Source organism: Cyclopterus lumpus, chromosome 8 (genome assembly GCF_009769545.1).
Source record: "Cyclopterus lumpus isolate fCycLum1 chromosome 8, fCycLum1.pri, whole genome shotgun sequence".
NCBI classification, from domain to species: Eukaryota; Metazoa; Chordata; class Actinopteri; order Perciformes; family Cyclopteridae; genus Cyclopterus; species Cyclopterus lumpus.
The window spans coordinates 1065966-1133465 of record NC_046973.1 but is presented as its reverse complement, the minus strand read 5'-3'; the positions used below and the strand labels follow the sequence as shown (position 1 = coordinate 1133465).

At 43.5% G+C, this 67500-nt stretch overlaps 3 protein-coding genes across 4 annotated transcripts in view; all 3 read left to right on the top strand.

Annotated features, from left to right (window-relative positions):
- The window catches only part of casc3 (casc3 exon junction complex subunit), a 15306-nt gene extending 3583 nt beyond the window's left edge, over window positions 1-11723 (top strand). Inside the window, exons 4-12 of the mRNA XM_034538867.1 lie at window positions 1-89; window positions 2468-2616; window positions 2960-3133; window positions 3377-4311; window positions 6307-6480; window positions 7278-7370; window positions 8597-8766; window positions 8850-9058; window positions 9504-11723. The exon at window positions 1-89 is cut by the window's left edge and continues 190 nt beyond it. Of these exons, the coding sequence (XP_034394758.1) occupies window positions 1-89; window positions 2468-2616; window positions 2960-3133; window positions 3377-4311; window positions 6307-6480; window positions 7278-7370; window positions 8597-8766; window positions 8850-8996 (1931 nt within the window). The 3' untranslated portion in view covers window positions 8997-9058; window positions 9504-11723. The remainder of the gene's footprint in view (window positions 90-2467; window positions 2617-2959; window positions 3134-3376; window positions 4312-6306; window positions 6481-7277; window positions 7371-8596; window positions 8767-8849; window positions 9059-9503) is intronic.
- Window positions 11724-17944: 6221 nt separating this feature from the next.
- Window positions 17945-52115, top strand: rapgefl1 (Rap guanine nucleotide exchange factor (GEF)-like 1). Of its 2 annotated transcripts, none has more exons than XM_034538876.1 (17): window positions 17945-18020; window positions 18918-19127; window positions 19320-19639; window positions 40178-40256; window positions 40829-41018; window positions 43026-43123; window positions 43763-43875; window positions 44278-44445; window positions 44941-45038; window positions 45283-45405; window positions 46977-47155; window positions 47236-47326; window positions 48121-48171; window positions 48296-48383; window positions 48686-48750; window positions 48984-49038; window positions 49131-52115. In XM_034538876.1, exons 1-17 carry the CDS (start codon window positions 17968-17970, stop codon window positions 49253-49255), a joined length of 2106 nt encoding a protein of 701 aa, XP_034394767.1. In that variant the 5' UTR covers window positions 17945-17967; the 3' UTR covers window positions 49256-52115. The 2 variants fall into 2 exon arrangements, with proteins under 2 accessions (XP_034394767.1, XP_034394768.1); XM_034538877.1 differs by having other exon boundaries at window positions 17980-18050.
- A 14277-nt stretch (window positions 52116-66392) lies between these two features.
- LOC117734669 (nucleoside diphosphate kinase B-like) overlaps window positions 66393-67500 on the top strand; it is a 4091-nt gene continuing 2983 nt past the window's right edge. Inside the window, exons 1-2 of the mRNA XM_034538904.1 lie at window positions 66393-66445; window positions 67032-67164. Of these exons, the coding sequence (XP_034394795.1) occupies window positions 67048-67164 (117 nt within the window). The 5' untranslated portion in view covers window positions 66393-66445; window positions 67032-67047. The remainder of the gene's footprint in view (window positions 66446-67031; window positions 67165-67500) is intronic.

Genomic DNA, 67500 nt, shown 5'->3' with positions numbered 1-67500 from the left:
AGGGGGAGGAAGGAGGAGGCAGTAAAGAGGAGAACAAGGCCCAGGAGAAAGAGAACCTGTCTGGAGAGAGACAGAGTGGAGACGGACAGGTGAGGCTTTATACTCTACAATAACTACTACAATAACTACTGTAATGACTACTGTAATAGCTACTGTAATGACTACTGTAATGACTACTACAATGACTACTGTAATAGCTACTGTAATGACTACTACAATGACTACTGTAATGACTACTACAATGACTACTGTAATGACTACTGTAATGACTACAATGACTACTGTAATGACTACTGTAATAGCTACTGTAATGACTACTGTAATAGCTACTGTAATGACTACTACAATGACTACTGTAATGACTACTACAATGACTACTGTAATGACTACTGTAATGACTACAATGACTACTGTAATGACTACTGTAATAGCTACTGTAATGACTACTGTAATAGCTACTGTAATGACTACTGTAATAGCTACTGTAATAGCTACTGTAATGACTACTGTAATGACTACTGTAATGACTACTGTAATGACTACTACAATGACTACTGTAATGACTACTGTAATGACTACAATGACTACTGTAATGACTACTGTAATAGCTACTGTAATGACTACTGTAATAGCTACTGTAATGACTACTGTAATAGCTACTGTAATGACTACTGTAATAGCTACTGTAATAGCTACTGTAATGACTACTGTAATGACTACTGTAATGACTACTGTAATGACTACTGTAATGACTACAATGACTACTGTAATGACTACTGTAATGACTACTGTAATGACTACTGTAATGACTACAATGACTACTGTAATGACTACTGTAATGACTACTGTAATAGCTACTGTAATGACTACTGTAATAGCTACTGTGATGACTACTGTAATAGCTACTGTAATGACTACTGTAATAGCTACTGTGATGACTACTGTAATAGCTACTGTGATGACTACTGTAATAGCTATTGTAATGACTACTGTAATAGCTACTGTGATGACTACTGTAATAGCTACTGTAATGACTACTGTAATGACTACTGTAATAGCTACTGTAATGACTACAATGACTACTGTAATGACTACTGTAATAGCTACTGTGATGACTACTGTAATAGCTACTGTAATGACTACTGTAATAGCTACTGTAATGACTACTGTAATGACTACAATGACTACTGTAATGACTACTGTAATAGCTACTGTAATAGCTACTGTAATGACTACTGTAATAGCTACTGTAATGACTACTGTAATAGCTACTGTAATGACTACTGTAATGACTACTGTAATGACTACAATGACTACTGTAATAGCTACTGTAATAGCTATTGTAATGACTACTGTAATAGCTATTGTAATGACTACTGTAATAGCTATTGTAATGACTACTGTAATAGCTACTGTAATAGCTACTGTAATAGCTACTGTAATAGCTACTGCAATGACTGTAATGACTACTGTAATGACTACTGTAATGACTACTGTAATGACTACTGTAATGACTACAATGACTACTGTAATGACTACTGTAATGACTACTGTAATAGCTACTGTAATGACTACTGTAATAGCTACTGTGATGACTACTGTAATAGCTACTGTAATGACTACTGTAATAGCTACTGTGATGACTACTGTAATAGCTACTGTGATGACTACTGTAATAGCTATTGTAATGACTACTGTAATAGCTACTGTGATGACTACTGTAATAGCTACTGTAATGACTACTGTAATGACTACTGTAATAGCTACTGTAATGACTACAATGACTACTGTAATGACTACTGTAATAGCTACTGTGATGACTACTGTAATAGCTACTGTAATGACTACTGTAATAGCTACTGTAATGACTACTGTAATGACTACAATGACTACTGTAATGACTACTGTAATAGCTACTGTAATAGCTACTGTAATGACTACTGTAATAGCTACTGTAATGACTACTGTAATAGCTACTGTAATGACTACTGTAATGACTACTGTAATGACTACAATGACTACTGTAATAGCTACTGTAATAGCTATTGTAATGACTACTGTAATAGCTATTGTAATGACTACTGTAATAGCTATTGTAATGACTACTGTAATAGCTACTGTAATAGCTACTGTAATAGCTACTGTAATAGCTACTGCAATGACTGTAATGACTACTGTAATGACTACTGTAATGACTACTGTAATGACTACTGTAATGACTACAATGACTACTGTAATAGCTATTGTAATGACTACTGTAATGACTACTGTAATAGCTACTGTAATGACTACAATGACTACTGTAATAGCTATTGTAATGACTACTGTAATGACTACTGTAATAGCTACTGTAATGACTACAATGACTACTGTAATAGCTACTGTAATGACTACTGTAATAGCTACTGTAATGACTACTGTAATAACTACCTCAATAACTCTTACTCACTCCCCCCCCCCCTCTCAGGAGTCTACAGACGACCCTGAGACCAAGGTGGGGGGGAAACCGGGTCAGAAGCTGGATGACGACGAGGACCGGAAGAACCCGGCTTACATCCCGAGGAAGGGTCTGTTCTTTGAGCACGACGTCAGAGGCCACGCCCAGGAGGAGGAGAGGTGCGTTGTTGTTGTTGTTGTTGTTATTGTTATTGTTATTATTGGGAGAGAGTGAGGTGGAATAAAGTTTTATTTTAGTGGACCAATAGAAAATTAAACGATTGATAATCAATTGTTCTTTTATGTTTTTTTTCATGCAAATACGCACAAAAACAAGTACATGTGAGAATTTTCTATTTTTTGTCAAATAAAAAACAAAAGCTTTTGCAAAAGTCACAAATTTAAAAACATAGACAAGAACAAATGGGGATTAATTTAAATATTTGGTGAATTTAATGATAAAGAATGATTAGTTCAACTGCTCATCATCATAACGTTATTGTTATGGTGACCCCCCCCCCAGACCTAAAGGCCGAAACAGGAAGCTGTGGAAGGACGAGGGTCGCTGGGACCACGACAAGTTCCGTGAGGAAGAGCAGGCGCCGAAGAGCCGAGAGGAGCTCATCGCCATCTACGGCTACGACATCCGGAACGGAGGCGGCTCCGCAGAGCGGCCGTACCGCCTGCGCCGGCCCAGGTCAGTGAACGCACCACGGCTTTTAAGTTCTGCTCCCCTCTGGAACCGGAGAACGAATACCAGAATCTGGTTAAAGCAAACGGTTTATTGGAGGCATGAAGAATAAAATATCACACGTTTAAGCTTCTTCATTGTCTGACTGAGGCGTTCAAGGACCTTTGGAAAGATGCAACATTTGCCGATAACCTCCAATAGTTGTCATTTTGGTCTCTTTGATCTGAACGGCTGTGTGTTTCCCTGCAGACAAAGTACGTCTCCCAGCAGAGACCAGCGCTGGAGAGACGGGGGGGAGCGTCCGGTCCGGTCCTGGCAGGGGGGAGGGGGAGGAGGAGGAGGAGGAGGAGGAGGAGGAGGAGGAGGAGGAGGAGGAGGAGGTCTAAACCGAGGAGGAGCTCCGCCGTCACACAGCCACCCCTCCTCTACGTCCCCCTCCTCCCTCCCACTCTCCTCCGCTCAGCGTAACAACAACCCCTCCAGGCCGCCGCCCCCACGCAGCCGCCCCCCCCACCACAACCAAATGCACCTCTCGGCCCAGTACAGGAATAACGAATCGAACGCGCCCCAGATGCACCCCAGAGAACGGCAGGGCCCCAAATCTGACCCCTCGGGGGACCGGGGCGTGGTCATCAGGGGGCGCGGGGGGGGCAGGGGCCCCTCCGTGGTCATCGAGAACATTACAGTCGGCCGCGGAGGCGTTCGGGATCAGGACCCGAGTGTCGGAATGCCGGCGGCGGCGCAACCGGGCGGGTACCAGTCCGCATCGCCGAGACGACAGCAGCAGGACCAGCGGGGGGGCGGCGACAGATCTTCGTCAGGATTGGCCGTCACCTCCGACCCCTCCCTACATTCGCCGACGGCCAATCGGGAAGCTTCTCCTCCCGCCGAGCGGCCGGTGGAGCGCAAGTCGTACGCTCTGGCTCGCAGGACTCGATCCCGGCCCGCAGACCTGGGCAGCAAGCAGGTGTCGGTGGAGGAGTCTGCCGCCTCCTCCTCCTCCCCCAGTGGGGTGGGGGGGAAGAGCTGGGCGGAAGATGGGCCGAATCAGGAGGGGGGAGGAGGAGGAGGAGGAGGGCGGCTGGAGGAGGAGGAGGAGGAGAACCACGACGTGGCTCGACTCAGTCTGGCGGGACAGAGCTGGAGTCCGAGTCCAGCGTCCTACTTCCGGTCTGAGATGAGAGGCGAGTCCTTCATACAAATACTGCTGCTACTTCCCTTAAAACTCAGTACAAATACTGCTGCTACTTCCCTTAAAACTCAGTACAAATACTGCTGCTACTTACCTTAAAACTCAGTACAAATACTGCTGCTACTCCTAAACTCAGTACAAATACTGCTGCTACTTCCCTTAAAACACAGTACAAATACTGCTGCTACTTCCCTTAAAACTCAGTACAAATACTGCTGCTACTTCCCTTAAAACACAGTACAAATACTGCTGCTACTTCCCTTAAAACACAGTACAAATACTGCTGCTACTTCCCTTAAAACTCAGTACAAATACTGCTGCTACTTCCCTTAAAACTCAGTACAAATACTGCTGCTACTTCCCTTAAAACTCAGTACAAATACTGCTGCTACTTACCTTAAAACTCAGTACAAATACTGCTGCTACTTCCCTTAAAACTCAGTACAAATACTGCTGCTACTTCCCTTAAAACACAGTACAAATACTGCTGCTACTTCCCTTAAAACTCAGTACAAATACTGCTGCTACTTCCCTTAAAACACAGTACAAATACTGCTGCTACTTCCCTTAAAACTCAGTACAAATACTGCTGCTACTTCCCTTAAAACTCAGTACAAATACTGCTGCTACTTCCCTTAAAACTCAGTACAAATACTGCTGCTACTTCCCTTAAAACACAGTACAAATACTGCTGCTACTTCCCTTAAAACACAGTACAAATACTGCTGCTACTTCCCTTAAAACTCAGTACAAATACTGCTGCTACTTCCCTTAAAACTCAGTACAAATACTGCTGCTACTTCCCTTAAAACTCAGTACAAATACTGCTGCTACTTCCCTTAAAACTCAGTACAAATACTGCTGCTACTTCCCTTAAAACTCAGTACAAATACTGCTGCTACTTACCTTAAAACTCAGTACAAATACTGCTGCTACTTCCCTTAAAACTCAGTACAAATACTGCTGCTACTTCCCTTAAAACACAGTACAAATACTGCTGCTACTTCCCTTAAAACTCAGTACAAATACTGCTGCTACTTCCCTTAAAACACAGTACAAATACTGCTGCTACTTCCCTTAAAACTCAGTACAAATACTGCTGCTACTTCCCTTAAAACTCAGTACAAATACTGCTGCTACTTCCCTTAAAACTCCTTGAGTGTTTGCCCGTAGTGTGTGTGTACATGTGTGTGCGTGTGTGTGTGTACATGTGTGTGCGTGTGTGTGTGTGTACATTGTGTGTGTGTACATGTATGTGTGTGTACATGTGTGTACGTGTGTGTGTGTACGCACGTGTGTGTACATGTGTGTGTGTACATGTGTGTGTGTGTACGCGTGTGTGTGCGTGTACGTGTGTGTGTGTGCGTGTACATGTGTGTGTGCGTGTACATGTGTGTGTGCGTGTACATGTGTGTGCGTGTACATGTGTGTGCGTGTGTGTGTGTGTGTGTATGTGTATGTGTGTGTACGTGTGTGTGTACGTGTGTGTGTACGTGTGTGTGTGTACGTGTGTGTGTATGTGTGTGTACATGTGTGTGTGTGTGTGTACGTGTGTGTGTGTATACATGTGTGTATGTGTGTGTGTACATGTGTGTGTGTACATGTGTGTGTGTACATGTGTGTGTGTACATGTGTGTGTGTGTGTGTGTGTGTGTACGTGTGTGTGTGTACGTGTGTGTGTGTGTGTACATGTGTGTGTACATGTGTGTGTGTGTGTACATGTGTGTGTGTGTGTGTGTACGTGTGTGTGTGTGTACACATGTGTGTGTGTGTGTGTACGTGTGTGTGTGTACATGTGTGTGTGTGTGTACATGTGTGTGTGTACATGTGTGTGTACATGTGTGTGTGTGTACATGTGTGTGTACGTGTGTGTGTGTGTGTGTACGTGTGTGTGTGTGTGTGTGTACATGTGTGTGTGTGTGTGTGTGTGTACATGTGTGTGTGTGTGTGTGTACATGTGTGTAACGGCCCGTGTTGGCGTCCCCAGGCCTCCCCGGCACCATGCACCTCCCTGGCAGTCCGCCTCAGTTCCCCAACATGGAGGAGATGGGCGTCGGCTCCAGTCGGGCCAAACGCTACTCGTCCCAACGCCAGAGGGCGGTGCCGGAGCCGGCGCCGCCCATCCACCTCGGGGTGATGGAGGGACACTACTACGAGCCCAGTAAGACCAGTACACACACACATCGATTTACTACCATATCAATATCGCTTATTTTTAGAACATCTTCTTTACTTTCTGCAGACTCTATTCACAAGAACACTCATTTAGCTCTACTGTACAGAGAATGTATAAGTACCTTTAAAATACTTTTAAACTATCTACTGTAGGTAGTACAGAGAATGTATAAGTACCTTTAAAATACTTTTAAACTATCTACTGTAGGTAGTACAGAGAATGTATAAGTACCTTTAAAATACTTTTAAACTATCTACTGTAGGTAGTACAGAGAATGTATAAGTACCTTTAAAATACTTCAAAACGTTCAAACTATTTACTGTAGGTAGTACAGAGAATGTATAAGTACCTTTAAAATACTCAACTGTCTAGGTTTCTGATGATAAATCAACAACAAAAGTACCTCTTCAGCCTGTGTAGTACCTTCTCCTCACAGCAGGGGGCAGTAGAGCTCAGTGCTGCATGCATAAATACTTTCATGGAACAGTGTAAAATATCTCAAGTTAATTTTTTCCTGCCGTTAAGATGCGTTCAAGCACCGTCGGGAAGATTGAAGTCTGACTATTGATTGTTTGTTTACAGCTTCTGTAGTTTTGAGGATTGTTTGTTTACATGCTCTTCCATCCCGTCGGTGGGTTGTTTACACGTTTATAAAGAAATGTAAATAATAACTTCTCAGTCCTTCTCTTAGTGTCCTTATAGTTCCATGTGTTCCTCCTGAAAGAGTACAAGTACATTTAATGAGGTGTAGTACTCGAGTCATGACCCCGTCTCTGTCTCAGTGTCCTATCAGGGACCAATCTACGGAGATGGTCCCGCCCCCATCCCACCGCAAGGCATGCTGGTCCAGCCTGAGATGCACCTGCCCCACCCCGGTGAGTCTATACTACACCTCAGAGGTACAGGTAGTACTTTATACTGTACTACATCTCAGAGGTACAGGTAGTACTTTATACTGTACTACATCTCAGAGGTACAGGTAGTACTTTATACTGTACTACATCTCAGAGGTACATGTTGTACTTTACACTGTACTACATCTCAGAGGTACATGTAGTACTTTATACTGTACTACATCTCAGAGGTACATGTTGTACTTTATACTGTACTACATCTCAGAGGTACATGTAGTACTTTATACTGTACTACACCTCAGAGGTACAGGTAGTACTTTATACTGTACTACATCTCAGAGGTACAGGTAGTACTTTATACTGTACTACATCTCAGAGGTACATGTGGTACTTTATACTGTACTACATCTCAGAGGTACATGTAGTACTTTATACTGTACTACATCTCAGAGGTACAGGTAGTACTTTATACTGTACTACACCTCAGAGGTACATGTACTTTATACTGTACTACACCTCAGAGGTACATGTACTTTATACTGTACTACATGTAGTACTTTATACTGTACTACATCTCAGAGGTACAGGTAGTACTTTATACTGTACTACATCTCAGAGGTACATGTACTTTATACTGTACTACACCTCAGAGGTACATGTACTTTATACTGTACTACATGTAGTACTTTATACTGTACTACATCTCAGAGGTACATGTACTTTATACTGTACTACATCTCAGAGGTACATGTACTTTATACTGTACTACATCTCAGAGGTACATGTACTTTATACTGTACTACATCTCAGAGGTACATGTACTTTATACTGTACTACATCTCAGAGGTACATGTACTTTATACTGTACTACACCTCAGAGGTACATGTACTTTATACTGTACTACATGTAGTACTTTATACTGTACTACATCTCAGAGGTACATGTACTTTATACTGTACTACATCTCAGAGGTACATGTACTTTATACTGTACTACATCTCAGAGGTACATGTACTTTATACTGTACTACATCTCAGAGGTACATGTACTTTATACTGTACTACATCTCAGAGGTACATGTACTTTATACTGTACTACATCTCAGAGGTACATGTACTTTATACTGTACTACATCTCAGAGGTACATGTACTTTATACTGTACTACATCTCAGAGGTACATGTACTTTATACTGTACTACATCTTTTTTCCTCTCACTCACCACCTTGCTTCCTCTTCCTCCTCAGGTCTCCATCCCCACCAATCGGGGGGCCCGATCACTAGCCCCGCCCTCTACGGAGGCCCGCCAGTTTCTCTGTCTCCGGGGCAACCGCAGCAGCTGCTGCCGCCCCCGCCTTTCTACCCCCCGCCGGGGGTCATGACCTTCCCATACCCGACCATGTACCCGACTCCACAGGTAGACCCTCGCACCATATGTCACCTGGCTGTTGTTGTTGTTGTTGTCAATAAAGTTTGATTCGAATGCCTCATGTGCCTCAGGGTCAGGCCCAGGTGACCTACGGGGGGGTCACGTACTACGACACCATGCAGCAGCAGGCTCAGCCCAAACCCTCGCCCCCCCGACGCACCTCCCAGCCTGTCACCGTCAAGCCCCCCCCTCCGGAGGTGCACTTCGTCTCAGAGTGACCCCGCCCCCTTCCCCCCTCCTCCCCCCTCCTCCCAGACTCAGCCTGAACCAACGCCAACAGGTGAGAAGAAACACCTGTTAGTACCATCTGTGTACTTCTACCTCTCAGTATATACTTTATACTTCTACCTCTCAGGTACATGTTGTACTTCTACCTCTCAGTATATACTTTATACTTCTACCTCTCAGGTACATGTTGTACTTCTACCTCTCAGTATATACTTTATACTTCTACCTCTCAGGTACATGTTGTACTTCTACCTCTCAGTATATACTTTATACTTCTACCTCTCAGGTACATGTTGTACTTCTACCTCTCAGTATATACTTTATACTTCTACCTCTCAGGTACATGTTGTACTTCTACCTCTCAGGTACATGTTGTACTTCTACCTCTCAGGTACATGTTGTTGTGCTTTATACTTCACATTAAAATGTAAATATTTTGAAGACGTCTGATTTGTTTGAGTAAAAAACCAAATGGCGGTTTGTTGTTTGGTCTCTAGGAGCGGGACGGGAGGAGCACCGCTGTCCAGCGAGGGACAGACAGACGGGTGGACGGACAGACGGGTGGACAGACAGACGGGTGGACAGACAGACGGGTGGACAGACAGACGGGTGGACAGACAGACGGGTGGACGGACAGACAGACGGGTGGACGGACAGACAGACGGGTGACTCACAGCATCACTGGTGGAACTCCTCCCTCCTTGTTCTGGAGGCCACGCCTCCCGAGTCGGGCTCTCTGCGGCCGCAGGTTCGATCCCCAACAACGTGTCTTTGAACCCGGATGCGTACAGAAGCATTTAGCGTCTCTCTGTCCTTCTCACGAGAAACGAGACGTTCATTTGTCTCATCTTTTATTTTAAAGATTAAAAAAAGAAACCCATTCTTCAGTCGGATGTTTGTGTGTAAATAGTTTGACTGCAGCTGAACTGGTGCTTCCTGGAAAACCTCCCTTTAGGGCTTTATTCCCTCCATGCAGACAGACAGGCAGAGAGGGAGAGACAGGCAGACAGATTCCTCGTCCTCGGTTAATCTTAATTAGATTTTCATCTTTTAACTAATTGCAACGTTTTTCAGTAAAAACAAACAATATCTGACATTAAAGCGGTAAATAAATAAATGCGACATTTCTAGGAATAGTAAAACTTTTATATTCTGATATTATTAAATGCTAAAGTTACAAGAAACGGAAAAAGCGTTAGCTGTTAGCTGCTATCGTCAGCTGCTAATGTTAGTTGCTACCGTTAGCTCATAGCATTAGCCAATAGCTAATGTTAGTTGCTAGCGTTAGCCTTTAGCTGCTGGTTTTAGCCTTTAGCTGCTATCGTTAGCTGCTAGCTGTTAGCTGCTAGCAAGGTCCAGACCGACTGAACAAAAGAAAGACGTCAAACAGATCAGACCTTTAAAACATATTATAATGTCTGGTGATTCATAACGATGAGAAGATTTTCTTTAAATAATTGGTGGAATCAGAGCTTCCATATTGATTGAGATTAATCTAATTAATTATATATATGGACAGTTTTATTTTTATTTTTTGGGGATGTGTGTTAATCTGATAAAGATAAAATAAACTTTGTTTGTTGTTTTCTTCTTGGCCACAAGAGGCTGAAGTGAACCAACGTTTGACATATTAAAACAGTCATGTTGCATAACCTGCTAACACGTTGTTGTTGTTGTTATTTACCTTTTGAGAAGTAAAAACATGCTTTCACACCCTTTCCTTCATTTGTCCCTGCGGGCCTCCGTAGTCGGCTCCTTCAGCTCTCCTGTAAATAGATGAAATACAGGAAACGCATTCTAATAAGTGTTAAAACGCTGGATTTGTTATCTTTAATGTTTCATTTTCATACTTTTAGTTTAGTTGTTGAACGCAGGAGAGAAGAGACCACTTCCTGTCTGAGGGTTTGTTTGTTTTCACAGAAAATCACTTTATGACACAAACTATATTAAAATGTATTTTTCACTTATTTTACAGTTCAATGAAGTTATTAGAATCTATAACTAAATATTTCTGTTCACAGCGCCAGAGACTGCAGATTATTTTATAATCGATGACAGATTCATGAAAACAAAGTTCAAACACCTGAAAGTATTTAGTGGCATTTGAGATATTTGGAGCTGAAGGTTTAATTCATAAAGTATTAAAGGTCAAATACATAAACTATAACTCCAGGTAGAGGAGGATAGAGAGAAAACACGAGGAGTTCATGAGTTTAAAGTCGTGGATTTAACATTTAAAAGCCTAATTTGTTTTGTTTTATATAAATGTGTGACTTTAATCTCAGAACATTTCTGAGATTTTTCACGTAAATTTCTAACTTCATACTTTCATAACATTCAAATATTTCTGTAAATTGGTTTGTTTTTTTGTCTAAATTTACGACTTTAATCCCGTAAATTCATTTTTTTCCCTCTGTATTTTTCCCTTCATTTGTCCTCTGAGGTCAAAGGTCAGTTTGTTCCAGAGCTTTGTTTCCCTTTTTTTATCTTGCGATGTGCTGAAGCGTTTTGGGGGCGGGGCTAGTGGCGGTGCGCTCCCATTGGATCACTTTGTTTTGATTATTTTACGTGATACGTTGGAAACATTTAAACTTTCTTCTTTTCACGTCTCATATCTGGACTGTTTCAATGTTACCATGACGACGATGGGGGTTTCTGTTTGTATGTGGAGAACGTTGTCGTCCACATAGGATCAATAAAGAACATGATAACAATAATGTTTCTTCTTCCTTTCATTTAAAGTCTTTATTTGTTTTCTCACACCTGCTGCGACCGTTGACATGAATATTCATGCTCATTAATATGAGCTGTTTTTGTCAGCCAATAGCAGCCCGTCTCCTCATGAATATTAATGAGCAGCTGCTGCACACAGAAGAAGCTTTTTTTACATCTCACGAGACTTTATTCCATTGTTTTCTTTTATTTTTTGGAGAAAAGGAGGTTTCAAAGTCTGCCGTAACCGTGACGACGAGGTCACTGACGTAACCATCAATTTGAAGTGGAGCGTCTTTCCTGCCTTCTAATTGGCCTGTTCACGATGGTGTTGTCGATTAGGGTCGTCGTGACAACTTCGTCGTGGAGGAACCTTTTGTTCTTCGAGGAGTTCTTCTTCTCTAGCAATGAAAGTGTTTTGGGGGCCTTTATCATATCCCAAAAGTTGTTAAATTTGACATACATATCAGGACTGGTGAAACACAACATTATGGGGGTCTCGCATTTGGGTATAAATAAATGTCTCTATAGCGCCCCCTTGAGTTGGAAAAAAAGCCCACGCTTTTTACATACAATGTGGCTAATCAGATTTTCCACCATTTTGAATTTTGTAAAAAACTAATTTTTTCCATTTTCTCCTAAACGCTGGGTCTGATTCTTACAAAACTTTATGTGGTTCATTATATATCATTATTGTCATGAAGAGTAATTAAGAAGGAAACTCATCTCCTTACCCTATCTCTAAGGCTGAGCCCTACAGAGGAAACTCATCTCCTTACCCTATCTCTAAGGCTGAGCCCTAAGGAGGAAACTCATCTCCTTACCCTATCTCTAAGACTGAGCCCTACAGAGGAAACTCATCTCCTTACCCTATCTCTAAGACTGAGTCCTAAGGAGGAAACTCATCTCCTTACCCTATCTCTAAGGCTGAGCCCTAAGGAGGAAACTCATCTCCTTACCCTATCTCTAAGGCTGAGCCCTACAGAGGAAACTCATCTCCTTACCCTATCTCTAAGGCTGAGTCCTAAGGAGGAAACTCATCTCCTTACTCTATCTCTAAGACTGATCCCTAAGGAGGAAACTCATCTCCTTACCCTATCTCTAAGGCTGAGCCCTAAGGAGGAAACTCATCTCCTTACCCTATCTCTAAGGCTGAGCCCTAAGGAGGAAACTCATCTCCTTACCCTATCTCTAAGGCTGAGCCCTAAGGAGGAAACTCATCTCCTTACTCTATCTCTAAGACTGAGCCCTACAGAGGAAACTCATCTCCTTACCCTATCTCTAAGACTGAGCCCTACAGAGGAAACTCATCTCCTTACTCTATCTCTAAGACTGAGTCCTAAGGAGGAAACTCATCTCCTTACCCTATCTCTAAGGCTGAGCCCTAAGGAGGAAACTCATCTCCTTACCCTATCTCTAAGGCTGAGTCCTAAGGAGGAAACTCATCTCCTTATCCTATCTCTAAGGCTGAGTCCTACAGAGGAAACTCATCTCCTTACCCTATCTCTAAGGCTGAGCCCTACAGAGGAAACTCATCTCCTTACCCTATCTCTAAGGCTGAGCCCTACAGAGGAAACTCATCTCCTTACCCTATCTCTAAGGCTGAGCCCTACAGAGGAAACTCATCTCCTTACTCTATCTCTAAGACTGAGTCCTAAGGAGGAAACTCATCTCCTTATCCTATCTCTAAGACTGATCCCTAAGGAGGAAACTCATCTCCTTACCCTATCTCTAAGGCTGAGCCCTAAGGAGGAAACTCATCTCCTTACCCTATCTCTAAGACTGAGTCCTAAGGAGGAAACTCATCTCCTTACCCTATCTCTAAGACTGAGTCCTAAGGAGGAAACTCATCTCCTTACCCTATCTCTAAGGCTGAGTCCTAAGGAGGAAACTCATCTCCTTACCCTATCTCTAAGGCTGAGTCCTAAGGAGGAAACTCATCTCCTTACCCTATCTCTAAGGCTGAGTCCTAAGGAGGAAACTCATCTCCTTACCCTATCTCTAAGGCTGAGTCCTAAGGAGGAAACTCATCTCCTTACCCTATCTCTAAGGCTGAGTCCTAAGGAGGAAACTCATCTCCTTACTCTATCTCTAAGACTGAGCCCTACAGAGGAAACTCATCTCCATACCCTATCTCTAAGACTGAGCCCTACAGAGGAAACTCATCTCCTTACCCTATCTCTAAGGCTGAGTCCTAAGGAGGAAACTCATCTCCTTACCCTATCTCTAAGACTGAGCCCTACAGAGGAAACTCATCTCCATACCCTATCTCTAAGGCTGAGACCTAAGGAGGAAACTCATCTCCTTACTCTATCTCTAAGGCTGAGCCCTACAGAGGAAACTCATCTCCTTACCCTATCTCTAAGGCTGAGCCCTACAGAGGAAACTCATCTCCTTACCCTATCTCTAAGGCTGAGCCCTAAGGAGGAAACTCAGCTCCTTACCCTATCTCTAAGGCTGAGTCCTAAGGAGGAAACTCATCTCCTTACCCTATCTCTAAGACTGATCCCTACAGAGGAAACTCATCTCCTTACCCTATCTCTAAGGCTGAGCCATAAGGAGGAAACTCATCTCCTTACCCTATCTCTAAGACTGAGTCCTAAGGAGGAAACTCATCTCCTTACCCTATCTCTAAGGCTGAGTCCTAAGGAGGAAACTCATCTCCTTACTCTATCTCTAAGGCTGAGCCCTACAGAGGAAACTCATCTCCTTACCCTATCTCTAAGGCTGAGCCCTACAGAGGAAACTCATCTCCTTACCCTATCTCTAAGACTGAGCCCTAAGGAGGAAACGCATCTCCTTACTCTATCTCTAAGGCTGAGTCCTAAGGAGGAAACTCATCTCCTTACTATATCTCTAAGGCTGAGCCCTAAGGAGGAAACTCATCTCCTTACCCTATCTCTAAGGCTGAGTCCTAAGGAGGAAACTCATCTCCTTACCCTATCTCTAAGACTGAGTCCTAAGGAGGAAACTCATCTCCTTACCCTATCTCTAAGGCTGAGCCCTAAGGAGGAAACTCATCTCCTTACCCTATCTCTAAGACTGATCCCTAAGGGGGAAACTCATCTCCTTACCCTATCTCTAAGACTGATCCCTAAGGAGGAAACTCATCTCCTTACTCTATCTCTAAGGCTGAGTCCTACAGAGGAAACTCATCTCCTTACCCTATCTCTAAGGCTGAGACCTAAGGAGGAAACTCATCTCCTTACCCTATCTCTAAGGCTGAGTCCTAAGGAGGAAACTCATCTCCTTACCTTATCTCTAAGACTGAGTCCTACAGAGGAAACTCATCTCCTTACCCTATCTCTAAGGCTGAGTCCTACAGAGGAAACTCATCTCCTTACCCTATCTCTAAGGCTGAGTCCTACAGAGGAAACTCATCTCCTTACCCTATCTCTAAGACTGAGTCCTAAGGAGGAAAATCATCTCCTTACCCTATCTCTAAGGCTGAGTCCTAAGGAGGAAACTCATCTCCTTACCCTATCTCTAAGACTGAGTCCTAAGGAGGAAAGTCATCTCCTTACCCTATCTCTAAGGCTGAGCCCTACAGAGGAAACTCATCTCCATACCCTATCTCTAAGACTGAGCCCTACAGAGGAAACTCATCTCCTTACCCTATCTCTAAGGCTGAGTCCTAAGGAGGAAACTCATCTCCTTACTCTATCTCTAAGACTGAGCCCTACAGAGGAAACTCATCTCCATACCCTATCTCTAAGGCTGAAACCTAAGGAGGAAACTCATCTCCTTACTCTATCTCTAAGGCTGAGCCCTACAGCGGAAACTCATCTCCTTACCCTATCTCTAAGGCTGAGCCCTACAGAGGAAACTCATCTCCTTACCCTATCTCTAAGGCTGAGCCCTAAGGAGGAAACTCAGCTCCTTACCCTATCTCTAAGGCTGAGTCCTAAGGAGGAAACTCATCTCCTTACCCTATCTCTAAGACTGATCCCTACAGAGGAAACTCATCTCCTTACCCTATCTCTAAGGCTGAGTCCTAAGGAGGAAACTCATCTCCTTACCCTATCTCTAAGACTGATCCCTACAGAGGAAACTCATCTCCTTACCCTATCTCTAAGGCTGAGCCCTAAGGAGGAAACTCATCTCCTTACCCTATCTCTAAGACTGAGTCCTAAGGAGGAAACTCATCTCCTTACCCTATCTCTAAGGCTGAGTCCTAAGGAGGAAACTCATCTCCTTACTCTATCTCTAAGGCTGAGCCCTACAGAGGAAACTCATCTCCTTACCCTATCTCTAAGGCTGAGCCCTACAGAGGAAACTCATCTCCTTACCCTATCTCTAAGACTGAGCCCTAAGGAGGAAACTCATCTCCTTACTCTATCTCTAAGGCTGAGTCCTAAGGAGGAAACTCATCTCCTTACTATATCTCTAAGGCTGAGCCCTAAGGAGGAAACTCATCTCCTTACCCTATCTCTAAGGCTGAGTCCTAAGGAGGAAACTCATCTCCTTACCCTATCTCTAAGACTGAGTCCTAAGGAGGAAACTCATCTCCTTACCCTATCTCTAAGGCTGAGCCCTAAGGAGGAAACTCATCTCCTTACCCTATCTCTAAGACTGATCCCTAAGGGGGAAACTCATCTCCTTACCCTATCTCTAAGACTGATCCCTAAGGAGGAAACTCATCTCCTTACTCTATCTCTAAGGCTGAGTCCTACAGAGGAAACTCATCTCCTTACCCTATCTCTAAGGCTGAGACCTAAGGAGGAAACTCATCTCCTTACCCTATCTCTAAGGCTGAGTCCTAAGGAGGAAACTCATCTCCTTACCTTATCTCTAAGACTGAGTCCTACAGAGGAAACTCATCTCCTTACCCTATCTCTAAGGCTGAGTCCTACAGAGGAAACTCATCTCCTTACCCTATCTCTAAGACTGAGTCCTAAGGAGGAAAATCATCTCCTTACCCTATCTCTAAGGCTGAGTCCTAAGGAGGAAACTCATCTCCTTACCCTATCTCTAAGACTGAGTCCTAAGGAGGAAAGTCATCTCCTTACCCTATCTCTAAGGCTGAGTCCTAAGGAGGAAACTCATCTCCTTACCCTATCTCTAAGACTGAGTCCTAAGGAGGAAACTAATCTCCTTACCCTATCTCTAAGACTGAGCCCTAAGGAGGAAACTAATCTCCTTACCCTATCTCTAAGACTGAGTCCTAAGGAGGAAACTAATCTCCTTACCCTATCTCTAAGACTGAGTCCTAAGGAGGAAACTAATCTCCTTACCCTATCTCTAAGACTGAGTCCTAAGGAGGAAACTAATCTCCTTACCCTATCTCTAAGACTGAGCCCTAAGGAGGAAACTAATCTCCTTACCCTATCTCTAAGACTGAGTCCTAAGGAGGAAACTAATCTCCTTACCCTATCTCTAAGACTGAGTCCTAAGGAGGAAACTAATCTCCTTACCCTATCTCTAAGACTGAGTCCTAAGGAGGAAACTAATCTCCTTACCCTATCTCTAAGACTGATCCCTAAGGAGGAAACTAATCTCCTTACCCTATCTCTAAGACTGATCCCTAAGGAGGAAACTAATCTCCTTACCCTATCTCTAAGACTGAGTCCTAAGGAGGAAACTAATCTCCTTACCCTATCTCTAAGACTGAGTCCTAAGGAGGAAACTAATCTCCTTACCCTATCTCTAAGACTGATCCCTAAGGAGGAAACTAATCTCCTTACCCTATCTCTAAGACTGAGCCCTAAGGAGGAAACTAATCTCCTTACTCTATCTCTAAGGCTGAGCCCTAAGGAGGAAACTAATCTCCTTATCCACCAGAGTAAGATATTAAGCTGCAGTATTTGATTCATTTTTTAATTACTGCTAGTACTAATACTTCCTGCTAGTACTAATACTTCCTTCTAGTGCTTGTACTTCCTGGTGCTTGTCGTCAGGGATATTTTCATTTCCATCAATTTTACAGCACTGGAGGTTAATGTGCATGCGCGCGGCCGGTGTGGCGGGATCGCGCAACTGCAGCAGGGGGGGGGGGATGTTAGGAGTCACTTCGAGAGAGAGAGAGAGAGAGAGAGAGAGAGAGAGAGAGAGAGAGAGAGAGAGAGAGAGAGAGAGAGAGAGAGAGAGAGAGAGAGAGAGAGAGAGAGAGAGAGAGAGAGAGAGAGAGAGAGAGAGAGAGAGAGAGAGAGAGAGAGAGAGAGAGAGAGAGAGAGAGAGAGAGAGAGAGAGAGAGAGAGAGAGAGAGAGAGAGAGAGAGACTCTGCAGTAAAAACGCTCCACCAGCCGTTGATGAGAAAACCGACAGCACCTGAACGCACCTCCGGGCGGGTTCCTCTCTTCAGGTGTGACAGAAACTAACCCATAATAATCCGGTAACGACGTCGAGCCCTCGCGCGCCGTCTTGCGTGTTGTCCCGGAGATATCGCGGAGGAATTACACGGTGTCCCGGTCACCTCACGGGAGGACCACCGGAGAGCTCTGCTCGGGGCTTTTTACATTCTCCGTATCCCGGTACCGGAGCCCGGAGCGGGCGCGTGTTTACCCGCTGCAGAGCGCGAGGAGACGCGGGGGAGGAGGAGCACGTTTCTCCTTTTTGGTGCAAAAGGAGCTTTAATATCCGGAGATAGAGAAGGAGCCCCGCACCACCTCCTCCGCACGCCTCCACCCGCACCTCCTGCTCCCGCACCGCCTCCTTCCGCACGCCTCCACCCGCACCTCCTGCTCCCGCACCGCCTCCACCCGCACCGCCTCCTCCGCACGCCTCCACCCGCACCTCCTGCTCCCGCACCGCCTCCTTCCGCACGCCTCCACCCGCACCTCCTGCTCCCGCACCGCCTCCACCCGCACCGCCTCCTCCGCACGCCTCCACCCGCACCTCCTGCTCCCGCACCGCCTCCACCCGCACCGCCTCCTCCGCACGCCTCCACCCGCACCTCCTGCTCCCGCACCGCCTCCACCCGCACCGCCTCCTCCGCACGCCTCCACCCGCACCTCCTGCTCCTGCACCGCCTCCTCCCACACCTCCTCCATCCACACCTCCACCACCCACACCTCCTCCTCCCACACCTCCTCCACCCACACCTCCTCCACCGCCTCAGATGGGGTGAGGGTCGCTCCTGCAGAGCCCCACTCACACCTGCCGTCCCCGACCTGCGGGGGCCTGTGTGATGTAGCCCCCACCTCTGCTCCGTTCCCCTGCATCACCATCCTTTACCCCCCCACCACCACCTCCTCCACAGCCCCACCATGCCGGCGGGCATGAAGCCCCTGGAAAAGTTCCTGAAGAAGCAGACCACTGCGCTGACCCGGGCCGGGGGCTTCGTCGGCGGGGTGGCGGACAAGGCTGGCGGGGGCACGGGGGCCTCCCGCCGGAGGGCCAGTCTGTCCCGGGTCGTCCCGTTCTTCCGGGAGACGTCACCGGAGAGCGGACAGCCTCGCGAGGTGTTCAGGTGAGAGGCACGTGGGGTCACATATAGAAATAGATTTATATTCTGTATGAATGAATATATGTACATCAGTTATTATACTCCGTATAGAGCCTCAGGGTCTTGAAAGTGTTTTTTTTATCCTCAAACTTTCTTGTTAACCGTCTTTTATTTCGATAAACATTGACTGTACCTGTGACCTTTGACCCCCCAAAGCCCTGATAGCGAGGACCCCCCCTCCTGGCCCTCCGCCACGGGGCCCGGTCTGGTCCCGGTGTCCAGCAGCGCCAACAGCTCCGGTTCTGGATCCGGAGACGTCCGCAGTCCATCTCTGTCCAGCGACGAGCAGAGCTCCGAGGCCAGCCTGGTCACGGAGGGAGGAGGAGGAGGAGGAGGAGGAGGAGGAGCAGGAGGAGGAGCAGGAGCAGGAGCAGGAGCAGGAGCAGGAGCGACGCCTCTTCCTCCCGACACGCCGGACAACCTGACCCTCGCTCTGCTGGACAGCGCGGCGGGAAGACGCACCGGACTCTGCACAGGTGAGACAGGAAGCTGTGGTATCTTACTGGTGATGATGATGATGAAGAGGCCAAATACGTCTATATAATCAACTTTCAGTGAAACAAAACATTCACATATTAATGGATCTTTTATACAGAACTCTTAATTTAAAGGTTTGCATTTTTTACACTTTTATAAACGTTAATTACAATATTTAAAACATACTGCAAATGATCTGTTCGCTCCAATAAGATAATGTTTTAGTATCAATAATTTATGTTTGCAATATTAATAGTTTACATATTAAAAGAAAGATACTTAATACAAAATGATGGCGATTATTATTTCATACAAAGTGTTTTGAGCTTCGTTGACGGGATTCAGTTTAAATATCTTCAAACTATTTTTTACTTTTTAACGTCAGAAGAAGAACATAAGTTTTACTGGAAGACGAGAGCGACTTGATGTTCATGTCCTGGATGTTTGTGATGCTAACGCCATGCTAACAGAAGACTAACACCACGCTAACAGACAGCTAACGCCATGCCAACTAAAGACTAACACCATGCTAACAGACGACTAACGCCATGCTAACTAAAGGCTAACACCATGCTAACAGACGACTAACGACATGCTAACAGGCGGCTAACACCATGCTAACAGATGGCTAATGCCATGCTAACAGCATACTGTGACTCGTTACTATTGCTAGTAAGCTAGTGAGAAGAACATCTCAGCAGATAAACAGTTTGATTATTTTTCTTCTTGTGTTTCTGCTTTTAGGAACGTGGGTGTTTTCTGGGCGCCATGTTTATTAGCTGCTAAGCTAACAGCCTAGCGCCATGTTTATTAGCTGCTAAGCTAATAACTAAGCGTCACGTGTGTTTGCTGTTAAGCTAAAAGCATAGTGCCATGTTTATTAGCTGCTAAGCTAACAGCCTAGCGCCATGTTTATTAGCTGCTATGCTAACAGCCTAGTGCCATGTTTATTAGCTCCTAAGCTAACAGCCTAGCGCCATGTTTATTAGCTGCTATGCTAACAGCCTAGCGCCATGTTTATTAGCTGCTATGCTAACAGCCTAGTGCCATGTTTATTAGCTCCTAAGCTAACAGACTGATTGTTTTAGCTCTGAAAGACTTTTCTTGATTGCTCCGTTTATCAGTGAGACGTCTTCTGATCGAGAAACAGTGAGACCAAGAAAGACTTAATGAAATGAATACAGCTCCATGAAACCGGCAAAAGAACTGTCTTAAAATTAAAAATGTCCGACTTCCTGTTTGGTTTGGGGCATACTCCAAGAGGGGTTTTTGTACACCCCATCATATTACATAAACTACCAAATTACCAGAGCTGAGTGTAACCCAAGCACCTCGTTGTTAGTGCTCACACACATACGATGACAATCATAATAATAATAATATATATATTATTATATTATATATATATTATAACAGCAGGACATTTTTTAATAACATAATTTAATAAACATCATGAATAAATGAATGAAGATAATCTTTGTTAGCTGCAGTCTGAGACTTCATGTTTCAACCTGAAGAGATTCAGCTTCAGCCTGTTTTTCTGCAGGATGCTCCATTTATAGTGTGTGTGTGTGTGTGTGTGTGTGTGTGTGTGTGTGTGGTTACATAATCGCTGCCGTCCTCTTTCAGAAACACAGCCTGCTTATTACAGCTGCAGTGGGTGTGCATGCATGCGTGTACGTATGTGTTCCTGCAGGAATGTTTGTCTTTTGAGTGTGTGTGTGTGTATGTGTGTGTGTGTGTGTGTGTGTGTGTGTGTGTGTGTGTGTGTGTGTGTGTGTGTGTGATTGCTGCCTGTTCTCGGCTGAAGGGTGTGTTTGTGTCCACGTTTCATTTGGTCTCTATGTCGGATTTTTCCAGAAACATAAATGCATGAAACACATGTATTTTTTTAAATATAAAATATTTTAATATATATAATATCACAAATTATGGTGACATTTGTATAAATCTAATGTAAAAAAAAAAGATATGTGTATATATATATAATGTATAGATAGATATTTATTGATAACATTCTAGATTTGATAGGATTTTTTAAATCCTTAAAAATAAAATAAAATAAAAATAAATGTTATATTTTTAAAAGCCTCAAATACATATAAATATTTGTTTAAAAATGTGTCTAAAACAAACAAAACACTGCTCTTGCTTTAATTGGAGCATGAAACACATATTGAAATATGAAACAAGACAGCAGTTAAGAAACAAGAAGAAAAAGAAATCATTTGAAAAAATCTTTATTTATTTTGCGCTGGTTACTGAATAAATATGAGATGTTTAGAATATTTTGATGTAAAATATTTCAGAATTAAATAACATGATGTTGCTGAGGGCGAATTAGCAGCTGGCTAGATCGTTGGTAAGCGTGTTGTTAGCTCGTTGGTTAGCATGCTTTTAGCTCGTTGATTAGCGTGGTGTTAGCTTCTTGGTTAGTATGTTGTTAGCTCGTTGGTTAGCATGCTATTAGCTCGTTGATTAGCGGGGTGTTAGCTTCTTGGTTAGTATGCTGTTAGCTCGTTGGTTAGCATGCTGTTAGCTTCTTGGTTAGTATGCTGTTAGCTCGTTGGTTAGCATGCTGTTAGCTTCTTGGTTAGCATGCTGTTAGCTGGTGATGCTCCAGATTAATGTGAACAGAACCAGTAAATGCGGCTAAAGTGGACCAGCGGAACCAGTTCTACATAAAGTCTAACTAACCACCATCTAAGTCTTCAAGCCGGTGGAGCAGAACCTGTTCAGATAGGAGGTCTGCCCTCTGATTGGCTGAGGGGAGGGTTTAAGGTGAGTCACCAGTAGATTTATTCAGCGTCATTGAACATGAACACTGAGCTTCATGCTTTTTAATAACTGATTTATTTCTGCTTCCACCTGTCAGGTGTTTGAAGTGTATAACTACACACTTATATGTGTATATATGTGTGTATAAGTATAGTGAGAGTCGTGTGGTCGTGTTTCAGGGTTATTTCAAGCTCTCTTTAGTAGAACAGGTAGAGAACAGAGTACCTGAACAGGTAGAGAACAGAGTACCTGAACAGGTAGAGAACAGAGTACCTGAACAGGTAGAGAACAGAGTACATGAACAGGTAGTACACAGAGTACCTGAACAGGTAGTACACAGAGTACCTGAACAGGTAGAGAACAGAGTACATGAACAGGTAGAGAACAGAGTACATGAACAGGTAGAGAACAGAGTACCTGAACAGGTAGAGAACAGAGTACATGAACAGGTAGTACACAGAGTACATGAACAGGTAGTACACAGAGTACATGAACAGGTAGTACACAGAGTACATGAACAGGTAGTACACAGAGTACCTGAACAGGTAGAGAATAGAGTACCTGAACAGGTAGAGAACAGAGTACATGAACAGGTAGTACACAGAGTACCTGAACAGGTAGAGAACAGAGTACCTGAACAGGTAGTACACAGAGTACATGAACAGGTAGTACACAGAGTACCTGAACAGGTAGTACAAAGAGTACCTGAACAGGTAGAGAACAGAGTACCTGAACAGGTAGAGAACAGAGTACCTGAACAGGTAGTACACAGAGTAGCTGAACATGTAGAGAACAGAGTACATGAACAGGTAGAGAACAGAGTACCTGAACAGGTAGTACACAGAGTACCTGAACAGGTAGAACACAGAGTACATGAACAGATAGAGAACAGAGTACCTGAACAGGTAGAGAACAGAGTACCTGAACAGGTAGAGAACAGAGTACCTGAACAGGTAGTACACAGAGTACCTGAACAGGTAGTACACAGAGTACATGAACAGGTAGTACACAGAGTACCTGAACAGGTAGTACAAAGAGTACCTGAACAGGTAGAGAACAGAGTACCTGAACAGGTAGAGAACAGAGTACCTGAACAGGTAGTACACAGAGTACCTGAACATGTAGAGAACAGAGTACATGAACAGGTAGAGAACAGAGTACCTGAACAGGTAGTACACAGAGTACATGAACAGGTAGAGAACAGAGTACCTGAACAGGTAGAGAACAGAGTACCTGAACAGGTAGTACACAGAGTACATGAACAGGTAGTACACAGAGTACATGAACAGGTAGTACAAAGAGTACCTGAACAGGTAGAGAACAGAGTACCTGAACAGGTAGTACACAGAGTACATGAACAGGTAGAGAACAGAGTACCTGAACAGGTAGTACACAGAGTACCTGAACAGGTAGTACACAGAGTACATGAACAGGTAGAGAACAGAGTACCTGAACAGGTAGTACACAGAGTACATGAACAGGTAGATAACAGAGTACACAAACAGGTAGTACACAGAGTACCTGAACAGGTAGTACACAGAGTACCTGAACAGGTAGAGAACAGAGTACCTGAACAGGTAGTACACAGAGTACCTGAACAGGTAGTACACAGAGTACCTGAACAGGTAGAGAACAGAGTACATGAACAGGTAGAGAACAGAGTACATGAACAGGTAGTACACAGAGTACCTGAACATGTAGAGAACAGAGTACCTGAACAGGTAGTACACAGAGTACATGAACAGGTAGAGAACAGAGTACCTGAACAGGTAGTACACAGAGTACCTGAACAGGTAGAGAACAGAGTACATGAACAGGTAGTACACAGAGTACCTGAACAGGTAGAGAATAGAGTACCTGAACAGGTAGAGAACAGAGTACCTGAACAGGTAGAGAACAGAGTACCTGAACAGGTAGTACAAAGAGTACCTGAACATGTAGAGAACAGAGTACATGAACAGATAGTACACAGAGTACCTGAACATGTAGAGAACAGAGTACATGAACAGGTAGTACACAGAGTACCTGAACAGGTAGAGAATAGAGTACATGAACAGGTAGTACACAGAGTACCTGAACATGTAGAGAACAGAGTACATGAACAGGTAGTACACAGAGTACCTGAACAGGTAGAGAATAGAGTACCTGAACAGGTAGAGAACAGAGTACCTGAACAGGTAGTACACAGAGTACCTGAACATGTAGAGAACAGAGTACATGAACAGGTAGTACACAGAGTAGCTGAACATGTAGAGAACAGAGTACATGAACAGGTAGAGAACAGAGTACCTGAACAGGTAGTACACAGAGTACCTGAACAGGTAGTACACAGAGTACATGAACAGGTAGAGAACAGAGTACCTGAACAGGTAGAGAACAGAGTACCTGAACAGGTAGAGAACAGAGTACCTGAACAGGTAGTACACAGAGTACCTGAACAGGTAGTACACAGAGTACATGAACAGGTAGTACACAGAGTACCTGAAATGGTAGTACAAAGAGTACCTGAACAGGTAGAGAACAGAGTACCTGAACAGGTAGAGAACAGAGTACCTGAACAGGTAGTACACAGAGTACCTGAACAGGTAGTACACAGAGTACATGAACAGGTAGAGAACAGAGTACCTGAACAGGTAGTACACAGAGTACATGAACAGGTAGATAACAGAGTACACAAACAGGTAGTACACAGAGTACCTGAACAGGTAGTACACAGAGTACCTGAACAGGTAGAGAACAGAGTACCTGAACAGGTAGTACACAGAGTACCTGAACAGGTAGAGAACAGAGTACATGAACAGGTAGAGAACAGAGTACATGAACAGGTAGTACACAGAGTACCTGAACATGTAGAGAACAGAGTACCTGAACAGGTAGTACACAGAGTACATGAACAGGTAGAGAACAGAGTACCTGAACAGGTAGAGAACAGAGTACCTGAACAGGTAGAGAACAGAGTACATGAACAGGTAGAGAACAGAGTACATGAACAGGTAGAGAACAGAGTACATGAACAGGTAGTACACAGAGTACCTGAACATGTAGAGAACAGAGTACCTGAACAGGTAGTACACAGAGTACATGAACAGGTAGAGAACAGAGTACCTGAACAGGTAGAGAACAGAGTACCTGAACAGGTAGAGAACAGAGTACATGAACAGGTAGAGAACAGAGTACCTGAACAGGTAGAGAACAGAGTACATGAACATGTAGAGAACAGAGTACATGAACAGGTAGTACACAGAGTACCTGAACATGTAGAGAACAGAGTACATGAACAGGTAGTACACAGAGTACCTGAACATGTAGAGAACAGAGTACATGAACAGGTAGTACACAGAGTACCTGAACAGGTAGTACACAGAGTACCTGAACAGGTAGTACACAGAGTACCTGAACAGGTAGAGAACAGAGTACCTGAACAGGTAGTACACAGAGTACCTGAACATGTAGAGAACAGAGTACATGAACAGGTAGTACACAGAGTACCTGAACAGGTAGTACACAGAGTACCTGAACAGGTAGAGAATAGAGTACCTGAACAGGTAGAGAACAGAGTACCTGAACAGGTAGTACACAGAGTACCTGAACATGTAGAGAACAGAGTACCTGAACAGGTAGTACACAGAGTACCTGAACATGTAGAGAACAGAGTACATGAACAGGTAGTACACAGAGTACCTGAACATGTAGAGAACAGAGTACATGAACAGGTAGTACACAGAGTACATGAACAGGTAGAGAACAGAGTACATGAACAGGTAGAGAACAGAGTACATGAACAGGTAGTACACAGAGTACCTGAACAGGTAGAGAACAGAGTACCTGAACAGGTAGTACACAGAGTACATGAACAGGTAGTACACAGAGTACATGAACAGGTAGTACACAGAGTACCTGAACAGGTAGAGAATAGAGTACCTGAACAGGTAGAGAACAGAGTACATGAACAGGTAGTACACAGAGTACATGAACAGGTAGAGAACAGAGTACCTGAACAGGTAGTACACAGAGTACCTGAACAGGTAGTACACAGAGTACATGAACAGGTAGAGAACAGAGTACCTGAACAGGTAGTACACAGAGTACATGAACAGGTAGTACACAGAGTACATGAACAGGTAGTACACAGAGTACCTGAACAGGTAGAGAACAGAGTACCTGAACAGGTAGTACACAGAGTACATGAACAGGTAGTACACAGAGTACCTGAACAGGTAGTACAAAGAGTACCTGAACAGGTAGAGAACAGAGTACCTGAACAGGTACTACACAGAGTACCTGAACATGTAGAGAACAGAGTACATGAACAGGTAGAGAACAGAGTACCTGAACAGGTAGTACACAGAGTACCTGAACAGGTAGTACACAGAGTACATGAACAGGTAGAGAACAGAGTACCTGAACAGGTAGTACACAGAGTACCTGAACATGTAGAGAACAGAGTACATGAACAGGTAGAGAACAGAGTACATGAACAGGTAGAGAACAGAGTACCTGAACATGTAGAGAACAGAGTACATGAACAGGTAGTACACAGAGTACATGAACAGGTAGAGAACAGAGTACATGAACAGGTAGAGAACAGAGTACCTGAACAGGTAGAGAACAGAGTACCTGAACAGGTAGTACACAGAGTACATGAACAGGTAGTACACAGAGTACCTGAACAGGTAGTACAAAGAGTACCTGAACAGGTAGAGAACAGAGTACCTGAACAGGTAGAGAACAGAGTACCTGAACAGGTAGAGAACAGAGTACCTGAACAGGTAGTACACAGAGTACCTGAACATGTAGAGAACAGAGTACATGAACAGGTAGAGAACAGAGTACCTGAACAGGTAGTACACAGAGTACATGAACAGGTAGAGAACAGAGTACCTGAACAGGTAGTACACAGAGTACATGAACAGGTAGTACACAGAGTACATGAACAGGTAGTACAAAGAGTACCTGAACAGGTAGAGAACAGAGTACCTGAACATGTAGAGAACAGAGTACATGAACAGGTAGTACAAAGAGTACCTGAACAGGTAGAGAACAGAGTACCTGAACAGGTAGAGAACAGAGTACCTGAACAGGTAGTACAAAGAGTACCTGAACATGTAGAGAACAGAGTACATGAACAGGTAGTACACAGAGTACCTGAACATGTAGAGAACAGAGTACATGAACAGGTAGTACACAGAGTACATGAACAGGTAGAGAACAGAGTACCTGAACAGGTAGTACACAGAGTACCTGAACAGGTAGAGAACAGAGTACATGAACAGGTAGTACACAGAGTACCTGAACAGGTAGAGAATAGAGTACCTGAACAGGTAGAGAACAGAGTACCTGAACAGGTAGAGAACAGAGTACCTGAACAGGTAGAGAACAGAGTACCTGAACAGGTAGAGAACAGAGTACCTGAACATGTAGAGAACAGAGTACCTGAACATGTAGAGAACAGAGTACCTGAACAGGTAGTACAAAGAGTACCTGAACATGTAGAGAACAGAGTACATGAACAGGTAGTACACAGAGTACCTGAACATGTAGAGAACAGAGTACATGAACAGGTAGTACACAGAGTACCTGAACAGGTAGTACACAGAGTACCTGAACAGGTAGAGAATAGAGTACCTGAACAGGTAGAGAACAGAGTACCTGAACAGGTAGTACACAGAGTACCTGAACATGTAGAGAACAGAGTACATGAACAGGTAGTACACAGAGTACCTGAACAGGTAGTACAAAGAGTACCTGAACAGGTAGAGAACGGAGTACCTGAACAGGTAGAGAACAGAGTACCTGAACAGGTAGTACACAGAGTAGCTGAACATGTAGAGAACAGAGTACATGAACAGGTAGTACACAGAGTACCTGAACAGGTAGTACACAGAGTACATGAACAGGTAGAGAACAGAGTACCTGAACAGGTAGAGAACAGAGTACCTGAACAGGTAGAGAACAGAGTACCTGAACAGGTAGTACACAGAGTAGCTGAACAGGTAGAGAACAGAGTACCTGAACAGGTAGTACACAGAGTACCTGAACAGGTAGTACACAGAGTACATGAACAGGTAGAGAACAGAGTACCTGAACAGGTAGAGAACAGAGTACCTGAACAGGTAGAGAACAGAGTACCTGAACAGGTAGTACACAGAGTACCTGAACAGGTAGTACACAGAGTACATGAACAGGTAGTACACAGAGTACCTGAACAGGTAGTACAAAGAGTACCTGAACAGGTAGAGAACAGAGTACCTGAACAGGTAGAGAACAGAGTACCTGAACAGGTAGTACACAGAGTACCTGAACAGGTAGTACACAGAGTACATGAACAGGTAGTACACAGAGTACATGAACAGGTAGAGAACAGAGTACCTGAACAGGTAGTACACAGAGTACATGAACAGGTAGAGAACAGAGTACCTGAACAGGTAGTACACAGAGTACCTGAACAGGTAGTACACAGAGTACATGAACAGGTAGAGAACAGAGTACACAAACAGGTAGTACACAGAGTACCTGAACAGGTAGTACACAGAGTACCTGAACAGGTAGAGAACAGAGTACCTGAACAGGTAGTACACAGAGTACCTGAACAGGTAGTACACAGAGTACCTGAACAGGTAGAGAACAGAGTACATGAACAGGTAGTACACAGAGTACCTGAACATGTAGAGAACAGAGTACCTGAACAGGTAGTACACAGAGTACATGAACAGGTAGAGAACAGAGTACCTGAAAAGGTAGTACACAGAGTACATGAACAGGTAGAGAACAGAGTACCTGAACAGGTAGAGAACAGAGTACCTGAACAGGTAGTACAAAGAGTACATGAACAGGTAGAGAACAGAGTACCTGAACAGGTAGTACACAGAGTACCTGAACAGGTAGTACACAGAGTACCTGAACATAAAGAGAACAGAGTACCTGAACAGGTAGTACAAAGAGTACCTGAACATGTAGAGAACAGAGTACATGAACAGGTAGTACACAGAGTACCTGAACAGGTAGAGAACAGAGTACCTGAACAGGTAGTACACAGAGTACCTGAACAGGTAGTACACAGAGTACCTGAACAGGTAGAGAACAGAGTACATGAACAGGTAGTACACAGAGTACCTGAACATGTAGAGAACAGAGTACCTGAACAGGTAGTACACAGAGTACATGAACAGGTAGAGAACAGAGTACCTGAACAGGTATTACACAGAGTACATGAACAGGTAGAGAACAGAGTACCTGAACAGGTAGAGAACAGAGTACCTGAACAGGTAGTACAAAGAGTACCTGAACATGTAGAGAACAGAGTACCTGAACAGGTAGAGAACAGAGTACCTGAACATGTAGAGAACAGAGTACCTGAACATGTAGAGAACAGAGTACCTGAACAGGTAGTACAAAGAGTACCTGAACATGTAGAGAACAGAGTACATGAACAGGTAGTACACAGAGTACCTGAACATGTAGAGAACAGAGTACATGAACAGGTAGTACACAGAGTACCTGAACAGGTAGAGAACAGAGTACCTGAACAGGTAGTACACAGAGTACCTGAACATGTAGAGAACAGAGTACATGAACAGGTAGTACACAGAGTACATGAACAGGTAGAGAACAGAGTACCTGAACAGGTAGTACACAGAGTACCTGAACAGGTAGTACACAGAGTACCTGAACAGGTAGTACACAGAGTACCTGAACAGGTAGAGAATAGAGTACCTGAACAGGTAGAGAACAGAGTACCTGAACAGGTAGTACACAGAGTACCTGAACATGTAGAGAACAGAGTACATGAACAGGTAGTACACAGAGTACCTGAACAGGTAGTACACAAAGTACCTGAACAGGTAGTACACAGAGTACATGAACAGGTAGAGAACAGAGTACCTGAACAGGTAGAGAACAGAGTACCTGAACAGGTAGAGAACAGAGTACATGAACAGGTAGTACACAGAGTACCTGAACAGGTAGTACACAGAGTACATGAACAGGTAGTACACAGAGTACCTGAACAGGTAGTACAAAGAGTACCTGAACAGGTAGAGAACAGAGTACCTGAACAGGTAGTACACAGAGTACCTGAACAGGTAGTACACAGAGTACATGAACAGGTAGAGAACAGAGTACCTGAACAGGTAGAGAACAGAGTACCTGAACAGGTAGAGAACAGAGTACCTGAACAGGTAGTACACAGAGTACCTGAACAGGTAGTACACAGAGTACATGAACAGGTAGAGAACAGAGTACCTGAACAGGTAGTACACAGAGTACATGAACAGGTAGATAACAGAGTACACAAACAGGTAGTACACAGAGTACCTGAACAGGTAGTACACAGAGTACCTGAACAGGTAGAGAACAGAGTACCTGAACAGGTAGTACACAGAGTACCTGAACAGGTAGTACACAGAGTACCTGAACAGGTAGAGAACAGAGTACATGAACAGGTAGAGAACAGAGTACATGAACAGGTAGTACACAGAGTACCTGAACATGTAGAGAACAGAGTACCTGAACAGGTAGTACACAGAGTACATGAACAGGTAGTACACAGAGTACCTGAACAGGTAGTACACAGAGTACATGAACAGGTAGAGAACAGAGTACTTGAACAGGTAGTACACAGAGTACCTGAACATGTAGAGAACAGAGTACCTGAACAGGTAGTACACAGAGTACCTGAACAGGTAGAGAACAGAGTACATGAACAGGTAGTACACAGAGTACCTGAACATGTAGAGAACATAGTTCCTGAACAGGTAGAGAACAGAGTACCTGAACAGGTAGAGAACAGAGTACCTGAACAGGTAGTACACAGAGTACCTGAACAGGTAGAGAACAGAGTACATGAACAGGTAGTACACAGAGTACATGAACAGGTAGTACACAGAGTACATGAACAGGTAGAGAACAGAGTACATGAACATGTAGAGAACATAGTACCTGAACAGGTAGAGAACAGAGTACCTGAACAGGTAGTACACAGAGTACATGAACAGGTAGTACACAGAGTACCTGAACAGGTAGAGAACATAGTACCTGAACAGGTAGTACACAGAGTACCTGAACAGGTAGTACACAGAGTACATGAACAGGTAGAGAACAGAGTACATGAACAGGTAGTACACAGATTACCTGAACAGGTAGTACACAGAGTACCTGAACAGGTAGAGAACATAGTACCTGAACAGGTAGTACACAGAGTACCTGAACAGGTAGTACACAGAGTACCTGAACAGGTAGTACACAGAGTACATGAACAGGTAGAGAACAGAGTACCTGAACAGGTAGTACACAGAGTACATGAACAGGTAGAGAACAGAGTACCTGAACAGGTAGTACACAGAGTACCTGAACAGGTAGTACACAGAGTACATGAAGAGGTAGAGAACAGAGTACCTGAAGAGGTAGAGAACAGAGTACATGAAGAGGTAGAAAACAGAGTACATGAACAGGTAGAGAACAGAGTACATCAACAGGTAGTACACAGAGTACCTGAACAGGTAGTACACAGAGTACATGAACAGAGTACCTGAACATGTAGTACACAGAGTACATGAACAGGTAGTACACAGAGTACATGAACAGAGTACTTGAACAGGTAGAGAACAGAGTACCTGAACAGGTAGAGAACAGAGTACATCAACAGGTAGTACACAGAGTACCTGAACAGGTAGTACACAGAGTACATGAACAGAGTACCTGAACATGTAGTACACAGAGTACATGAACAGGTAGTACACAGAGTACATGAACAGGTAGTACACAGAGTACATGAACAGGTAGTACACAGAGTACTTGAACAGGTAGAGAACAGAGTACCTGAACAGGTAGAGAACAAAGTACCTGAACAGGTAGAGAACAGAGTACATGAACAGGTAGAGAATAGAGTACCTGAACAGGTAGAGAACAGAGTACCTGAACATGTAGAGAACAGAGTACCTGTACAGGTAGTACACAGATTAGTATGAATATTGTATTTTTACGATTACACACAGTTGCAAAGTGTTTATTTGTTCTGATGTTCTTCGTCTTTGACATCACGTATGTTGATGAAATCTCACCTGTCTGGTTTTACCTGCTCTCTATCTCACACACACACACACACACACACTCGCACACACACACACACACACTCGCACACACACGCGCACACACACACTCGCACACGCACACACACTCACACACACACACACTCGCACACACACACGCACACACACACACTCGCACACACACGCACACACACTCGCACACACACACACACTCGCACACGCACACACACTCGCACACACACACACACTCGCACACACACTCGCACACACACACACACTCGCACACACACACACACTCGCACACACACACACACTCGCACACACACACACTCGCACACACACTCGCACACACACATGCACACACACACACTCACACGCACACACACACACTCGCACACACACACGCACACACACTCGCACACACACACACACTCGCACACACACACTCGCACACGCACACACACTCGCACACACACACACACACACTCGCACACACACTCGCACACACACACACACTCGCACACACACACACACACACTCGCACACACACTCGCACACACACGCACACACACTCGCACACACACTCGCACACACACTCGCACACACACACACACTCGCACACACACTCGCACTCACACACACACTCGCACACACACTCGCACACACACACACGGACACACACACACGCACTCGCACACACACACACACTCGCACACACACTCGCACACACACATACACACTCGCACACGCACATTACATTACTTTACATTTCATGTCATTTAGCTGAGGCTTTTATCCAAAGCGACTTACAATAAGTGCATTAAACCATGAGTCCAAACTCAGAACAACAAGAATCAAGAAAGTACAATTTCTTCAATAACGTTAAACTACAGAGTGCTATCAGTAAGAGACATTTAAGTGCTACTAAAGTGTTAAACTACAGAGTGCTATCGGTAAGAGACATTTAAGTGCTACTAAAGTGTTAAACTACAAAGTGCTATCAGTAAGAGACATTTAAGTGCTACTAAAGTGTTAAACTACAGAGTGCTATCAGTAAGAGACATTTAAGTGCTACTAAAGTGCTAAACTACAAAGTGCTATCGGTAAGAGACATTTAAGTGCTACTAAAGTGTTAAACTACAAAGTGCTATCAGTAAGAGACATTTAAGTGCTACTAAAGTGCTAAACTACAAAGTGCTATCAGTAAGAGACATTTAAGTGCTACTAAAGTGCTAAACAACAAAGTGCTATCGGTAAGGGACATTTAAGTGCTACTAAAGTGTTAAACTACAAAGTGCTATCAGTAAGAGACATTTAAGTGCTACTAAAGTGTTAAACAACAAAGTGCTATCGGTAAGGGACATTTAAGTGCTACTAAAGTGCAAAACAACAAAGTGCTATCAGTAAGAGACATTTAAGTGCTACTAAAGTGCTAAACAACAAAGTGCTATCGGTAAGGGACATTTAAGTGCTACTAAAGTGCTACTACAGCTCTACCTTCCCTATTCAAGGTGTAGTCACTAAGATGTGTTTTTAGTCTGTAGAGACTTCCTGTCCTGATGTCAATGGGGAGCTCGTTCCACCAATGAGGAGCCAGCACAGCAAACAGTCTGACTTTGTGAAGGTCGCGGAGGAGCAGAGGATTGTGGGTAAATTTCGGTAGGTTGAAGTCCAGTCGAGCAGCTGCATTCTGGATGAGCTGTAGAGGTCGAATGGCATTAGCAGGTAGACCTGAAGGAGGAGTTACAGTAGTCTAGTCATGAGATGACCAGGACCTGGACCAGAACCTGTGCCGCCTTCTGAGTGAGAGTTGACTGACAGGTGTCACTCCGAGGTTCCTGGCAGTCGGAGTCGGAACCAGCACTGAGTTGTTGAAGGTGATAGTCAGGTCGTGGGTGGGAGAGCCTTTTCCTGGAAGGAGGAGAAGTTCAGTCTTAATTTTCAGGTGGTGTGCAGACATCCACTGAGAGATGTCAGTCAGACATCCACTGAGAGATGTCAGTCAGACATCCACTGAGAGATGTCAGTCAGACATCCACTGAGAGATGTCAGTCAGACATCCACTGAGAGATGTCAGTCAGACAGGCAGAGATTCGTGCTGCTACCTGTGTTTCAGATTGGGGAAACGAGAGGATCAGTTGGGTGTCGTCAGCATAGCTGTGGTAGGTGAAGCCATGCGAGCGAATGACAGAGCCAAGAGAGTTGGTGTACAGAGAGAAGAGAAGAGGACCAAGGACTGAGCCCTGGGGGACCCCAGTAGTCAGAGGACAAGGCTCAGACACAGATCCTCTCCAGGTTACCCGGTAAGAGCGGTCGGTGAGGTAGGATGAGAAGAGTGAGAGCAGAGCCTGAGATACCAGGTCCTGGAGGGAGGACATGAGGATCTGGTGGTTCACTGTGTCAAAGGCAGCGGAAAGGTCTAGAAGGATAAGGACAGAGGAGAGAGAGGCTGCTCTAGTGTGAAGGATGAGGACAGAGGAGAGAGGATGCTCTAGTGTGAAGGATAAGGACAGAGGAGAGAGAGGCTGCTCTAGTGTGAAGGATGAGGACAGAGGAGAGAGAGGCTGCTCTAGTGTGAAGGATGAGGACAGAGGAGAGAGAGGCTGCTCTAGTGTGAAGGATAAGGACAGAGGAGAGAGAGGCTGCTCTAGTGTGAAGGATGAGGACAGAGGAGAGAGAGGCTGCTCTAGCAGTGTGAAGCTGCTCAGAGACAGCAAGGAGGGCAGTCTCTGTTGAGTGGTCTTGAATCCAGACTGGTGGGGGTCTAGAAGGTTGTTGCTGTGGAGAAAAGAGGAGACTTGGTTAAAGATAGCTCGCTCTAGAGTTTTGGAAAGGAAGGGGAGGAGAGAGACAGGTCTGTAGTTATTGACTTCAGGTCTGTGGTTGTTGACTTCAGGTCTGTAGTTGTTGACTTCAGGTCTGTAGTTATTGACTTCAGGTCTAGGTCTGTAGTTGTTGACTTCAGGTCTGTAGTTGTTGACTTCAGGTCTGTAGTTGTTGACTTCAGGTCTGTAGTTGTTGACTTCAGGTCTGTAGTTATTGACTTCAGGTCTGTGGTTGTTGACTTCAGGTCTGTAGTTATTGACTTCAGGTCTGTAGTTATTGACTTCAGGTCTGTGGTTGTTGACTTCAGGTCTGTAGTTATTGACTTCAGGTCTGTGGTTGTTGACTTCAGGTCTGTAGTTATTGACTTCAGGTCTGTAGTTGTTGACTTCAGGTCTGTAGTTGTTGACTTCAGGTCTGTGGTTGTTGACTTCAGGTCTGTGGTTGTTGACTTCAGGTCTGTAGTTATTGACTTCAGGTCTGTAGTTGTTGACTTCAGGTCTGTAGTTGTTGACTTCAGGTCTGTAGTTGTTGACTTCAGGTCTGTGGTTGTTGACTTCAGGTCTGTAGTTATTGACTTCAGGTCTGTAGTTGTTGACTTCAGGTCTGTAGTTATTGACTTCAGGTCTGTGGTTGTTGACTTCAGGTCTGTAGTTATTGACTTCAGGTCTGTAGTTATTGACTTCAGGTCTGTGGTTGTTGACTTCAGGTCTGTAGTTATTGACTTCAGGTCTGTGGTTGTTGACTTCAGGTCTGTAGTTATTGACTTCAGGTCTGTAGTTGTTGACTTCAGGTCTGTAGTTGTTGACTTCAGGTCTGTGGTTGTTGACTTCAGGTCTGTGGTTGTTGACTTCAGGTCTGTAGTTATTGACTTCAGGTCTGTAGTTGTTGACTTCAGGTCTGTAGTTGTTGACTTCAGGTCTGTAGTTGTTGACTTCAGGTCTGTGGTTGTTGACTTCAGGTCTGTAGTTATTGACTTCAGGTCTGTAGTTGTTGACTTCAGGTCTGTAGTTGTTGACTTCAGGTCTGTAGTTGTTGACTTCAGGTCTGTAGTTATTGACTTCAGGTCTGTAGTTGTTGACTTCAGGTCTGTAGTTGTTGACTTCAGGTCTGTGGTTGTTGACTTCAGGTCTGTGGTTGTTGACTTCAGGTCTGTAGTTGTTGACTTCAGGTCTGTAGTTGTTGACTTCAGGTCTGTAGTTGTTGACTTCAGGTCTGTAGTTGTTGACTTCAGGTCTGTAGTTGTTGACTTCAGGTCTGTAGTTGTTGACTTCAGGTCTGTAGTTGTTGACTTCAGGTCTGTAGTTGTTGACTTCAGATGGGTCCAGAGTGGGTTTCTTCAGGAGAGGGTTGACTCCGCCTCCTTCAGAGAGTTGGGGAAACAGCCGGTTGAGAGGGAGGTGTTAATAAGATGGGTGAGAAAGGGAAGAAGGTCCGGAGCAATGGACTGGAGAAGGTGAGAAGGGATGGGGTCAAGGGGGCAGGTGGTTGGGGGGTCAGAGGTTACCAAGGTAAGAACTTGATTAGGAGACAGGGGGATAAAAGAGGAAAACAAGGGAAGAAGAAGATGAAGTTACTGGAGGTGTAGTTATGGAAGATGGATTAGTAAATGAAGAGCGTATGTCGTCTATCTTTTTTGTAAAGTAGTCAACAAAGTGGCTTGGTAGAAGGGAGGAGGGAGGGGGGACCAGGGGGGTCAAGGAGGTTGGAAAAAATAGAGAAGAGCTTTTTGGGGTTAGAAAAAGAGGATTCGATTCTGGATTGGTAGAACAGACTTTTGGCTGCAGAGATGGACGCAGAGAAGGAGGAGAGAAGAGATTGATAGACGAGCAGGTCGGCGGCGTGTTTGGATTTTCGTCATTTCCTTTCTGATGCTCGCATAGTGGCTCTCTTGGCGCGCACCGGTTCGGATAGCCACGGAGCCGGAGAGGACTTGAGGACCTTTAGAGTCGTAAGAGGACTTGAGGACCTTTAGAGTCCTAAGAGGACTTGAGGACCTTTCGAGTCGTAAGAGGACTTGAGGACCTTTAGAGTCGTAAGAGGACTTGAGGACCTTTAGAGTCCTAAGCGGACTTGAGGACCTTTAGAGTCCTAAGAGGACTTGAGGACCTTTAGAGTCGTAAGAGGACTTGAGGACCTTTAGAGGCCTAAGAGGACTTGAGGACCTTTAGAGTCGTAAGAGGACTTGAGGACCTTTAGAGTCGTAAGAGGACTTGAGGACCTTTAGAGGCCTAAGAGGACTTGAGGACCTTTAGAGTCATAAGAGGACTTGAGGACCTTTAGAGTCATAAGAGGACTTGAGGACCTTTAGAGTCGTAAGAGGACTTGAGGACCTTTAGAGTCGTAAGAGGACTTGAGGACCTTTAGAGGCCTAAGAGGACTTGAGGACCTTTAGAGGCCTAAGAGGACTTGAGGACCTTTAGAGTCGTAAGAGGACTTGAGGACCTTTAGAGTCATAAGAGGACAGAGAGAATCAAGAGAGGACGACAGAGTAGAGAGGAGAGTGTCAGTGGCGAAGTTAGGCTGCATGAGTGAGAAGGAATCGGTTGAAGGGAGGGCTGACAGAACAGAGGAGGCCAGAGAGGAGGGTGAGAGGGAGAGAGGGAGAGAGGGTGAGAGGGTGAGAGGGTGAGAGGGAAAGAAGGTGAGAGGGAGAGAGGGTGAGAGGGTGTGGATGTTGCGACGGACAGGTGCAGAATCCGTTGTGGGAGGGTTGTTAATTCCAAAAAGTGGGAGAGAGTAAGAGATGAAGAAGTGGAGTTACAGTGAGGTTAGCTGTGGAGCAGTTTCTGGTGAAAATATAGTCAAGGTGGTGTCCAGCTTTGTGAGTAGGAGGAGAAGGACTGAGAGAGAGCAAAGGAAGACAGGAAGAGTAGCAGGTCACATGACTTCTCTGTCTGGATGGTAAAGTCACCCAGAAGGATGAGCGGGGGGCCATTTTCTGGGAAGTTTGATAGGAGGACGTCTAGTTCTTCCAAGAAGTCTCCCAAGGAACCAGGAGGACGGTAGAGAACAACAATGGTTAGATGAACCGGATGAGTCACCGTCACTGCATGAAACTCAAAAGACAGTGGGGTACATAATGGAAAAACCCTATTTGGGGGAGATGAGTAGACCTGAACCACCACCCCGACCAGAGGGTCTGGGTGTGTGGCAGAAGGAGAGGAGAGAGCAGCAGGGGTAGATGTTGTCTGGTGTGATCCAGGTCTCTGAGAGCCAGGAAGTCCAGCACGCACACACACTCACACACACACACTAATACTAAACCACGATACCCTTTGATTCATCCTTCAAACTGTTTCTTTCATTGACACATGTTGAAATGTTGAAATAATAATCCTATTATATTATTAATAATTATTCCACCTCTGACTCTCAAACAGGTTTGTAATCAATATTTGCAGAATATCTGAGATTTTCACAACAAGATGCAAAAGAAATGAAAACAAAAACAATGATTTATATATATATATATATATATATATATATATATATATATATATATATAGGGTCATGTATATATATTATAATTTATATAAAATATATATATATCAATTATTATAATATATTAATTGATATATATATATACAGGGTAATGTAAATATATATTATAATAATGTGTGTATATATATATATATATATATATATATAGGGTCATGTATATATATTATAATTTATAAAATATATATATATCAATTATTATAATATATTATGTGTGGTAAAATCTTAAATTTATAATCTGTGTTCTCTCTGAATAGAATATATTTTTTAAGGATAACATAAAAGATTCAAAGTCTCAGTAAAGTCAAGAAAATGTCAGTAAATGTGTAATTTATGTTCTATATTGATAAATAGTGTCATATGTTTAACATTAAATGCTCATTTCTCTCTATATTAATCTTTTTCTGCTCCAAAATACATTTAAATTCAGACAAATGTCGGTGCTGCTTAATAAAATATATGTATTACCTTAATTAATAGTGTATATATTAAATTAGTTCCACTAAAGGTGCATTCAGGTGTCTTCTGGTGTGTTTAGGTGCATTCAGGTGCTTTCAGGTGTGTCAGGTGCATTCAGGTGCTTTCAGGTGTGTCAGGTGCATTCAGGTGCTTTTGTTCAGGTGCGTTTAGGTGTGTTGATGTGTGTCTGTTCAGGTGCTTTTAGGTGTTAGGTGTGTTCAGGTATGTGTGTTCCTTTCATGATGATGATTCTCCTCCTTCTCCTTCTCCTCTTCTTTCTCCTCTTCCTCCTCCTCTTTCTCTTCCTCCTCCTCTTCCTCTTTCTCTCCCTCCTCCTCCTCCTCTTCCTCTTCCTACTCCTCCTCTTTCTCTTCCTCCTCCTCTTCCACCTTCCTCTTCTTGCCCCTCTTCCTAATCTTCCTCCTCATCTTCATCATGATCATCATCTTCAATACTGACTTTCAACTTTTGTGTCAAAGCTTCCGTTCTGGTTTTGATCAGAAGTCTAAATATGTCTTCATGGCCACATTTAGTGTGTGTGTGTGTGTGTGTGTGTGTGTGTGTGTGTGTGTGTGTGTGTGTGTGTGTGTGTGTGTGTGTGTGTGTGTGTGTGTGTGTGTGTGTGTGTGTGTGTGTGTGTGTGTGTGTGTGTGTGTGTGTGTGTGTGTGTGTGTGTGTGTGTGTGTGTGTGTGTGTGTGTGTGTGTGTGTGTGTGTGTGTGTGTGTGTGTGTGTGTGTGTGTGTGTGTGTGTGTGGCGCGGACGTAGTTTTCTTTACCTTTTGACTGCAGCAAGTAATAAAATATAAAGTATTTAATAGTTATTAATCTGACGGTTGAGTTTACAAAAACCAGTAGAATCAGTTGTGTGTGTTCCAGGTGGCGTTCAGGAGCAGTCTGTGAATCTGAGCTCTGTGCTTGTGTCTCTGTAGAAACCCTGCTGGACGACTTCATGCTGACGCATCCCATCTTCCTGACGGCCGACAGGTTCCAGCAGGTCCTGCTGCAGCAGTATCCTCCACCGGCTCTTAAAGGGGCAGTGCACTCATGTAGAGCAGCAGTATATACATGTGTGTGTATATTTATACATATGTATGTATATATACATATATGTGTGTGTGTATATATATATATACATATATATGTGTGTACATATACACATGGAGGAGAGGAGAAGAAGTAGAGCAGAGAGGAATGTGGGAGGAAGGAGACAAACCATCGTCTTCATCGCCGGTCGTCTTTAGAAACAGAGCCATGAGACGTTCAGGGACCCGTTCAGTTTGTAGGATTCTCAGGTCTCCATCAAGTGAAATAGATCTTATGAAGCATAAATAATGTGGATTATATTGTTAAGACTTTGTGTGTGTGTGTGTCTGTGTGTGTCTGTGTGTGTGTGTGTGTCTGTGTGTGTCTGTGTGTGTGTGTGTGTGTGTGTGTGTGTGTGTGTGTGTGTATCGCGCTATGGAAGATGAATCTTTAATTACTCTCATTTCTCTTCGCTCCATTTCAAAATGTGTTTGCCATTTGCATTCTGGGTAAAAATACATCTTTAAAGTTTCCTCCTTAACTCCCAACTCTTCCAGATTCAGCCTGGAGACGGAGGGGAGGGGAGGAGGGAGAGGAGGAGGGGGGAGGAGAGGAGGAGGAGGGGGGGAGGAGGCCGTGATGGACGGAGCAGAGAGGAGGAGGGCGGTGCTGAATGTGGCGTTCAGGTACCTGGAAACCTACAGAGAGCTGCTGCAGGAAGAGGGGCGGAGCAACAGCTTCCCCAAGGTACGAGGACACACACGCACACACGGACACGCACACGGACACCCGCGCACACACACGGACACACACACACATGCACACGGACACACATGCACACGGACACACACACACACGCACACACACTCACGCACACGGACACACACGCACACACACTCACGCACACGGAAAAACACGCACACACACTCACACACACGGACACACACGGACGCACACGCACACACACACACGGACACACACGCACACACACTCACGCACACGGACACACACGCACACACACTCACGCACACGGACACACACGCACACACACTCACACACACGGACACTCACGCACACGGACACACACGCACACACACTCACACACACGGACACACACGCACACACACTCACACACACGGACACACACGCACACACACTCACGCACACGGACACACACGCACACACACTCACGCACACGGACACACACGCACACACACTCACGCACACGGACACTCACGCACACGGACACACACGCACACACACGCACACACACTCACACACACGGACACTCACGCACACGGACACACACGCACACACACTCACACACACGGACACACACGCACACACACTCACGCACACGGACACACACGCACACACACTCACGCACACGGACACACACGCACACACACTCACGCACACGGACACTCACACACACTCACACACACGGACACACACGCACACACACTCACACACACGGACACTCACGCACACGGACACACACGCACACACACTCACACACACAGACACACACGCACACACACTCACGCACACGGACACACACTCACACACACGGACACACACGCACACACACTCACACACACGGACACACACGCGCACACGGACACACATGGACACGCACACACGGACGCACATGGACACGCACACACACGCATACACAGACATGCACACAAACGCACACGCACACACACACACAGACGCACACACACGCACACTAACACCCGCGCACACACACGGACACACACGCACACACACTCACGCACACGGACACACACACACGGACGCACACACGGACACACACACGGACACACACACGCACACACAGACACACACACGGACGCACACACGGACGCACACATGGACACACACACGGACACACACTCACGCACACGGACACGCACACTAACACCCGCGCACACACGCGCACACACGCGCACACACGGACACGCACACGGACACACACACGGACACACACACGCACACACGGACACACACGCGCACACACGGACACGCACACGGACACACACACGGACACACACACGGACACACACACGGACACACACACGGACACACACTCACGGACACGCACACTAACACCCGCGCACACACGGACGCACGGACACACACGCGCACACACGAACATGCGCACACGGACGCACACACACGGACATGCACACATACGCACACACCGGACACACGCGCACACACACACGCACACACACGGACACACACACGGACACGGACACACACACGGACGCACACACGGACACGCACACACCAGACACACACACGGACACACACGCACACGGACGCACACTCGCACCGGACACGGACACACACACACGGACGCACACACACGCATACACATGCACACACGGACGCACACACACGGACATGCACACACACACGCACACAAGTACACATTTGTACACACATGGATACACGTGTACACACACGTACACACACATCTACACACATGTACTCACACAAATAATACTTGGCCTAATATAATCATTATATCATATAATCTGCCTTCATTGTCTTTTAAAACTACATCAAAAACCTCTTTCGTGTGTGTGTGTGTATATGTGCGTGTCTGTGTGTGTGTCTGTGTGTGTGTGCGTGTGTGTGTGTGTATATGTGCGTGTCTGTGTGTGTGTCTGTGTGTGTGTGCGTGTGTGTGTGTGTCTGTGTGTGTATGTGTGTGTGTGTCTGTGTGTGTGTGTGCGTCCCAAGGAGCTGTACCTGTGTGCGGTTCAGGAGTTGAGTCGGTGTCCTGAGCTGGTGGACGACGTTCTTAAACTGCAGAGATGGACCGAGATCTTACACACACCGTAAGACACACACATTATAATACACACACACACACACACACACACACACTATTATACACACACACACACTCTAATACACGCACACACTATGATACACACACACTATAATACACACACACATTATAATACACACACACACACACACTCTAATACACGCACACACTATGATACACACACACTATAATACACACACACATTATAATACACACACACACACACTATAATATACACATACAAACATACACTATAATACACACACACACTATAATATACACACACATTATAATACACACACACACACACTATAATATACACACACATTATAATACACACACACACACACTATAATATACACATACAAACATACACTATAATATACACATACAAACATACACTATAATATACACATACAAACATACACTATAATACACACATTATAATACACACACACTATGATACACACAAACATCACATCATGTGTTTATTATATTTAAGTATGATATGTTAATATATTTGTTTATCATGTCGTCACACACATTAACCAATAAAGGTTTTTACCACATAGTTTAATTAACTGTCTTTAGAATGTAAATGTGTGTGTGTGTGTGTGTGTGTGTGTGTGTGTGTGTGTGTGTGTAGCTCTGATGAAGAGAAGGAGAGCAGGAAGAAGCAGGTTCGTCCTCTGTTCAGACACTTCAGACGCATCGACGCCTGTCTGCAGCCCAGAGAGGCGTTCAGAGGCTCTGACGAGAGTACGACACGCACACACACACACACACACACACACACACACACACACACACGCATACACACACAAACACACACACACATACGCACATACACACACATACACACATGCACACATAAACACGCACACACACACACACACACATACGCATACACACGCACACACAGATACACACACACATACACACACACATACACACACACATACGCACGCACACACACGCATACACACACAAACACACACATACACACACGCATACACACATATACACATTCAGAAGCTGGTCACCAGGCCATGCTGTAGTCAGCTACGTCCATTGATATATGAACTATCATTTTTCTCTTCGGAGGTGCGCTGCCACAAACGGCCACCAGATGGCGCCTCAACATCTTGTTTGTGCCTCCAGTCTTCTGCAGGGTCTACACCCCGGACCACTCCTACGTCACCATCAGGAGCCGTCTGTCCTGCCGGGTCGGAGAGATTCTGGCTCTGGTCCGGGAGAAGCTCCAGTACAGCGAAGACCAACCGGTTCTCCCGGGGAACCTCGTACTGGTGGCCGTCACATCAGCCGGAGGTCAGAACCCCAGGAATAAACATGATGTTCCTTTGACTGATTGTATTTAAATACCATTATATATGGCCACTATTATTACTATAAACTAATAACATTAATATAATAATAATAATAATAATAATAATAATAATGGAACCGAGAAGTGAATTTTAAGATAATAGAATCTCTGTCATTTATTGTGTCTGGTTTAATTTAAATAACATGAATTAATTATTTTTTATCGTTATTATTAATTACATTACATTTCATGTCATTTAGCTGACGCTTTTATCCAAAGCGACTTACAATAAGTCCATTAAATTAAAGTTCAAAATCAGTTTAGTTTTGAGCCGTCACAAACATACAATATATATTTTAATGTTTTTACATACATACATCTAGACACAATAATAATAAGATAATTGTAAGATAATATAATCTAGTCTGGTTTAATTTAAATCACATGAATTCATTATTAAAGTCACAAACATAAAATACATATTTGTAATTGTTCAGAGAAGGTCGTGTTTCGTCCCAGTGATGAAGCCGTCTTCACCACACTGGGAGTCAACACCCACCTGTTCGCCTGTGAACCCACGGAGCTCGACTCACTGGTGAGGACTGATTGATTGATTGATTGATTTATTGATTTATTGATTCTAGTAAATTGTCAGTTTTGCTCATTGCATTAACTTGTAAGGATGTCGATAAAAAAAGCAAAAATAAAATACTTTTTATCAAGTGTTGCAAGTATATCATAATAACAATAACAATAATGATATATATTGTTTCTGTACAGGATCACACGTTTCAGTTCTTTCCCTTCTCTTCTAATGATGTCACTTCCTGTGCCCTCAGCTTCCTCTGCCTGAGGAGATCCACTGGACACCTGGTGACAGCAAACTGCATGACATGTCAGCAGAGGAAGTAGCCAATCAGCTGGTGGCGTTCGACTGGGAGCTCTTCAGCTGCGTGCACGAGGTCCGTGAGACGGCTTCTTCTGGTCGATGACCTTGATGCCAGAGTTACCTTTAGTAGTTAAGGAATACTGAAAAAGAAACTTGTTGGACTGGGATGTCGTACTTTACTCTGTGACTCAGTTTGATACTCCGACTTCACACATGACTCTTTGTGGCTTCGTACGGGACTTTAGCGGGCTGGCGACTAAGTTTCTCTGTGACTCCATGAGATTCTCCGTGACTCCCTAAGTCTCTCTGTGACTCCATTAGTTTCTTTGTGACTCCCTAAGTTTCTCCATGACTCTCTAAGTCTCTCTGTGACTCCATTAGTTTCTTTGTGACTCCCTAAGTTTCTCTGTGACTCCATGAGATTCTCCGTGACTCCCTAAGTCTCTCTGTAACTACCTAAGTTTCTCCATGACTCCCTAAGTCTCTCTGTGACTCCATTAGTTTCTTTGTGACTCCCTAAGTTTCTCTGTGACTCCCTAAGTCTCTCTGTAACTACCTAAGTTTCTCCATGACTCCCTAAGTCTCTCTGTGACTCCATTAGTTTCTCTGTGACTCCATGAGATTCTCCGTGACTCCCTAAGTCTCTCTGTAACTACCTAAGTTTCTCCATGACTCCCTAAGTCTCTCTGTGACTCCATTAGTTTCTCTGTGACTCCCTAAGTCTCTCTGTGACTCCATTAGTTTCTCTGTGACTCCCTAAGTCTCTCTGTGACTCCATTAGTTTCTCTGTGACTCCCTAAGTCTCTCTGTGACTCCATTAGTTTCTCTGTGACTCCATTAGTTTCTTTGTGACTCCCTAAGTTTCTCTGTGACTCCCTAAGTCTCTCTGACTCCATAAGTTTCTCTGTGACTCCCTAAGTCTCTCTGTGACTCCATTAGTTTCTTTGTGACTCCCTAAGTTTCTCTGTGACTCCCTAAGTTTCTCTGTGACTCCCTAAGTCTCTCTGTGACTCCCTAAGTTTCTCTGTGACTCCCTGAGTTTCTCTGTGACTCTCTAAGTTTCTCTGTGACTCCATTAGATTCTCCGTGACTCCCTAAGTTTCTCTGTGACTCCCTCAGTTTCTCCGTGACTCCATTAGATTCTTCGTGACTCCCTAAGTTTCTCTGTGACTCCCTCAGTTTCTCTGTGACTCCATTAGATTCTCCGTGACTCCCTAAGTCTCTCTGTGACTCCATTAGTTTCTCCGTGACTCCATTAGATTCTTCGTGACTCCCTAAGTTTCTCTGTGACTCCATTAGATTCTTCGTGACTCCATTAGATTCTTCGTGACTCCCTAAGTTTCTCTGTGACTCCCTCAGTTTCTCTGTGACTCTCTAAGTTTCTCTGTGACTCCATTAGATTCTCCGTGACTCCCTAAGTTTCTCTGTGATTCCCTCAGTTTCTCCGTGACTCCCTAAGTTTCTCTGTGAGTGCGTACTGAAAGCCAAACCTAGACTGGTCTCTTCTTATGCAATATAATTTTAATATCACGTTAGATATTAGTAAACAAACTATTTCAGAATGTTCACTTTGCGTATCTTCTCCACAGCAATTGCTCAAGCGGCTCCGTTCGTCTTCTTCTTCTTCGTTGGTGTCTCCTGCAGGTGGAGTTTGTGTGTTACGTGTTTCACGGGGAGCAGTCCCGCTGGCGCCCCCTAAACCTGGAGCTGGTACTGCAGCGCTGCAGCGAGGTGCAGCACTGGGTCGCCACGGAGATCCTGCAATGTCAGTCACTGCCAAAGAGGGTCCAGCTGCTCCGCAAGTTCATCAAGATCGCAGCACTGTGAGTCCAGGTGCTGACCCGGCTTATGACATCATTCAGGTGTTACCTGTCCTCACAGGTCTGTTCTGTGTGTGTCGCAGCTGTAAGCAGCATCAGGACCTGCTGTCGTTCCTCGCTGTAGTTCTTGGTCTCGACAACCCAGCTCTCAGCAGACTTCGACTCACCTGGGAGGTACGACACTTCCCTGACCTGCAGACAGTACACCTGCTGAGCTAATGGTACCTGTAAGCTAACTGTGAGCTTATGGTACCTGGAAGATAACTGTGAGCTAATGGTACCTGGTAGATAACTGTGAGCTAATGGTACCTGTAAGATAACTGTGAGCTAATGGTACCTGGACGATCACTGTGAGCTAATGGTACCTGGAAGATAACTGTGAGCTAATGGTACCTGGAAGATAACTGTGAGCTAATGGTACCTGGAAGATAACTGTGAGCTAATGGTACCTGTAAGCTAACTGTGAGCTAATGATATCTGGAAGATAACTGTGAGCTAATGGTACCTGTAAGATAACTGTGAGCTAATGGTACCTGTAAGCTAACTGTGAGCTAATGATACCTGGAAGATAACTGTGAGCTAATGGTACCTGGAAGATAACTGTGAGCTAATGGTACCTGTAAGATAACTGTGAGCTTATGGTACCTGGACGATCACTGTGAGCTAATGGTACCTGTAAGCTAACTGTGAGCTAATGGTACCTGTAAGATAACTGTGAGCTAATGGTATCTTGAAGATAACTGTGAGCTAATGGTATCTTGAAGATAACTGTGAGCTAATGGTACCTGGAAGATAACTGTGAGCTAATGGTACCTGGAAGATAACTGTGAGCTAATGGTACCTGGAAGATAACTGTGAGCTAGTGGTACCTGGAAGATAACTGTGAGCTAATGGTACCTGTAAGCTAACTGTGAGCTAATGTAAAATATAATTATTCCATTCATTGTGTGTGTGTGTGTTGTGTTCAGGGTCTCCCGGGGAAGTTCAGGAAGCAGTTTCAGCAGTTTGAGAGTGTTGCGGTAAAAAATGTTTAATGACGCTACAAAATACTTTTACTACTGATAATACTCACATACTTTTACTGTCAGTGGGGTATTAGTACTTTTACTGCAGTAAAGGACCTGAGTACTTCTAATCCTGCAGGACCCGTCCAGGAACCACAAGTCCTACAGAGACCTGATCACCAGCCTGAGACCTCCACTGATCCCCTTCACTCCGCTGCTGCTCAAAGGTGAGTGGACCACATGATCAATGCGATAACCAATCAGAGGCCTTCTGACTGTCACATGACTGGGGTCTTGTTGCCGTGACATATATATATATATATATATATATATATATATATATATATTTGTTACCAAAGACAATACAATGAGAATAAGACAAGATCAGATAAATAGTATATAATAAAAAATAATATAAATATGTGTGAATATCAGAGTATTATATTATATAGTATAGTATGTTATTCAAATAGATTCAATAATCAGTTTGAAGTCTTCATTGATTTTAATAATCTTATTCCTGTTTCAGACCTGACGTTCCTCCACGAGAGCTGCAAGACGTTCCACGGAGAACTCGTCAACTTTGAGAAGATGGTGAGTCGCTGATGAAAATGATGATGATGATGATGATGATGTCGCTTTTATTATTTAATGTTGAACGTTAAACAGAATGAACCTCACAACTATAATAAACTCCTCGATGTGATTTATGAGTCGGTTTCTATCAATGAAACAAGAGCCCCTGAAACTTATATATTTTTATATATATATATATATATATATATATACAAATAAACTTGCCTTCCCCCCCCCCCCCCCTCCCGCAGCACAAAGTGGCCGACATGGTGAGGATCATCAGACGCTACAGGAGCAGCCAGCTTGGTAAAAAACTCTTTCAAAGTACTGCAGTATGACTGTAGGAGCGGTGCTTTTATTGTGAAGGCCTGGTGTGACGTTGTCCTCTGTCTCCTCAGCCCTGGACACGGAGACCACGCCCCCTCACCTCCAGACCAAGGCCTACGTCCGCCAGCTGCAGGTGATCGACAACCAGAACCTGCTGTTTGACATGTCCTGCAGGCTGGAGCCCAAGGACACATAGAGGAGGAGGAGGAGGAGGAGGTCCTCTTCATCTTCGTCTTCCTCCTCTCATGTGGAATATTCCCAAACTTTTTGCAACCTGAATCCTCGTAATGTCATCCGCCACTTCCTGTGGCGGCCGACCAATCAGACGGGAGCCCCCTCTAACCTCTGACCCCTCCAATCAGCAGGCCTCAAAGGGTTTTATCTTCTAAATGTCTTTTTATAAAAACAGCTGTTGATTGTTTTTATCGTCGGGGTCAACAACAACAACATGTCAAACAGCGGATCCTACTTCCTGTCTGGAGGTGGTTTGAGTCTCTGACAATCCGAGTTTACAGAAAACAAGACGTCTGCGTCTGAACTTCAGGACTGAATTTATATTTTTCCATCAGAAGGAACTCTGTGTTTACATCAGGGGTCGGGTTGACCTCTGACCTCTGAGCTGCCATCTTCCACACAGAGCCGTCGGGAGCTCCGGGGCCGTTGATCGTGGTTCGTTCAGAGGCGGTCGGGATGTTTTCCTCGCTGGATGAGAGTGTAGATGCTGGTTTTCTGCTTTTTTGGTTTCAGGACTTAAACGATGGACTTCCTCCATAAACGTGTCTCACAATGTTTGAGAACCCAACAGAACCCGCACGGCGCTCTCTTTCCAGGACCGTACTGCTGTTTTGTGGCTTTTAACCAGTTTAACATTCATTGTTTCTCTAGTCTCTGATCATGTGACTTTGTAAACAACCAATCAGTGTTCAGACCAAGAGGAGGAGCGCTACTAGCGTTAGCAGCACCGCTAACGGAGAACCAGCGAGGTTCACTTCAGGTACATGGTGTCGCGTTCAGGCTCTGCTCAGTGAACATGAGTACTGGCTGACGGTAGATGATAACGTTCTCATGATGCGTTCAGGCTCTGCTCAGTGAACATTTAGTATTTTCTTTCTCTTTTTTAAAATTCAACGGGCAAAAACGTGAAGAAACAGCGGTGTGGTCCTTTAAGAACGCGGTGCTGATGGTCACATGGCGGCCAATCAGCTGTTTACGGGACGACGTCACACCTGAGACACAAACACATAATGTACGAAGGAGTGGACGGGAAAAAAACGTTTTTGGGATCCATCCCGCGGTTCTGTCTGATTGACCAATCGGCTGCGAGGAAGGACCCGGCCAGCCCCACATTGGTCAGTTCAGTCGGCGTCCGAGGCAATAACAGGAAGTGAAGCTCGGTCCCTGAACCTATCGTAGCAGCGAAGCACTTAAACCTTAAACTTCGTTGACTCATCGTCTCCATTCGACCGGTTCCATCAGTCGGTTCCGTGTCGGTCAGCTGATCACACGTCAGTTCCTTTGACTCCAGTTGAGTTCCATCAGTCGGTTCCGTGTTGGTCAGCTGGTCTGAGTCCTTCAGATGGTTGTCTTCACTGCACTGAAGAGTTTCTCTCTACCGCGTGGAACACGTTACAACACATGTTCTCCACGTGTTGCACCACATGTTCCCCACGTGGAACACGTGTTCCACCACATATTCCCCACGTGTTCCACCACATGTTCCCCACGTGTTCCACCACATGTTCCCCACTTGTTCCACCGACGTGTTCCATCGACGTGTTCCACCCAGGCGTGTTCCACCACGTGTTCCACCACGTGTTCCACCACGTGTTCCACCGACGCGTTCCATCGACGTGTTCCACCCAGGCGTGTTCCACCACGTGTTCCACCACGTGTTCCACCGACGCGTTCCACCACGTGTTCCACCGACGTGTTCCATCGACGTGTTCTACCACGTGTTCCACCGATGTGTTCCCCACGTGTTCCACCACATGTTCCCCCACATGTTCCTCCACGTGTTCCACCGGCGTGTTCCACCACGTGTTCCACCGGCGTGTTCCACCACGTGTTCCACCACGTGTTCCCCACGTGTTCCACCGACGTGTTCCACCACGTGTTCCACCGACGTGTTCCACCACGTGTTCCATCGACGTGTTCCACCACGTGTTCCACCACGTGTTCCACCGACGTGTTCCACCACGTGTTCCACCGACGTGTTCCACCACGTGTTCCATCGACGTGTTCCACCGACGTGTTCCACCACTTGTTCCACCGACGTGTTCCATCGACGTGTTCCACCCACGTGTTCCACCGACGTGTTCCACCGACGTGTTCCACCGACGTGTTCCACCACGTGTTCCACCACGTGTTCCACCGACGCGTTCCACCACGTGTTCCACCACGTGTTCCACCGATGTGTTCCCCACGTGTTCCACCGATGTGTTCCCCACGTGTTCCATCGACGTGTTCCATCGACGTGTTCCACCGACGTGTTCCATCGACGTGTTCCACCGACGTGTTCCACCACGTGTTCCACCGATGTGTTCCCCACGTGTTCCATCGACGTGTTCCACCGACGTGTTCCACCGACGTGTTCCACCGACGTGTTCCACCACGTGTTCCACCACGTGTTCCACCACTTGTTCCACCCACGTGTTCCACCACGTGTTCCACCACTTGTTCCACCCACGTGTTCCACCACATGTTCCACCACGCGTTCCACATTAAATTAGAATGAAATCATTTCTAACCTGTCAGATTTTTTAGGGAAAGAACATTTTTAAATAATTGTAAATTCAGAAAAACAGAAGCAATTAGATAAATGTCCTAATATTTAGATATTGTTAAATTTTTATTTAAAAACAATTGTATTATGATTTATTTAAAAAAATAATTTTATGAGTAAGTCGTATGTTACCTCAATGTTTTAATATTTTAGATTAGAATGTGAAGAGATGGTTGTCGTAAAGGTTTTCCTGCTCAGCTTTTATTTCTTTACCTCTTGACTTTTATTCTGATGGTTTACAGGAAGTTGAATAAAGTCTGTTTGTTGGGGTGAACCTCTTCAGGGCGGTGCACCTGTGTAAATGAGCTCTTACATAGCTTCCTGTCCGCAAAAGCTCAGTGAGGCCGACCCCGTCCAGGGACAAGTCCACTTCCTGTCCACGTCAAGACCAGGTAAAACCTCCAGAGTGGTTTTCTCCAGCTTTAAGACCCAACAACTTACCCTTAAGTTTTATTTTGTTAAGGGTTTCTTTTACAACCTGGCTTTTATTTTGGTAGTTTGGGGACTTCATGGACAAAGTGAAACGAGTTTAAAAACGTGAACGTTCTTGTTTTCTTTAGCTCCTCTGGTTTAAGGTTTCACATTTTAAACATTTGAACTGAAGTGGCTTGCTTCTGGACGGGACGTCTCCACTCTGACATGGAGTCTTCAAATGACCCCAAAACCAAACAACACAAGTTTGTAGAACGAGAGTTCCTAGTTTCCAGAACAAGAGTTCCAAGTTTCCGTTACTAGTTTCCAGAATGAGAGTTCCAAGTTTCCGTTCCTAGTTTCCAGAAGGAGACTTCCTAGTTTCCAGAATGAGAGTTCCTAGTTTCCAGAATGAATGAGAGTTCCTAGTTTCCAGAATGAGAGTTCCTAGTTTCCAGAACGAGAGTTCCTAGTTTCCAGAATGAATGAGAGTTCCTAGTTTCCAGAACAAGAGTTCCAAGTTTCCGTTACTAGTTTCCAGAATGAGAGTTCCAAGTTTCCGTTCCTAGTTTCCAGAAGGAGACTTCCTAGTTTCCAGAATGAGAGTTCCTAGTTTCCAGAATGAATGAGAGTTCCTAGTTTCCAGAATGAGAGTTCCTAGTTTCCAGAATGAGAGTTCCTATTTTCCAGAATGAGAGTTCCTAGTTTCCAGAATGAGAGTTCGAACTCACAACTCAGGAACTTGGTGGTGTCTCGTGACTCGTCCAGACTTCTGAGATCTAAATCTCAGGATTCACGTTCTTGTGGAGGCTGGAGCCTTTCTGGTACGAAGGGAACCCCGGTGAAGATGACATCATCACTAGTCTCAGGACCACTTCCTGGGTGTTGGGCGCTTTATTGTAGACCCCCTGTGGCTCTGCGCAGAAACTAGTCCTGAATCTGAACCCTTGAACCAGGAAATGGACTAAACCTCCCAGTAAGCTTCTGCCTGTCTAGGATCTACAATCGGGAGGCGGCGGCCTCTTGGGTCGAGGTCGTCCGCTGTGAAAAGAAGAATTATATTGTGTAAATACTGCGACTGTAAATATCAACGGAAACTCTATTTTACGTACGAGAGAAACTCGAGAATATTTGATTTGTTTTTATTTGTGAGAGAAAGTGTACAGACGACATGATGATGACTTTATGAATTGTACAGTTACATCTCTTCAGTTTGATTGTTCTGTTTTCTATCTGACGCTTGGGTTGTTTATTTGTTTGTTTTAGTACAGAAGTGGTTGTTTACAGCCATACCAATTCTGTGACCTTCAGACAGACCATGTGATTGGAGCAGAGGTCTCGGAGGAGGCGGGGCTTGGAGGGTTGTTGTTGTATAGTTCAGACTGTTGTACAAATACTGTTAAAATAACATCCTGAGATCTCGAATATTTATAGGAATAAGTTGTGATTTAGTTTTATTAATAATTTCATAATGTAATGTCACAAGAAACAAGTTATAATATATATATATATATGTATATATATATATATATATATATATATATGTATATATATATATATATATATATATATATGAAGTAAAAGTAATCGTGGAAGAAAAATAATTATTTTTTACAAAAAAAGTCATAAGAAAATATAGTTGTAATGTGATAATGTCATAATAATAATACAATTATATTAATTTGAGAAGAAATATATATTGTAGAAAATATGATTTTAAGGATAAGGTTTACATTTTATTAAAGTGGTATTAAGGAAATTAGTCAAAAGAAAAGAGTGCTAAGTTTTCTCATCATCCTATTGTTCTAGTAAAGTAAATATATATATTCATAACTAACCTTTCTTCGAAAACTCAAAATGACAAATGATATTCCCTGTATGACTTTATTATCAACATTATTATTATTATTTATTATCTACAAAACCAATGTCTTGTTTTTGAAAGATTTTTACAGTTTCTTTTAATGCTGAATTATAAAAAGTGAGATCTTGGAATGACTGAACTACCAATTCAAAGTGATCCAAAGTGATCCAAAGTGATCCATGAGCGCCTCGTCTCCTCCAGCCTGCCGTCACAGAACAGACACTGAAATAAAAGCTCTGGACAACAACTGAGTCTGCGGGTGTATTTTTATCCTTCTGGGAGCTTCTGCAACGCGGCCACTTTGGAAAAAGAATCGTAACAAGAGAAGCCTCGCAGCTGTGTTCAGGGTCCCAATGTCATGCAATGGAGGAGGGGGAAGTGTGTGTGGGGGGGGGGTTAATTTCAGCTGATCGGGCCCCTGTGCTTATCGGGCCCCTGTGCCCCCCTTAGGACTGCAGACTGGACCAGCGTCCTCCTGGGACGACGGCTTTCCAGCCCTGATTAGGAGAAGGTTTATATTTAGGCTCATATACGTGGGAAGGGGGACGCTTCAGATGGCGTTGTATAACATTAGAGGATGTTATAGAGCGTTGTATAACGTTAGAGGATGTTATAGAGCGTTGTACAACATTAGAGGATGTTATAGAGCGTTGTATAACGTTAGAGGATGTTATAGAGCGTTGTATAACGTTAGAGGATGTTATAGAGCGTTGTATAACATTAGAGGATGTTATAGAGCGTTGTATAACGTTAGAGGATGTTATAGAGCGTTGTATAACATTAGAGGATGTTATAGAGCGTTGTATAACGTTAGAGGATGTTATAGAGCGTTGTATAACATTAGAGGATGTTATAGAGCGTTGTATAACGTTAGAGGATGTTATAGAGCGTTGTATAACATTAGAGGATGTTATAGAGCGTTGTATAACGTTAGAGGATGTTATAGAGCGTTGTATAACATTAGAGGATGTTATAGAGCGTTGTATAACGTTAGAGGATGTTATAGAGCGTTGTACAACATTAGAGGATGTTATAGAGCGTTGTATAACGTTAGAGGATGTTATAGAGCGTTGTATAACGTTAGAGGATGTTATAGAGCGTTGTATAACATTAGAGGATGTTATAGAGCGTTGTATAACGTTAGAGGATGTTATAGAGCGTTGTATAACGTTAGAGGATGTTATAGAGCGTTGTATAACGTTAGAGGATGTTATAGAGCGTTGTATAACATTAGAGGATGTTATAGAGCGTTGTATAACGTTAGAGGATGTTATAGAGCGTTGTATAACGTTAGAGGATGTTATAGAGCGTTGTACAACATTAGAGGATGTTATAGAGCGTTGTATAACGTTAGAGGATGTTATAGAGCGGTGTACAACATTAGAGGATGTTATAGAGCGTTGTATAACGTTAGAGGATGTTATAGAGCGTTGTATAACGTTAGAGGATGTTATAGAGCGTTGTATAACATTAGAGGATGTTATAGAGCGTTGTATAACGTTAGAGGATGTTATAGAGCGTTGTATAACGTTAGAGGATGTTATAGAGCGTTGTACAACATTAGAGGATGTTATAGATCGTTGTATAACGTTAGAGGATGTTATAGAGCGGTGTATAACGTTAGAGGATGTTATAGAGCGTTGTATAACGTTAGAGGATGTTATAGAGCGTTGTACAACATTAGAGGATGTTATAGAGCGTTGTATAACGTTAGAGGATGTTATAGAGCGTTGTACAACATTAGAGGATGTTATAGAGCGTTGTATAACGTTAGAGGATGTTATAGAGCGGTGTATAACGTTAGAGGATGTTATAGAGCGTTGTATAACGTTAGAGGATGTTATAGAGGGGTGTATAACGTTAGAGGATGTTATAGAGCGTTGTATAACATTAGAGGATGTTATAGAGCGTTGTATAACATTAGAGGATGTTATAGAGCGGTGTATAACGTTAGAGGATGTTATAGAGCGTTGTACAACATTAGAGGATGTTATAGAGCGGTGTATAACGTTAGAGGATGTTATAGAGCGTTGTATAACATTAGAGGATGTTATGGAGCGGTGTATAACATTAGAGGATGTTATAGAGCGGTGTATAACGTTAGAGGATGTTATAGAGCGTTGTATAACATTAGAGGATGTTATAGAGCGTTGTATAACATTAGAGGATGTTATAGAGCGTTGTACAACATTAGAGGATGTTATAGAGCGGTGTATAACGCTAGAGGATGTTATAGAGCGGTGTATAACATTAGAGGATGTTATAGAGCGTTGTATAACATTAGAGGATGTTATAGAGCGTTGTATAACATTAGAGGATGTCATAGAGCGTTGTATAACATTAGAGGATGTTATAGAGTGTTGTATAACATTAGAGGATGTTATAGAGCGTTGTACAACATTAGAGGATGTTATAGAGCGTTGTACAACATTAGAGGATGTTATAGAGCGTTGTATAACATTAGAGGATGTTATAGAGCGTTGTATAACGTTAGAGGATGTTATAGAGCGTTGTATAACGTTAGAGGATGTTATAGAGCGGTGTACAACATTAGAGGATGTTATAGAGCGTTGTATAACGTTAGAGGATGTTATAGAGCGTTGTACAACATTAGAGGATGTTATAGAGCGTTGTACAACATTAGAGGATGTTATAGAGCGGTGTATAACGTTAGAGGATGTTATAGAGCGTTGTATAACGTTAGAGGATGTTATAGAGCGGTGTATAACGTTAGAGGATGTTATAGAGCGTTGTTTAACATTAGAGGATGTTATAGAGCGTTGTATAACGTTAGAGGATGTTATAGAGCGTTGTATAACGTTAGAGGATGTTATAGAGCGTTGTATAACGTTAGAGGATGTTATAGAGCGTTGTATAACATTAGAGGATGTTATAGAGCGTTGTATAACGTTAGAGGATGTTATAGAGCGTTGTATAACATTAGAGGATGTTATAGAGCGTTGTATAACGTTAGAGGATGTTATAGAGCGTTGTATAACGTTAGAGGATGTTATAGAGCGTTGTACAACATTAGAGGATGTTATAGAGCGTTGTATAACGTTAGAGGATGTTATAGAGCGGTGTACAACATTAGAGGATGTTATAGAGCGTTGTATAACGTTAGAGGATGTTATAGAGCGTTGTATAACGTTAGAGGATGTTATAGAGCGTTGTATAACATTAGAGGATGTTATAGAGCGTTGTATAACGTTAGAGGATGTTATAGAGCGTTGTATAACGTTAGAGGATGTTATAGAGCGTTGTACAACATTAGAGGATGTTATAGAGCGTTGTATAACGTTAGAGGATGTTATAGAGCGGTGTATAACGTTAGAGGATGTTATAGAGCGTTGTATAACGTTAGAGGATGTTATAGAGCGTTGTACAACATTAGAGGATGTTATAGAGCGTTGTATAACGTTAGAGGATGTTATAGAGCGTTGTACAACATTAGAGGATGTTATAGAGCGTTGTATAACGTTAGAGGATGTTATAGAGCGGTGTATAACGTTAGAGGATGTTATAGAGCGTTGTATAACGTTAGAGGATGTTATAGAGGGGTGTATAACGTTAGAGGATGTTATAGAGCGTTGTATAACATTAGAGGATGTTATAGAGCGTTGTATAACATTAGAGGATGTTATAGAGCGGTGTATAACGTTAGAGGATGTTATAGAGCGTTGTAGAACATTAGAGGATGTTATAGAGCGGTGTATAACGTTAGAGGATGTTATAGAGCGTTGTATAACATTAGAGGATGTTATAGAGCGGTGTATAACATTAGAGGATGTTATAGAGCGGTGTATAACGTTAGAGGATGTTATAGAGCGTTGTATAACATTAGAGGATGTTATAGAGCGTTGTATAACATTAGAGGATGTTATAGAGCGTTGTACAACATTAGAGGATGTTATAGAGCGTTGTACAACATTAGAGGATGTTATAGAGCGTTGTATAACATTAGAGGATGTTATAGAGCGTTGTATAACGTTAGAGGATGTTATAGAGCGTTGTATAACGTTAGAGGATGTTATAGAGCGGTGTACAACATTAGAGGATGTTATAGAGCGTTGTATAACGTTAGAGGATGTTATAGAGCGTTGTACAACATTAGAGGATGTTATAGAGCGTTGTACAACATTAGAGGATGTTATAGAGCGGTGTATAACGTTAGAGGATGTTATAGAGCGTTGTATAACGTTAGAGGATGTTATAGAGCGGTGTATAACGTTAGAGGATGTTATAGAGCGTTGTATAACATTAGAGGATGTTATAGAGCGTTGTATAACGTTAGAGGATGTTATAGAGCGTTGTATAACATTAGAGGATGTTATAGAGCGTTGTATAACGTTAGAGGATGTTATAGAGCGTTGTACAACATTAGAGGATGTTATAGAGCGTTGTATAACGTTAGAGGATGTTATAGAGCGTTGTATAACGTTAGAGGATGTTATAGAGCGTTGTATAACGTTAGAGGATGTTATAGAGCGTTGTATAACGCTAGAGGATGTTATAGAGCGGTGTATAACATTAGAGGATGTTATAGAGCGGTGTATAACGCTAGAGGATGTTATAGAGTGTTGTATAACATTAGAGGATGTTATAGAGCGTTGTATAACATTAGAGGATGTTATAGAGCGTTGTATAACGTTAGAGGACGTTATAGAGCGGTGTATAACATTAGAGGATGTTATAGAGCGTTGTATAACGTTAGAGGATGTTATAGAGCGGTGTATAACGCTAGAGGATGTTATAGAGCGTTGTACAACATTAGAGGATGTTATAGAGCGTTGTATAACGTTAGAGGATGTTATAGAGCGGTGTATAACATTAGAGGATGTTATAGAGCGTTGTATAACGTTAGAGGATGTTATAGAGCGTTGTATAACGTTAGAGGATGTTATAGAGCGTTGTATAACATTAGAGGATGTTATAGAGGGTGGTTTTAAACGGACGTTCCTGAACGCATCGCTCTCTCTCTTCCGGTAAGCGTATTGCATCACTTCCGGTTACAGTAAGATTATAATACACGCCGGCGGTAATGACTCCCGACTGCGGCGGTCGGAGGTCACTAAAATTAATGTGGAATCGGTGTGTACTTATGCCAAGACAATGTCGGACACCGTAGTTTTCTCTGGCCCTCTCCCCAATCTGATCAATGATGACATGTATAGCCGCATGTCGTCATTCAACCGCTGGTTGTCCAGGTGGTGCCCAGCAAACAATGTGGGCTACGTAGATAACTGGCAGACTTTCTGGGGAAAGCCTGATCTGATGAGTCCAGACGGCATTCATCCCACTTGGGATGGAGCGCGTCTCATTTCTGTGAACATGGCCAAGTTGATTAACGGACTTAATCCATGACCCAGAGTTCAGATCAGGAAGCAGAAGCAGAGTTGTAGTCTTCCACCCTTCTCTGCACTTCCATTGGAGCAGTTACCTACCCTTAACCTTAACTCTATAGAGATTGTGTCTGTCCCACGGCCACTTAAATTAATTAAATCAAAAGTAACCAGAAGAGGAGTCATACTAAATAACCTCATAAAGGTTAACATCACTACTGCCACAGTGCAGGACTTCAAGGATTGCATTTTTTCATCTACGTAACATTTCAAAAATCATACACATCTTGTCTCAAAAAGATGCAGAAAAGCTGGTTCACGTTTGTTACTTCCAGACTAGATTACTGCAACTCCTTATTATCAGGCTGCTCTAATAAGTCTCTTAAGTCCCTCCAGTTGATCCAGAATGCTGCAGCTCGTGTACTCACAAAAACTAAGAAAAGAGATCACATGACTCCTGTATTAGCTGCTCTGCACTGGCTCCCTGTAAAATCAAGAATCACATTTAAAATTCTTCTCCTCACCTACAAAGCCTTGATTGGTGATGCACCATCATATCTTAAAGAGCTTGTAGTACCATATTGCCCCACTAGAGAGCTGATCACTAAATGCGGGGCTACTTGTGGTTCCTAGAGTCCTAAAAAGTAGGATGGGAGCCAGAGCCTTCAGTTATCAAGCTCCTCTTTTATGGAACCAGCTTCCACTTTCAGTCCTGGAGGCAGACACAGTCACCTCATTCAAGAATAGACTTAAGACTTTCCTCTTTAATAGTGCTTATAGTTAGGGCTGAGTCAGGTTTGCCCTGGTCCAGCCCCTTGATATGCTGCTATAGGCTTATAGCCTGCTGGGGGATGTTTTAGGATACACTGAGCACCTATCTCCTCTTCTCTCTCTCCTTATGGATGAATTTACATCTCTCCATTGCACCTTACTAACTCTGCTTCCTCCCCGGAGTCGTTGTGACTTCACGTCTCAGAGGGTCCATTGGACCTGGAGGTGTCTGATGCTGGTGAGCCGGCCTCCCATTGGCCCTGCTGATGCCCCGCCCCCCCCCTCCTCTCTACCTCCTTCTGTTTCATGGATTGGAGTTCCATTCATACATTGTCATATTCATGTAATGTGTTTATGTAACTCTGTAACTCTGTTCATCTGGTCACATGACATCTATTCATCTGTCCATCCGGGGAGAGGGATCCTCCTCTGTTGCTCTCCTGAAGGTTTCTTCACTTTTTTCCCTGTCAAAGGTTATTTTTGGGGAGTTTTTCCTGATCCGATGTGAGGTCAAAGGTCAGGGATGTCGTATGTGTACAGATTGTAAAGCCCTCTCAAAAAGACATCTGATGTCAGTTCGAAGCTGCACGGCAACAGAAGCAGAAGCTCTCTGATTGGACATTTCTTTGTTAAAATAAAAAATGTTCATGAAAAGTAAGACATGATATAAATAAACAGTAAATAATACTGCGACGCGTGAACAGACTGACGCAGCAGAGAAGAGAACACCTGATATCTGAGAGAGGAGCAGCAGGTGAACGAGTCACACACACACACAGCAGTAAAAGTACTGATAGATCAGTAATAGTACTCATAGAGCAGTAATAGTACTCAGAGCAGTAATAGTACTCACAGATCAGTAATAGTACTCATAGAGCAGTAATAGTACTCACAGATCAGTAATAGTACTCATAGAGCAGTAATAGTACTCAGAGCAGTAATAGTACTCACAGATCAGTAATAGTACTCATAGAGCAGTAATAGTACTCACAGATCAGTAATAGTACTCAGAGCAGTAATAGTACTCACAGATCAGTAATAGTACTCACAGATCAGTAATAGTACTCATAGAGCAGTAATAGTACTCACAGATCAGTAATAGTACTCATAGAGCAGTAATAGTACTCACAGATCAGTAATAGTACTCACAGATCAGTAATAGTACTCATAGAGCAGTAATAGTACTCATAGAGCAGTAATAGTACTCACAGATCAGTAATAGTACTCATAGAGCAGTAATAGTACTCACAGATCAGTAAAAGTACTGATAGAGCAGTAATAGTACTCACAGAGCAGTAATAGTACTCATAGATCAGTAATAGTACTCACAGATCAGTAATAGTACTCATAGAGCAGTAATAGTACTCAGAGCAGTAATAGTACTCACAGATCAGTAATAGTACTCATAGAGCAGTAATAGTACTCACAGATCAGTAATAGTACTCAGAGCAGTAATAGTACTCACAGATCAGTAATAGTACTCACAGATCAGTAATAGTACTCATAGAGCAGTAATAGTACTCACAGATCAGTAATAGTACTCATAGAGCAGTAATAGTACTCACAGATCAGTAATAGTACTCATAGATCAGTAATAGTACTCACAGATCAGTAATAGTACTCACAGATCAGTAATAGTACTCATAGAGCAGTAATAGTACTCATAGAGCAGTAATAGTACTCACAGATCAGTAATAGTACTCATAGAGCAGTAATAGTACTCAGAGCAGTAATAGTACTCATAGAGCAGTAATAGTACTCACAGATCAGTAATAGTACTCACAGAGCAGTAATAGTACTCACAGATCAGTAATAGTACTCATAGAGCAGTAATAGTACTCACAGATCAGTAATAGTACTCATAGAGCAGTACTCAGAGCAGTAATAGTACTCATAGAGCAGTAATAGTACTCACAGATTAGTAATAGTACTCATAGAGCAGTAATAGCAGTAATAGTACTCATAGAGCAGTAATAGTACTCACAGATCAGTAATAGTACTCACAGATCAGTAATAGTACTCATAGAGCAGTAATAGTACTTATAGAGCAGTAATAGTACTCACAGATCAGTATTAGTACTCATAGAGCAGTAATAGTACTCACAGATCAGTAATAGTACTCACAGAGCAGTAATAGTACTCATAGAGCAGTAATAGTACTCAGAGCAGTAATAGGACTCATAGAGCAGTAATAGTACTCATAGAGCAGTCATAGTACTCACAGAGCAGTAATAGTACTCATAGAGCAGTAATAGTACTCATAGAGCAGTAATAGTACTCACAGATCAGTAATAGTACTCATAGAGCAGTAATAGTACTCACAGATCAGTAATAGTACTCATAGAGCAGTAATAGTACTCACAGATCAGTAATAGTACTCACAGATCAGTAATAGTACTCATAGAGCAGTAATAGTACTCACAGATCAGTAAAAGTACTGATAGATCAGTAATAGTACTCATAGAGCAGTAATAGTACTCAGAGCAGTAATAGTACTGATAGATCAGTAATAGTACTCATAGAGCAGTAATAGTACTCAGAGCAGTAATAGTACTCACAGATCAGTAATAGTACTCAGAGCAGTAATAGTACTCACAGATCAGTAATAGTACTCAGAGCAGTAATAGTACTCACAGATCAGTAATAGTACTCATAGAGCAGTAATAGTACTCACAGATCAGTAATAGTACTCACAGATCAGTAATAGTACTCATAGAGCAGTAATAGTACTCACAGATCAGTAATAGTGCTCACAGATCAGTAATAGTACTCATAGAGCAGTAATAGTACTCATAGAGCAGTAATAGTACTCACAGATCAGTAATAGTACTCATAGAGCAGTAATAGTACTCACAGATCAGTAAAAGTACTGATAGAGCAGTAATAGTACTCACAGAGCAGTAATAGTACTCATAGATCAGTAATAGTACTCACAGATCAGTAATAGTACTCATAGAGCAGTAATAGTACTCAGAGCAGTAATAGTACTCACAGATCAGTAATAGTACTCATAGAGCAGTAATAGTACTCACAGATCAGTAATAGTACTCAGAGCAGTAATAGTACTCACAGATCAGTAATAGTACTCACAGATCAGTAATAGTACTCATAGAGCAGTAATAGTACTCACAGATCAGTAATAGTACTCATAGAGCAGTAATAGTACTCACAGATCAGTAATAGTACTCACAGATCAGTAATAGTACTCATAGAGCAGTAATAGTACTCATAGAGCAGTAATAGTACTCACAGATCAGTAATAGTACTCATAGAGCAGTAATAGTACTCACAGATCAGTAAAAGTACTGATAGAGCAGTAATAGTACTCACAGAGCAGTAATAGTACTCATAGATCAGTAATAGTACTCACAGATCAGTAATAGTACTCATAGAGCAGTAATAGTACTCAGAGCAGTAATAGTACTCACAGATCAGTAATAGTACTCATAGAGCAGTAATAGTACTCACAGATCAGTAATAGTACTCAGAGCAGTAATAGTACTCACAGATCAGTAATAGTACTCACAGATCAGTAATAGTACTCATAGAGCAGTAATAGTACTCACAGATCAGTAATAGTACTCATAGAGCAGTAATAGTACTCACAGATCAGTAATAGTACTCATAGATCAGTAATAGTACTCACAGATCAGTAATAGTACTCACAGATCAGTAATAGTACTCATAGAGCAGTAATAGTACTCATAGAGCAGTAATAGTACTCACAGATCAGTAATAGTACTCATAGAGCAGTAATAGTACTCATAGAGCAGTAATAGTACTCACAGATCAGTAATAGTACTCACAGATCAGTAATAGTACTCACAGATCAGTAATAGTACTCATAGAGCAGTAATAGTACTCACAGATCAGTAATAGTACTCATAGAGCAGTACTCAGAGCAGTAATAGTACTCATAGTGCAGTAATAGTACTCACAGATTAGTAATAGTACTCATAGAGCAGTAATAGCAGTAATAGTACTCATAGAGCAGTAATAGTACTCACAGATCAGTAATAGTACTCACAGATCAGTAATAGTACTCATAGAGCAGTAATAGTACTTATAGAGCAGTAATAGTACTCACAGATCAGTATTAGTACTCATAGAGCAGTAATAGTACTCACAGATCAGTAATAGTACTCACAGAGCAGTAATAGTACTCATAGAGCAGTAATAGTACTCAGAGCAGTAATAGGACTCATAGAGCAGTAATAGTACTCATAGAGCAGTCATAGTACTCACAGAGCAGTAATAGTACTCATAGAGCAGTAATAGTACTCATAGAGCAGTAATAGTACTCACAGATCAGTAATAGTACTCATAGAGCAGTAATAGTACTCACAGATCAGTAATAGTACTCATAGAGCAGTAATAGTACTCACAGATCAGTAATAGTACTCACAGATCAGTAATAGTACTCATAGAGCAGTAATAGTACTCACAGATCAGTAATAGTACTCATAGAGCAGTAATAGTACTCACAGATCAGTAATAGTACTCACAAATCAGTAATAGTACTCACAGATCAGTAATAGTACTGCCGCTCCACCTTACCCTCACTCGTGAACAAGACCCCGAGATACTTGAACTCCTTCGCTTGGGGCAGGACTCCGCCCCCACCTGGAGGGATCAATCCACCGGTTTCCAGCAGAGCACCATGGCCTCAGATCTGGAGGTGCTGACTCTCATCCCCGCCCTTCACACTCGACTGCATACCGCCCCACTGAATGCTGGAGGTCACGGTCCGAGGAGGCAACAGGACCACATCATCTGCAAACGGAGGCAATCCCGAGCCTTCTCTAAATCCACAAAGCACATGTAGACTGGTTGGGCAAACTCCCAGGACCCCTCCAGTAGTCTCGCGAAGGTTAAGAGCTGGCCCACTGCAAATGGTTTACCAGATCCTCCTTGGGGCCAACTAAAAGTCCTTCTCCATGGCCTCCCCGAACTCCTCTGCAGCTGCAGCCTTTCTGGCCTGCCAGTACCTCTCAGCTGCTTCAGGAGACCCCTGGGCCAACCCGGCCTGAAAGGCCTCCTTTTTCAGCTTGACGGTGTCCACCACCAGGTTCTTGTGTTTCCGCCACGTCACAGATGACCTAGCGGCCACGTCCACAATAGAGTCTTTTAACATGGTCCATTTGGTCTCCATGTCCCCTACCTCCCTCGGGATGTGTGAGAAGTTCTTCCGGAGGTGGGAGTTGAAGACCTCCCAGACAGGATCCTCCGCCAGATGTTCCTAGTTCACCCTCACTCCACGTTTGGGCTTGCCAGGTCTTTCTAGCCGGCTCCCCCACCATCTGATCAGTTGACAGCTCTGCTCCTCTCTTCACCCGAGAGTCCAAGACATACGGCCGCAGATCAGATGATACGATTACAAAGTCGATCATTGATCTCCGGCCTCAGGTGTTCTGGTACCAGGTTCCATCATGAGCCACCTTATGCTTGAACGTGGTGTTCTAAGGACAAATCGCTCAGGTTCAGATCGGGCAAGCCGTTCCTCCCAATCACTCCCGCCAGTTTCTCTGTCATTGCCCAGGTGAGCGTTGAAGTCTCCCAGGAGAACTATGGAGTCAGCAGGCGGCGCCCTTTCCAGGACCCCCGACTCGAGGGTCGGGTGCACCGGGTCCATGTTGTTTCTTCAGGCTGAGCCCAATCGGGCCCCATGAACGATGGCCCGGCCACCAGATGCTTGCCGGGAAGCTCCCCTCCGGGAAGGTGCCCCGGTTTCTCTGGTCCGGGCGAGGAAGCTGAAGTTCGTGGGCTGCAACACATTTTCTAACTTTACAAATGATCTGAAAAAATTCTAACTTATGAAATATAGTTTGACTTTTTTTAAATATAATTTGACTTTTCACACACTTTTTACAAATGACCTGATTTCACAATTTGTTTGACTTTCAGCAATTTTGGGACTTTTTACAAATGTTCTGACTTTTCATAAATTTGAAATTTTGTCTTTTGGGAAAAGTGAGACATTTGTCATGAATGTCTCACTTTTATAAAACGTCCTCACAAAGACAGATGAACAAACACACACACACAGACAAACCCCTCCCCCGCTCCAACACACACACATCTTTGGACCCCCACCACACACACACACATTCTGGCCCCTCCCCCACTGCCTTTAAATAGAGCTCCCGTCCAGTTCTTCGTCCTCGGTGATCACATCCCCGCTGCTCGTCTTCAAGTTCTCCTCAACCCGAAACCAAGGTAGATATCAGCACTCACACACACACACACACACACACACACACACCTCACACTCACACACACACCTCACACACACACACACACACACCTCACACTCACACACACACACACACACACACACACACTGTGTTATTAATAAGAAAGTGTAATATGTTTACGAGTATCAAACCTGCTGCGTATGATCATCAAACACCAGCTGATACATTTTGTGTATTTTGGGCGAGAATTCTTTTGAATTGTTGTTCATTTAAAAACCTGTTTGTTTATTATAAATATGATGAATCCATCTGCACAACGGTTCTGTAGTTATTATTAAATGATTCTGTTTGGATGAAGAAATAACTTATGTTATTAAAATAGCATGCATAATAATAACAACAATACACTTCGTTTACATAGCACTTTTCAAAACAAGGTAAAAAGTATTTTTAATGTTTTAAAGAGAACAAAACACATTTCAGGGCTGAAATGAAAAGCATAATTAATAAGAATAAGTCTGTAACGTCATTTTAGTTTATTTCACTTTCATAAACACGATTCATCATCTGAGCTCTTCCTCTTTCTTCTTCGTTGGTGCCGCCTGCAGCCCCCTCTTCGTCCACATGGAGCGCACCTTCATCGCCGTGAAGCCCGATGGCGTCCAGCGAGGACTCTGTGGAGACATCATGAAGCGCTTCGAGCAGAGAGGCTTCAGGCTGGTGGCAGCCAAGTTCATCCAGGTGAATATTATATATTATATTATAGATATACTATAACAAACATATGGAATATATGACTATTATATTATAGATATACTATAACAAACATATGGAATATATGACTATTATATTATAGATATACTATAACAAACATATGGAATATATGACTATTATATTATAGATATACTATAACAAACATATGAAATATATGACTATTATATTATATATATACTATAACAAACATATGGAATATATGACTATTATATTATAGATATACTATAACAAACATATGGAATATATGACTATTATATTATAGATATACTATAACAAACATATGGAATATATGACTATTATATT

What these genes read in the sequence shown, in the direction of transcription:
- rapgefl1 (XM_034538876.1), top strand. Translation starts at nt 17,968, where the DNA reads ATGAGAAAACCGACAGCACCTGAACGCACCTCCGGGCGGGTTCCTCTC. An exon ending in ACGCACCGGACTCTGCACAG is followed by an intron (nt 19,640 to 40,177) that starts GTGAGACAGGAA and finishes GTGTCTCTGTAG; the next exon opens with AAACCCTGCTGGACGACTTC. An exon ending in CCACGGAGCTCGACTCACTG is followed by an intron (nt 45,039 to 45,282) that starts GTGAGGACTGAT and finishes CTGTGCCCTCAG; the next exon opens with CTTCCTCTGCCTGAGGAGAT.